This window comes from Cajanus cajan, chromosome 10 (assembly GCF_000230855.2).
Source record: "Cajanus cajan strain Asha chromosome 10, NIPB_CcT2T_4, whole genome shotgun sequence".
Taxonomy (NCBI): Eukaryota; Viridiplantae; Streptophyta; class Magnoliopsida; order Fabales; family Fabaceae; genus Cajanus; species Cajanus cajan.
The window spans coordinates 20,486,146-20,558,234 of record NC_138526.1 but is presented as its reverse complement, the minus strand read 5'-3'; the positions used below and the strand labels follow the sequence as shown (position 1 = coordinate 20,558,234).

At 31.4% G+C, this 72,089-nt stretch overlaps 4 protein-coding genes across 6 annotated transcripts; 3 read left to right on the top strand and 1 right to left on the bottom strand.

The window, feature by feature from the left end:
• The first annotated feature begins 7,641 nt into the window (after window positions 1–7,641).
• On the top strand, window positions 7,642–9,422 carry LOC109809477 (late embryogenesis abundant protein 3). The gene is made up of 2 exons (XM_020372808.3): window positions 7,642–8,078; window positions 8,956–9,422. Exons 1-2 carry the CDS (start codon window positions 7,734–7,736, stop codon window positions 9,097–9,099), a joined length of 489 nt encoding a protein of 162 aa, XP_020228397.1. The 5' UTR covers window positions 7,642–7,733; the 3' UTR covers window positions 9,100–9,422.
• A 2,797-nt stretch (window positions 9,423–12,219) lies between these two features.
• AGL15 (AGAMOUS-like 15) lies at window positions 12,220–18,977 on the top strand. 3 transcript variants are annotated; one of them, XM_020370734.3, is made up of 9 exons: window positions 12,220–12,402; window positions 12,531–12,714; window positions 14,632–14,707; window positions 16,674–16,738; window positions 16,814–16,940; window positions 17,099–17,140; window positions 17,788–17,829; window positions 17,935–18,107; window positions 18,557–18,977. In XM_020370734.3, exons 2-9 carry the CDS (start codon window positions 12,533–12,535, stop codon window positions 18,609–18,611), a joined length of 762 nt encoding a protein of 253 aa, XP_020226323.1. In that variant the 5' UTR covers window positions 12,220–12,402; window positions 12,531–12,532; the 3' UTR covers window positions 18,612–18,977. The 3 variants fall into 3 exon arrangements, with proteins under 3 accessions (XP_020226323.1, XP_020226322.1, XP_020226324.1); XM_020370733.3 differs by having other exon boundaries at window positions 12,221–12,714; XM_020370735.3 differs by having other exon boundaries at window positions 12,230–12,714; window positions 16,841–16,940.
• Window positions 18,978–19,398: 421 nt separating this feature from the next.
• Window positions 19,399–20,625, bottom strand: LOC109807970 (protein BPS1, chloroplastic). The gene has a single exon (XM_020370732.3). The coding sequence runs from the start codon at window positions 20,524–20,526 to the stop codon at window positions 19,576–19,578; it is 951 nt and encodes a 316-aa protein (XP_020226321.1). The 5' UTR covers window positions 20,527–20,625; the 3' UTR covers window positions 19,399–19,575.
• A 4,608-nt stretch (window positions 20,626–25,233) lies between these two features.
• Window positions 25,234–71,123, top strand: LOC109807004 (uncharacterized). The gene is made up of 14 exons (XM_083064718.1): window positions 25,234–25,420; window positions 64,514–64,579; window positions 64,755–64,832; window positions 64,959–65,012; window positions 65,149–65,975; window positions 66,848–67,031; window positions 67,123–68,286; window positions 68,872–69,975; window positions 70,189–70,268; window positions 70,351–70,428; window positions 70,504–70,613; window positions 70,733–70,817; window positions 70,905–70,969; window positions 71,060–71,123. The coding sequence occupies exons 1-14, from the start codon at window positions 25,234–25,236 to the stop codon at window positions 71,121–71,123; spliced, it is 4,146 nt and encodes a 1,381-aa protein (XP_082920844.1).
• Window positions 71,124–72,089: the final 966 nt, after the last annotated feature.

The window sequence follows — 72,089 nt, the reverse complement described above, 5'->3', positions numbered from 1 at the left end:
ATAAATCCTTATTGCATTTAATCTATTATTGAATAAATAATCAATAACAAAAGCTAGTATTAAGGAAGATTAATTTATTATCATTTGAGAAATTTTTGGCTAATAGCAAGTAGATTGAAGTGGAAAAGTAGGTGGGATCAGTTAAGCATAGTCTTATGAACCAGTGAAAGTGAAAATTTCATTCAACGGTGATGATAAAAATGTCAAAAATTAACTCTAACTTTATTAACACAAGTCACTTTTGAATAACATAAATTAGTTCTTAATTATCAGTAGATAATGTATAAATATGGACACACAAAAAAATATATTAAATCAGTTAAAAAGATTATAATGCCCTGTAGGGTACTTTTTCTTTTGATAACTTAAAACAGAAAACTACTTTACATTTGGGTAATTGATGCCAGGTGGTGTGAGAATCTCAGAATCAAAATACATAGGCCCTAGCTTCCTGTACAGTTCTAACGCCAATTGCCTCTAATTTATATGGTTATAATACCCTACACAATCAAATTTCAGTATCATTTTGTCACTTATGATTCCATGTACTATGAGGCTGGAGGTCTTGTGTTGGTCTTCTCAGGACCTGCAAAATGGTTTAACAAAAATACAATTTACATGCAGTTTGAGCACCAATCAATCAACATGTAGTGCTATATAAAGGCAACAGAAAATGCCATAGTAAAATTGAAATCTATAACACCAAGTTGGATCCAATTCAATGATTTTGCTGAGTAAAGGAAAGGATTTCAATGCCTTAAATGTTGAGAAATCTGAATGAAATCATACCAGTCCCACTAGCCTCACGGATCTCCACTTCTCTCCATTCTTGCACAAGGGCACAACAGCAACACATCAAATGAGAAAGAAAATCATCAACAAAGCCCCCCTACCATAGAATGTCAATAGCTAATGAAACATAAAACATACCAGAAAATGAAAAAAACAAAAAAAAAGTCTCCATATAACACTAAATTCCAAAGATAACTCAAACCTTAACATTTATATATTTGTAAGTCGCCTTGAAAATTGGACAATCAGGATCCATTTAAACCATATCAGAGTCGGTATAAATTTCCACAAGCCAAGAAACAACAAGTAAAAATACTGAATAGTTGAATACATGAGAGTCTAGATATATTAGCCAATAGCCCCCAGACACGTTTACTAAAATAGTGTTTTAAGTATATCCTCTGAACAATAAGAATAAACCTTTCATCATAGAATAAAAAATTATGTGAAAAGAAGGAAGCATTACCCTGATGTTGAACATCTTCCGAAGCTTCCTCCTTATGCAGCAAGTATAGCAACAGCAAGATAAATTATTGAATATGCCATCAATTCATTATATACTTCCGCAGAAGCTGAAAAACCACAAATTTGAAATTTAGCAACACGGCCTCAATATAAGAAAGTGACAAAAATCAATTAGGCCAGAGCTGTAGCTATTATGATATCTTAAGAATGGTGAGACTTCGTTACTGTTAAAATCAAAGATACATTACCCTCTTCAGTCTTAATTATATAAGAAAGTGTAGACAGGGCTTGCTTCAGTTAATTTGATGAAGTCAAGATTTTCTAAAGGTTCAGGCGAAGTCATAGCAACCAAGAAGACATTCTTCAAAAGTGAAAATTATAAACTGAATGTGCATAATGTTATGATCTTATTATCCACTTAAGTAAAATTCTAGCCTTGTTAACGACAGAGTGAAACAGAATTCAAATAGAGATTCATCACTTTGATGCTAACAACCCATTATAGCTCACTTACATATTGGCCTGTTAGTTGCAACAGTAGAAATATTTGACAGTGTCCCACAAGGATAGAAGCATGTCTTTATACCTGCAAATCAAATTGTCCACTTAAGAAGAAAAGCACAACATGATTGGAGGGCTCTGTTGAGATTCCCCTATATTTAAATTATAGATTTCATCATTAACATGAATAACTTCACACTAACAAAATCAATAGCAAAAGGTATAAATCAATAAAACTATTTTTTTCCAAATATTTCATGAGACAGTAGTAATATCTAATAAGTGACACTGTAATGTAATTTCTTAGACTGTTGGCAAGGATCTAGATTTGGTCATACAAAGACTGTAAATGCAACTCATATTTAGACAGTTCGTGTCATGACAGAAAATTTTATTATAGATCTAAACAATATTCAATGGTTGAGAAGAAATTAGTTTGTTAAATGCCAAACACGTCATACAATACTAGCTAAATGAAACAGACTTCAACAATTCATACCCTTTCTAGTTAACCTTCCAGAGACATAGAATCCCTTCTCCAACACTACAAACCACCTTAATATATGCAACACCCAATAGCACAGTAAAGCTAACAGCTCCAAATTAAAACTTGATACAGTAAACTTATTAGCAAATTGAAATTTACGGGGATCAATTTGTATGGATGTGCACTTTCAAGGACAAAATTACATATGAAATCGCAGACAAATGCAAATATAGCAGGAAATTGCAGTCAAATGCTAACAGTAATTTAGAACCTATGAAATTGCAGACAGATGCAAATACAGCATTAAAATGCAGACAAATCCAAACAGTAATTTAAAACCAACGAAATTGCAGACAAATGCAAATAATGCAAGAAATTGAAGTCAAATACAAATATTGCAGGAAATTAATTGCAGACAAATGCAAACAACAATTCAAAACCTCGATTACAATCTCCACCAATCAATAACACAAAAAACCCTAACCTTTCTTATGCGGCACGGGCTGGATGACGGCCTCGCCCTTGTCGCCCTCCTTGACCGCGACCACCGCCTCCGCCGCGGCGGAGGCAACGTCATCGGGATAACGCACGACGACCACGGAACAGACGCAGTGGTGAACGCAGTAACCGCTGACGCTGCCGAGCCTGCCATCGCTGTCGCGTCGCACGGCGCCGAAGCCGAGGCGCTCGACCTCGAGGCAAAAAAGCATTGTATTCAAAGCAAATGGTGTCAAAAGCGCGGTGCTGAAGTGAGGCTTCAAAAGCGAAATCAACAAAGGCAAGTAGCCTATCCTGGGGGCCAACAAGAAGCGATGAGTTAAGCGAAGAAAGAGCGTGGGATTGAAGTGAGATGAAAACCCTAACTAAGAAGAATACGAGAGCAGGAGGAGGAGGGAGAGTGGTGACTTCAGATTTTTCAGATTGGGGGCTCGGGAGGGAAACAATTGTGTTTTATTATTTATTTTCAGATTTTTCAAAAATATTTTTTAAACAAATTCTACATTAAATTATTAATTATAGTCATTTTTTAACTAAGTTATTTAATATTAGTTTTTACAATAATTTTTTTTTTTATTTTTATGAATTAATTAAAATTTTGAAATATATTTTTTTTAAAAATAATTTTTTAGTTGGTGACTAAAAAGTATTATAATAAATAATAAAATTAAATAAATTAAATCTTATAATAGTATTTTTTTCATAATACTAAATTAAATATTCTAATTAGTTTATAATAAATTAAAATAAAAATATAATAAAATATATTAATTGATATTTCAAATAAAATATATTAAAATATTATAATATAAAAAAAATTAATATTAAATCAAAAGATTATATAAATCATAACTAAAATTATAATAAATATTATGATATTAAATTTATTATATATTAAAATTAATTACATATTTGTATCAAAGAAATTGTTATAGATTTTAGATGTTTTTTATTATGTTTTATAATAAATAAAATCCAATATTAAATCAAAAGAGTATAAAAAATTATAACCCAAATCCAGGTAAATATTTTGATATTAAATTTATTATATATTAAAATTAATTAAACATTTTTATCAAACAAACTCATACAAATTTTAGATTTTATTTACTATCTTTCATAATCAAAAGAAATCCAATATTAAATCAAAAGATAATAAAAATTATAACTAAAATTATAATAAATATTCTGATATTAAATATTTGTATAAAAAAATTGCTACAGATTTTAGATTTTATTTATTATATTTTATAATCAAAACATATCTAATATTAAATCAAAAGATTATAAAAATTATAATTCAAATCATAATAAATAATTTGATATTAAATTTATTATATATTAAAAGTAATTAAATATTTTTAGATTTTAGATTTTATTTACTATGTTTTATAATCAAAAGAAATCCAATATTAAATCAAAAGATAATAAAAATTATAACTAAAATCTTAATAAATTTTCTAATATTAAATTTAGTATATATTAAAATTAATTAAATATTTATATTTAAGAAATTATTACATTATTTAAATATATATTTTAAAGTTTTTATTTTATTAAATTAATTGAAAATAAATTATATTTTATCACTTTTTAATAAAGTAAGTGAATGATAATAAATTAATTAAAATTTTAAAATATATTTTAATTAAATATATTTTTATATCAATACAATAACTAAAAGTATTATAATAACTAATGAAATTAAATAAATTAAATCTTATATTGGTTATTTTTTTAATGATACTAAATTAAATATTCTAATTATTTTACAATAAATTAAAATGAAAAGATAATAAAATATTTTAACTGATATTTCAAATAAAATACATTAAAATATTATAATCAAAACAAATCCAGTATTAAATCAAAAGATTATAATTAAATATTTTTTAAAATTTAATTAAATATTTTTATCAAAGAAACTGATACAAATTTTAGATTTTATTTACTATATTTTATAATTAAAAGAAATCTAATATTAAATTATAAGATAATAAAAATTATAAGCTTCTGTATTTTATATATATATATAATTACTTTCAGTATTATATCAATGAATCAAACTGGCGTAGTGGTTTTGTAGTTGGCCCATGGTTACCTACAGGACCTGGGATTGAAACCTGGCTGTGTAACTTTAATGAAATGTGTAATTTTAGTCTATTTATAAAATTTAATAAAAAAATTTAGCGACCGATTTTAATTCGGTCGCTAAGTTTGTTTGTATTGTTTAGCTACCGAAATTTAATCGGTCGCTAAAAATTTCAAAAGTTTAGTATTAGCGACCGAATTTAATTCGGTCGCAATTTTTTTATAATTTTTTCAAAATTGGTCGCTAATTCCGTCGCAAACTACGTTCCCACGAAACAAAATTAAACAGCGACTGATTTAGCGACCGATTTTATTGCTACTGATAAAATCCGTCGCTAATTCCGTCGCTAAACAGCGACTGATCAAATTCTGTCGCTAAATCAGTCGCTAAATTATTCGGTCGCTAATTCGGTCGCAAAATAGCGACCGATAAATTTCGGTCGCTAATTTCGGTCGCTATTTTGTATTTTTCTTGTAGTGCAAGGTCTTCCATTACAATGCGACATTGTAAGTATAAATAAAATATTGTTATTGTTGACTTTTAATAAACTAACTTTAGAAATGTCTCAAGCAATACATACTTAAAGCTATGAAGACAATTTATATTAAAGATAAGTTGGAGTCAAACTTTAGTTTTATGAGTGCAAAATTAAATATCAATCCTCTTTTAAAATTTATGCATAATAATATATATATATATATTGTATTTTTCTATTATGATTGATATGATGTTAGGCAAACAAGTACTTTTATACAAATTTTATAATATTGTACATATCAACTTATATTAAAGACAACTTATTTTGCTATGATGGTTGATTTCATGTTAATCAAATAAGTATTTTTATACAAGTTTTATAATATTATACATAATATGTATATATATATATATATATATATATATATATATATATATATGTGTGTGTGTGTGTGTTCGTGCGTGCATGTATAAAATAAACTAACAAATTTAGGTTATTAGACTTCTGTGTATTATGTCACATGTAAAAGTTGGAACTACTTCAACCTTTTCTAGTAACACGTTAATAGTTTTTAACTTTTTTTTAGTGTAATTTAACACTGACTAGATGATAATATAAATAGAAACAAATATTGTTATGATTGACTTTTAATAAACATATTATAAATTAATTTTAAAAATCTCTCAAGCAACACATACTCAAATATCTAAAAATAACTATATTAAAGATAAGTCCGGTTAAACTTTAATTCTGTGATTACAAAATTAAATATTAATCATCTATTTATGTTAAAAAAATTATGCATAATAATATACATTTAATGTATTTTATTATTATAGTTGATATGATGTTAACTAAATAAGTATTTTTTATATAAATTTTATAATATTGTACATACCAATTATTCTATAATCATATTAAAAATTTTAAGGACAACTTATATTAATGAGAAGTAAATTTAAACTTTATACTCTACAACTACAAATCAATTATTAATCTTATAGAAAAATTATCAATATAATATGATGAAATTAAAACTTAAGAAGTTTCTATGTAAAAGAATTAAATTTATAGAAATTAAAGAATTTTTTTATTTATTTTTATTTACAACATAGTCATAAAATAATTGATTTTTATCATTTGATATTTAAATTTAAAATTAAAAAATTATTTAAAATTATTTAAAAATATAATCATAATGTTTATTTCAATAATAAACTATAATTGTATAACCAAATAAATATAGAAAATTAATAAAATTTATTATATTTACAATAAAGTTATGAAATAAATATAAATATAAAATAATTGAACTATTTTTATCACTTTAATTAACAAAATTATTAAAGAAATAATTTTAAATATCATATAATTTTATAAATATTTTAAAGTCTTGAATTACTTTATGTGATCTTTAATTGTGCATTAATCGTTGTATAATATATACTCATACTTTAACGAATTCGAATAAATTACTTAGTTATCATGTAATTTTACATATATAATGATATAACTTATTTGTAGCAAAAATGCATATCTAAAAAGGAAAAAGTGTTTTTAGAAGTTTAATTATTATATATAATTGCTTTATTTATTTATTTATTCTTATATTTATCAATATATTTTCATAATTTAATTTTTAAAATAGTTAATTGAGAAATATCATATTATGTGTTAGCGTAATTTTAATTTATTTTGTGATTAAACTTCTACAATTCATTTGTATAATTACATAAAACATGATATGATATTATATATTTTAATTAAATAATTTTGACTAAAAATAAAATGATCCATTTTTATGATATTATAATAATTCATAAATATGAATTTGTCTTACATTTTTTATTTTGTATGTATTTTTATTTTATTTTATTTTAATTTAATATAAAATTGCTTAAACAATAATTATTTCACAAGTAAAAATAATATATAAAAAAAAATGGTGCATATGCACATGTTACTTATCAGTATCTAATAAAAAAAACTAACGTATCCAAATATATTTTTTTCAACAATAATTACCATAACAATAAAAAAAAAAATCTTTGATAACAAAATTTAAATTAAAAACCTATGAATACTGTCCAATATTCTACGCAACTGGCAAACGTATTCGCGTTGTTCTAGGCATATACGACGTTCGGGCACCATTTTGAACACGCACCACTAAAAGCCACGTGCATGATTGCAGTGCCGCTAGAATACGTAAGAATACATAAGTAAGAACAATTAGTTGTGTGGTGGACGTAGAACTAGAACTAAACGGCACGTTCAGATTTGGTCTCTCTGCGAAACCAACACGTGTTGAACATGCACTTCCAACACGCTTATCTCTCGGGACACACGCTCAAACGACCAACTCAACGCTTGAAAACTCTGAAAACACGAATCCTCCTCCAATCTCCATCAAAAACAAAATGAGTCATGCACAACCAGAAAAAACAATGAGTCATGCACAACCAGAAAAGGACACCAAATACGGCGTCGTTTTGGAGCCGGCTGTTCCAACCGGACTCGGTTCAGCGGCCATAGATGGTGACCCGATAACCATCGGAGAAACCCTGGAGGCGGTGGCTGTATCTGTCGGCAATAAAGCGGTGGACCAAAACGACGCTGATGCAATCGCCGCAGCTGAGATTAGGGCCACCGGAGAGACCACCGTGAGGTCCGGCGGCGTCGGCGAAACGGCACAAGCCGCCGCCACTCTCAACAGTCAGGTCATGCGACCCCAAGACAAGACCAAACTTTCCGACATCTTAACTGTAAGATCTATGCACATATGATTCATTATTAGGTCATATTAATTAGATCTCATACTTTTTAGACTCATATCATACCAAGTGTAAATACTTTTTTATACAATAAAAATTTAACTCATTTACTCATTAATATAGTTTATGTTATTTATACTTAAAATTTTATATAAATTTTAAAATATTTAATTATTTATTATTTTGTTTTATTTTAATATATAATATTATATTTTATTATATATATATATATATATATATATATATATATATTAAATTTTATAAGATTACAAAATCACTTACATGATTAAATCATGTGATATTATTTATATTTAACATTATCTATACCAAATTTTATATAATTTTAAAATTATTTAATAGTTTATTATATTATATTATTTTAATGTATAATATAATATTTGATTGTACTTATTAAATTTTATATAATTTTAAAGTTATTTAATATTTCATATTTGATTATATATACGTATTACATAATTTTAAAATTATATAGTAATAATAAAATATTTTAATGTATAAAATAAATATTGAAAACATGTTTAAATATTATATTATAATATGATATTTAAAATATGTTTATATCATTTTGTTTTAAAAATATGAATAAATATTTTTTATAATAATATATCTAAAAAGAATTAATCATGTAAAATTTTTATTATTTAAAAAATAAATCATTTGAAATTTTTGTGTATAATTTAATGATGGGAATTTAAAATTTATTGTATAAAAATTATTAAAAATAAATATTTGATCTTAATTTTTACAGAAAATTTTAAAATTTAACTTTTAATGAGGATATTTATACATATCTTGTATTTTTTTTTATCATTAATTAATTTTTAATGGAGATGATGTGAATTAATAGGGTGCGACCGATAAGTTATCGGTGGACAAGGCGGTGACAAAAGAAGATGCTGAGGCGGTGCATGTTGCGGCAGAAATGGTCGCTGAACCCGGCGGAGTGGCGGCATCCATGACAACCGCAGCTAATCTAAATCAACTAAAGTGAGGAGTGCTAGCTAGCTAATACTTTTTCTCAAGGATCAATTTTAATTACAGTTTTATGAGTGTGGTGTGGTTGGTGTTGTGTTTTTTTTTTTTAAATTGAAGATTTATTTTGATAATATATATTTATGTTTAATGTAAATTTAATTAATTTAAGGAATATATTTTAAGACTTTAAAGAAAAAGTAATAGTTGGTGAGCACCAACTTATGTATGAAATTGTACTGAAGTGTTTTTTAATTTTTTTATTGACTACAACTAGTTCATAACTTTTGAATGTACTAATTAATTAATGATATCATATAAATTAATTATTATTTTATTTTATTTTTTTATTTTTTATTTTCTTATTAAATTAGAGGTTCATTTATTAGATGGTTGCATGCAAGATTAGTCCATTACACCGCAATTTATCAAGTATTGAATGATTTTATGAAAGTGGTGAAATTCTGTGGTATCTTCAACTCGATTTATTTTTACGTACCCTTCAACTAAGGATGGAAAAGATATAAAATTTAATTAACATCTTATAAAGTAAGTTTTTTTTAATGAGATTATAAATAATGTATTTATTTTTATTTTATTCCATCAATCTTTATGAGAGTATTTAAATAAATTTATAAAATATTTTATAAATAATTTAAAAGATATTTTGAATTTACTTTGATAAGTTGTTCAGTAAAATTTATTATTTAGTTTATACAAAAAATTATTAAAAATATTGATATAAATAATTTTTATTTATTTTTTTAATTCTTTCATAAACTTATATTTATATTTTTTTATTAAATTTTCCAAAAGTTTTCATTTATCATTGTGAAACAAAAATAAAATCTACATTCTTATTATTGTCAGTTTGTGTGTACTAGACTTAATAATCATATTTTAACATATTACTCATAATGACTAGTCATAATATGCATCTATTGGATCTTTAATATAATAGTAATCTTATATGTGAAAAATTATATATTAAGTGTTTCTGTTAGGGAATACTCTTATTTTAATGTTCTCAAACACTTGATCTTCTTTCAAGCTGAGTTGATAATTTCTTGAATCCTTGTCTCAAAAAGGAGGGCAGAGGATATCTGTAAAGACATTCCGATTTTCAAGTTAGTACTCAATACAGATAAAATAAATATTGTACCATTAAATAATCATATCTCCTTTTTCCTATCCCATTAATACCATATTTATAGTGATATACTTGGACTTGATGGGCCTTTTGGCTCTAGAGTCTAGTAATCTAGATTTTATGTTTAAATAAATTCGAATTTTCTTTTATTTACGTTGACAAGATCATGAGTGAACAAATTCAATACTTGAAATTAAAAATATGATCACAAAGTAAAGAAGTTATCTAATAAAAAATATTATTAAAAAATAAACTTTAAATTTATCTAGATAAAAAATTGTTAGATAATTTTTTTTTCAATTTAATTCCTTTATTTATAGAATATTCAATTTGGTTTTGGTTTTATTATTTTTAAACAATTTAATTTAGTCTTCTAATTTTTAAAAAATAATTAATATTATCTTTCCATTCGATTTTATTAATGTTAAGTGTCAATTTGGATGGAAAAAAATATTGAATATTTTTAAAAAATTAGAGAATCAAATTTAACCATTTAAAAATAATAGATCAAATTAAATATTAAAAATAAATATAAAAAATTAAAAATATAATTTAATCTTTTATCATTTATATCATTCATTTCATTTTTTTTATAACAAAAGCATAACTTTTAAAGATAAATATCAATTATAAAGTAATTTTTATTAATAATATTTATAAAAATTATACACATATAAATATACATGCATGTGTGTGCACACATATCTATACTAATATCATTATACAATAACAATATCATATATGCAAAGGGATGTTCCTTTTTTATGATTTTCATTTTCATAAAGCCCCTCTTGTCCCCTTCTTTTTATAAAAAAATAAAAAATATAAATCGTTTATCTATTTTAAGTATCAAAATTTCACTAATTGGATATGTTTTTATTTATTTTATTTTATCCTTCATAATAAATAATTATGAGTCGCCACTTTTTTATCTAGAGATATTTTTTTCCCACAAAATATATATAGAAATTCAATCCTACTAGTTTATATAAATTATATATAAATATAAATATATTATAAAAATAATATTATTTGAAGCAAATATTTATATAAATTATTTAATATATTAATATTCATAATTCTGTTATGATATTTTTAATATAATATAATTTATATATTTAAATATAATGTATATAATTTATTATAAAATTTAATTATATAAATACTTTAACGTGGGTTTAGAAGGTATATGAGTTTAGAGACTCCTTAAGTGACAATCTCAATTAACCTCCTTTTGTTGGATTTAAGATAATCCATTACTAAAGGTTATTATCCTTGATCTTTTATAATAATTTACACACACATAAAGATATATGAAGAGGGATCCGTTTACTCTTAAATTTACTCCTTTTAATAATTGGTACTTTACATCAAATTTTAATGATCTAATAATTGAATTTAAAAATTTTATGCATAGATCAAGTCTAAATTTTTTAAAATAAATTAAAAATTATTTGATACTTTATTTTATTAATTTAAATTAATTTATAAATTAAATTATTAAAATTTGATATAAAACATAAATTATTAAATATAACAAATCTAGTTAAATTTACTTTTAAAATAAATAAATAAATAAATATATATATATATATATATATATATATTACATAGACATGATTTACGGAATATTTCAGAATTAAAAATTAAGGACTAATAAAAACAAAAATTAAACCTGAAATATCAGGTCGGATTCCGTTTCTCCTAATTCTATAATTTTTAATAAATTTTAACCAATAAAAAAATATTTAAAAAAAATGTATTAGAAAATTAATGTATTGTTAGCATGTTTTAATATTTATATATAATATTCCTAATTATTTTTATATTTTTAATATTCTCTATTTAAACATAATTTAATTTTTTTTTAATTTTCATTTCTCATACTTTATTTTTCATTTGATACACTCTATATAATGAAAGATTAATTTTATAATAAATATATAAAAAAAACTTAATGTATATTAAATGTAGAGATTAAAAATTAATGAGAAGTAAATGAAGTTTTAAAAAACAGTAAGAAAATAAAAAAAAAAAAAAAAAAAAAAGAATGGGACCCACGAGTGCAGACGAAAATCCAAAATGGGGCAAAAAGAAAACAGCCTCTAAATTCATAGAGAACAACACGGAGCCATGCAAAGTTGCCGTTTCCACCCTCTCTGGTCATTTCAGGTAAAACGTTTCTGTGTCTTGTCACTCCTTAGGCTTCTTCTCTAAGCGACTCTTAGTCTTAGTCTCAAATAGCGTTCCCTCCTTAAAACAACACCTTCGCTGTTCGGTCGGGCATGTTCGGTTTGCAGCAATGGGTCGAGGGAAGATTGAGATCAAAAGAATCGACAATGCCAGCAGCAGACAAGTCACGTTCTCCAAGAGAAGAACCGGCCTGTTCAAGAAAGCTCAAGAACTTTCCATTTTATGTGACGCCGAGGTTGCTGTCATTGTTTTCTCCAACACCGGCAAGCTCTTCGAGTTTTCCAATTCCGGGTAACACTTTGCATGTCCTCTTACTTTTAACTATATGCCCCAAAGCTGCACTCCTTTGCTGACTAACTTCCAGAACCTTCTCTCAATTTAATTTCGGCTGTGTTTGGCTTATAGGAAAAGTTTATTGACACATACCACTCATTTAATTTATTTTCTTTGTTTCCGTATCAACCCGATGCATGTACCCAAACAAAAAATAACTTTTTATCTATGTAAAAATAATTCGACTGCTTGAGTGATATATATATATATATATATATATATATATATATATATATATATATTATTCTTTCACTTTGTGTATAAGTATGTGTATTTGTATGAAGAAAGTTTTTAATTTCACTCGCAACAGGACCGGATATGATTAGATAAACTTTTTTAAAAGTAATTATTAAAAGAAAAGAATAAATTAAATAATTTTTTAATAGTTTATACACTAAAATTAACTTATACATGAAATTAACACGATAGAACTTTCATGAATTATCGTTATTTGACTTTTTTTCTATACAAATATACCGATTCATATTTGGTAAAATGGCGGTTTTAAAGGGCATTGTGATAATGTTAATAACAATGCTATATTGCAGCTGATGCAAATGTGATCCCGCAGCAGGGACCCACTTTACTGAAACAATAGTGGTATTCCTTGTCAACAGAATTCTGATTTTTTTTTTATAAAAAAAAGAGAGAAATAATTTGGTTTCTTTCTTTTATGGTGTATAATTAATATTCATGAAGCAAATTTTGATTCCATTTAAAGAATTTATCATGGTTTTAAATTTGGCATGATTAGTAAAATTTCTGGGGTCTTAGTCTCAGATTATTGATTTTCAAAGAAACATATATTGTATGTTTGTGTGATGTTGCACCTGGATGGATCAAATCATTAGTTGTTGACATGAGATTGAGAATTAAAAATACAGGAAGCAAAGAATAATAGGCCTTAAAATACTGTTAATCTTTCCGGTTATTTTACAATTGTAAGCAAGTCATGCAAGTAAGGTGCTGTTCTTTCCCATTTCAAATTACCCTGTTTTGGCTTTCGCTCTGCAAAGTTTTGAAAGTATGAGAGAGCCTTGAGAGCTTTCCAAAGGATTCTTAGACCCTTACAGAACTGGTAAGGATACAGGAACAGTAGTTCGCCACCAGTAGCTTTTTCTGCTCCCTTGTTACTAATCCTATAATCTTCTATATTGGATGTTAGTAGATTATGAGCCTTTGTAAGTGCAAGTTGGTAGCACTTTTGAGAGCTTCTCTACTGGGAATAAAAAGTATTTTTCAGTAGAGAAACTTTTAAAAGTGCTTCTAGGCTTATATCCAAATAAGATCTATGGCCTCTTAGTTGTCATTCGAAGCAACCGACAAACTTTGTCAAATTTGCACGCACTATTATGAGGAGTTTGTTTAGCTATTTTTTGTAATTTTTATCAGTGGAAATTCTTTATCTTCCACCTCAGCTGTATGTTTTATTTTTATTTTTTTTGAAATCCTGTTAACCTCAAGAATAAGCACACTGAAATGTGTATTTATTACCTGAAATCATCTTATTTTTAGGCCTAAGTTACAGCAAAAAGGCATATACTTCACTGGGTTTTCCTCCTTACAACTTACAAGGAGTCTCTTCCTTCTACACTCAACAAACAGTATAACAAAAATTATAGTACGGCAAGCACAATACACAGGCATAAGCCCTGAGAGTCTTTCTCTCTCAAACTCACTTGATACAAACTACCAACCCAATACAGAAACTGCCAGGCCATATGCATATAAAATATGATACAGTAGATGTCACGCAAATGCTTAACTGTCTAAAGACCTAACTTTCCTATCAAATCCACTCATGGGAGGGCATATGATCTGGACTATTTCCTCCACACTATATTTATTTTGTATACTTACAAATCCTTCTTTCAGAATGAAGCGAACACTTTCAAGATACAACAAATCCCTTGGTTCTGCAGACGCTGCCGTAGCAGAAAGTAAGACACAGGTACTCTCTTGTACACCGCTGTCCTATTAACCTTCATTAAGGTTTCACTATCTTTCAAATAAGCTGTTAATTTTTCTATATATTTTTATCAAGTTTATTAGATTGATTCAAGTCCAATCAGAATTCTTCATCGAAAACCACTAAAAAGGACTTGAATCTGAATGGCCCCTTTGAAAGATTGGTTTTTGACAGAACACAATTGGGTTGTTCGTTTAATGCTACGTAGTGATAAAAGACTTTGATTATTATTGTTGAATAGTGCAGTCTCTGTTTTCAGTGTTGTTTATCACAAATTGATAATATATTAGAGCACAAGCATTTAATTGTCAACGGTAAAAAAAGTCATTTATTTGCAGAAATAAACTTCTCCATTTTTTGTTTCCTGCTGATAGATCCCTGGTAATTAGATATAGGGGAAGGCTAGAAAAGGGAGTGGTTTGGGCCTAGGGTACAATCTGGGCAAGATGGGAAATAAATGGATGAGAAGGACAATGTGGTTAAGGGATGAGTGGGGATAAATGTGAGAGAGCAGAAAGTGAAGTCAGGAAATTATTTAGTTTTTGGGGTGGTTGTTGCAACTGGGAAGAGATGTTTTCCTTCTCTGATTGTTTTCTTTCATTCTAAGGTTTTATACCTTGCATTTTACCCCTGCAGTCAGACTACTACTCTGAGTATTTTCTACATTATTCTACAGTACATTTGGTTCCTATCACCTGCTAATTCATATGCAGTAGTTATAATTCTTTTATTGATTTAAGTAACACATGATTCCTTTATTTAATATTCAGACAGAATTTCAATCCGTCAAAAGTTTTAGAACTTCATTGTTAATCAAACATTTTATATCCATATAAAATGCACTATAGTTCTTGAGAAAGGAACTTTTTATATTTTTTTTCCTGCCAATTAAATATTCAGGTATAATTTCAAATTAATCTATTCTGATTTAAATAATACATAACTTGTTCTTCAATTAGTGGAACTTAAATCTAATGTAAAATATTAATATATAGAATTAATTTGGAGTTTTATTAGCAAGTCCCAAATATGTGATCAGTCTAATAAGGATTGCATTTGATGTCTCTTTGATGAGTAAACTTTGTGTTGCCAAGTTGTGGCAGCCATAATTGGTACTTCACCCCTTTAGATCCAAAGATTCTGTGAAGCCGAGAACTGAAAAGAAATGGCAGTTTTCAGTTTTAGAAATCCAATGATTTTTTTTTTTTTTTTTTCCTGAATGATCAATATAGCAATATGTGATAAGAAATGTTAGATAATTTCTTAACATTCTTGAGTTGTTTTGTTATGTATCAGATTGATCAGTGACAAGTACTTTCTAGAAGTAATTATTTATGCTGCATTATATCCCTCAATAGGCACTCAGTATGTTATTATTATAAAGTTTTGTTGTATATTCTAAAAGCTGTTTACAAAAAGTAAATGGATGATCTAGCTTAGGTAGTTTTTGTCCACCCTACCCCAACTGAAACTCTATAATTAGTGATCAGATTTAAAGTAAGAACCATTAACTTCTGTACTATATGATATAAACAATACACTCCTCCATTTTATCCACCCCACTTGCCCTTGAGCTTGAATATTACCTTTCTATCACAGAAAGGATAACACTCACTCCTCCATTTTATCCACCTTGCTTGAATCCTATGTCTTGCACGTCCCCCTGTTTCTCCATTGTCTTGTGTGATGTACTCTAGATACTTGAGCCATGTGATTCATGGTATGACATTGTCTCCAATTTTCACCTTTTAAGATGTAAAATAAGTACAACTTTTTGTTTTATGTCTTGACTTTCAGTTTCCATCGTGCAACTTTTTGGTTTTCTTAGCTGCAAATATTATATTGTTTGCCTGCATTGTATTTAAAATTTCTTTCACTGGGTATATGTTATCATTTCTCCTTGGATTCATTATGGGATTATTGTGTTTACTAACACTATTTTCTTTAGAAGGAAGATTCTAAGATGGTGGAGATTCTAAGAGAGGAAATTACAAAGCTAGAAACAAAGCAATTGTATGTGTTCTATCACTCTGTTAGAAATTTTCTTTAGTGTTATTGTTTGCATTCTCCTATCTTTTCTTTTGATAGAAATATCACTTACCTTTGTGACTACAGACAGTTGTTGGGAAAGGATCTGACAGGATTGGGTGTAAAGGAATTGCAAAATTTAGAGCAGCAACTTAACGAAGGGTTATTGTCTGTCAAGGCAAGAAAGGTCACATTTTATCCCTTTTCCCCTTTTCTATGTTATTATTATTATTATTTTTTTATTTTTTTTTACTTTTCGTTGAAGGTCATCAGTAGAACATAAGTAATAGTTTCTGTTCAGAGCAATGTACCGCTCCTATAACCCTCAAACATTTGATCTTTCAGGAGGAATTACTCATGGAGCAACTGGAGCAATCTAGAGTTCAGGTATATTAAAATCAGAAGTTAGGTTTATGAAATTATAATAATGGGCCTCACATATCTCGGAGAATTTGCTAGAAAGTCTAAAACCGTTAAGCATATATTTAAAATGGCTTATTTGTAGGTCTGATATAGTGATATCCACCCATAAAGCATGTAATCATATGATGCACTCTGTCAGCCTACATGGTAATGAATATTTGACTATTTTATAAATAAGAAATCAATCTCATTTCAATGGTTAATTGTTATGCTGAAAGGAAATCCACTAAATGTATTTTTATTGATATTTCTATAAGCAAAGATAACATGTAGTTCCTCTCAACATCAAAGATACAGTTTCTGAAATTGGTAAATCGATAACTTTAGAAATTAGAAGAAACATAGAATTCCATTTTTGATATTTATGAACTGCACCATATCATCGTGTTAGACCTTTCAAATTGATGAGCATGTGCAGTTGACCAACAAGGTCCTCATATCAAAGGCTGAAGAATTTGATTTTAGTGCGTAGAAATTTGTGGATAGAATTGAAATGTGTATCGATTGGAGGATTTAATATAACTTGGAAATATGCTAATTACTTTGAAAAGTGACGGAAAAGGAAAATTTTCCTTTTTGTCATAGTAACTTGTTTGGTTTATTCTTTCCAGGAACAGCGGGTTATGTTAGAGAATGAAACTTTGCGCAGACAGGCAAATATTATTCACTTGCTTCTTTTAATGTGCAACATTGATCTTCCAACATCTTTTATCTTTGAATGATGTATGTCACTAATGGCTTTGTTTTTCTTCCTATAGATTGAGGAGCTTCGTTGTCTGTTTCCACAATCAGAACATGTGGTCCCATCTTTTCTACAATACCAACGTACTGAAAGAAAGAATAGTTTAGTAAATACCGGTACTAGATGTCTCAACTTGGCCGATAACTGTGGAAATGAGAAAGGAAGTTCAGACTCAGCATTCCATTTGGGGTACTATGTTGTTCAATTACCACACTTTTAAAATAAATTGTGAAAGATCTTGCCTGTATTTTCTGTTTGATACAAAACAATACCTTTTGATTTTCATGGATAAATTACCTTCACTATGAGTTGGTTAAAAAAAAGTCTCGACTGAAACCATATTTGATTAATACATAGTGGTTTTCACTTTCGGCTTGTATTAACATAATTAGTGCTTTGCATGAATACTGCATGGATTAAATTGTTCCAGTAGTTGCATCTATATTCAACAAGTTTTCTTGCATTATCTCTTCCATTCTTAAACCTCTTTCTCTCAGTTTTTTACCTATTGCATTTTCTAACCTAGCTAATTAGTTAGCTACACCATAGATTTGAATGTACTAAACACGCAGAAAGTTTTGAGGGATCTTCTTCCTATTTTATGCTCATTCCCCGATTTTTCTGGTCTCACTCTGTAGGTTGTCTGCTGGTGTTCAAGAGGAAGGCCCCCAAGAAAGAAACCTTTTCAAGTGACTCATCCTCTAATGGCACAAGGTTCTCTGATCTTCTTATTTCAACGGGGAAAATAGAATTTCAGACTAATTTATTGCAGTTGTACTTATGTACAATATAGATTAGGGAGTAAAGGTATGACCAAAAGTGACCCTCAAAGTCATAAATTGGAATTTGGCTCTTTTAGAATATTGGCAAGATGCAGATTGACCATTTTTACCAAATTCTGGCTTAATTACCTGTGAAAGGTATAAACAAGACCATGTTTAGGTTTATTTTACTGCTCTAAATTAATCTTTCTTTATATTTTCTTGCTGTTAAATCATGTGCAATCACCAACTTGGTTGTAGTTTGCCAATTTAATCATTCGTGCCATGTGAACGAGAAGAAAATCATATTTGAAGTAAAATGTTTAATTATTCTTCAAAATACTGTATAATGGTCCTTTGCTGTGTCCTTGGTACATAATTAGATATTTTTTAGTTTTCTTTGAGAGACAAGCAAAAGGGAAGGAAAATGTGTCCTTTGTAGTTTGTACTGAGTAAACCAAAGCTAGTAAATAAATAAAAAAAAAACTGTGTTTCATTGCTTATTTTGATAAGATAATCGTTTATTAATAGAGATCTTTTGAGGGACAAGAAAAAGCCATTATTTTGTGGGGGATAACTTTTAATTCCTCTCATTTTCTTAATTTCCGAAACATTTTCTTCCGGTTTTTGTGGGGAACACAAAAGTGTAAGTCGCATAATTTATAATCATCCAATTGGTTGTCAACTGAAAATACAAATTCTACCTTAAGAACAAGACATTATCAGCATCTTAAAAAAATACATTTCGAACCATATAGTTTTGATTATTCGTATTACATATGCTCCTCAGTGTGCAAATAAACACTAGGTATTACTATTTACATGACTACAGAATTATACAATTTATAAACATTACATAAGCAATTAAAAACTTTTGATCTACACATAATATATGATCAAACAATTGACTTTGGTGGCTGTTTCTGTAGTCGAAAGCCGTCAATTAATTCAGATCTGTGTGTCATTATACTGGCAAACAGATTATCCACCTCCTTGCTTATATCATCTGATAGCTTCTCCAACACGTGCAGCTTTGTCTGCAAATCCTTGGCTGTATCATGATCAGAAGAAACAACAAGGACAGTAACAGCGTCATTTACCTCTTTGATCTCGCTGAAAATTGGCATTTTTCCCATCAACTGACCACTGATTTTGAAATCAAGTGTGGCAACAAGAGAACCATCAAACCCACCAACAATTTTTCTCAGCTCCATGTATGGCTTACCATCACCATAAAAGCAAGACAACAGAACCCCACATACCCAGAATCCAACACAACTCATTTCCTTCACAGCCTCATGAAAAATCCACTCTTTGCCAGAGAAAACCCTTGTTTCATCAAGATCCTTACCAAAGTTGGTACTGAAACTGAAACACCCTGATTGAAACTGAATTGCTTTCAGATGCTTTCTTGCCAAAGCTGAGTTCTCCATCGCCAGGGTCAAGCCATGAGCCAGGGAAAGCCTAGTTTGGCCAAGATGAGAAAGGCATGAGGAAATGGAATTGAGAAGCTCTAGCAAACTCAAGGTGTATCTGAGGTACCCTTCACTGGAACCAACCTCCCATTTACTCATGGGGTAATCAATATCCACAACAAGCTTTGAAAAAGCCTTGTTGATGAAGGGCAAGAGGCCTAAACACCTTTGCAACCATGTCAAAGACAGGGTTTGTGATCCTATTTTCAAATCCGATGCTAATTGAACAATTGATTTGGACACGTGGGATTTGAAATCAAGAAGTGAAGATTGCAACTCCCCTGGTTCTGGTTGAGGAGGGTGTGTGATGGGATGCTGGCGATTCTCCAGCTTGAAGTAATGTCTTGCAAGTTTCCCTATCAAAAGTACCATTGGTTATTGGGACCTAGAACACAAAAGGATGCTTCAAAGCTTTATAAAGGGGGTGTTGACAACTAAAATTCAAAGAAAGGTTTGAAAGATTGGTTGCGTGCATGTCTACGCTAAATATCTTTATATATATTATTGATCTTAAAGGCACTAGTGGAAAAGAAAAAAAAAAGTAGGGTATATATTTATATATATTTAAGCGTTTAGATTCTCTCGTGACATGTTTTTATTCCGTGGAATCTAATCTTTAATTAAAAATAAAACAAAATATTTAAAATAATAAAAATTAAAAATATGCAATTATGATGATGGAAAAATATTTAATATTTGAATTATTTGATTTCAATTTTTATCATTCTTAATATATTTTGTTTGAATAAATCAATATAAAATTCCTTAAATTTTAAGTTATTAAATTAGATATGATGATTTGATTCCACCATGATAAAATTGATTTTAAAAATATATTTATATGTTGAGATTTTTAAATTAAATTTTATAAAAATAAATATTAATTAATTTTTAAATATTTAGTTTTTAAAAATTAATATTAGATAATATTTAATAAATTTGAAAATATTTTTTGAATATTCAATAATTAAAATCATGAAGAGATAAGAGATAAGATAAAATATATAAATGAAATAATAAGAAAAAAATATGAAGAATTTCAAATTCTTACTTTTTTGGGAGAATTTGAAATTCTACTATTTCAAGAAATTTTACAAATGCTTGAATTTCAAATTCTTTATAAATTTCTTATCTAAACAAGATATTTCACTTTAAAGAATTTGAAATTCTTCAAATAAATGAATTGCTCCATTTAAATGCCCCATCCAAACACACTATAAGGGAATTTGACAAAATATGATGACATGGTATATGCTATTTTTATTTTTAATTATAAATAATATGAGACGAATTATCAAAATTAAGAAAAAATATTAATATAATTATTTTTAATTAAAAATAAAATTTAGTTACGAGATTTATACCTAAAACTATTAATTAATTTTATCATAAATTCAAATTTTGTTTCAAATATATTCTTTATTCTAAAATATTATTATATTTAATATTAGTTACCAATGAACACATAAAAATACAATTAATAATAAATGAAAGATATAAAAAAATTTAATCCAAATAATTTTAAAAATTAATGATTATTGTTCATAATTAAGATAAAAGAAAGTTAATTTGTTTCGTATAATTAAAATTAGAGATAATATTTAACAAGGAGATAAAAACACATAATTCTTTTAAAAAAAATATTAATTTTTAGTTATATGTGAATTATGTACATTTAAAAAAAAAAAACATGGGGCACATTAATTTGTCGGCGGTCAAAGGTGCTTATCCTATCGTATCCGTGTTTTGTGTTTTCGTTGAAGTCTAAACTAGAAACTATGTGGTGTTGCATTTGCATTTGCACGCTCAATTGGGTCCACTTGGACATACAAACCTTGAAGCACAATCTAGCTAGCAATAAACAATATGGACGCGTAATGACGTCGTAAATATTTCATCTTTTCAGCAAAATGAAGTGCAAGCGCGTAATTACAAGATAAAGTGCTCAAGGATGAGTTTTGACTTTGACACCCCAACTCCATTGCTCACTCGGTTAAGGTTTCATTAACGCTTGGGTCAGAATTAAGTTAACTAGGTATTTAAATAAAATGTATAAATTTAGATATATTACAATACTTCAGTTTTGAAATTTTGAAAGAAAAAAAAAAACTAATTTGTAGATGTGTAATTATATGGGTTGTTTTAAAATTATCCGCATCTACTGAAATAACTCACCGGTAATAAATTAGTTTTACGAAATTCATCTATATAATATTTTTTTTTTTTGATAATTAAATAAGACGCTTTTATATAAAATAATTTGTAAGACCATTCAACTACTAGAAATTGACAAATTTAGGATCTCTTTGATACTTTTAGTGGACAAAGTATACATAAACAAGTCTCTAACCCTTTCGGCACTTTTGATGCTCAAAGGACTCTCATAAACAAGTGTTCAACTCCTTCAACACTTTTAGTGGTCGAAAAACTTTCATAAACAAGTCTTCGACCCCTTTAACACTCTCGGTGGCTGAAAAACTGCTGCAAGTAGGACATTGCATGAACCTAAAATCATCTGATAGGCCCTTCTAATTACAACATCTCATTCGACCGCCAAAACCAAATGACCACTTTCGGCCCCTTTGGGTAATCGATCCAATGATGTCGAACAAGATCAAGTGAGATACGAAACCCTATAACAAACTATCATAATAAAGGTAATTATGGTCTAATTACTAGTATGAAAGAAATTATTAATGTATTACCTAATTGGTAACCTTATGGTACAATCCATGAGAATTTGGGCCTATTATGGTCATTATGAATAATGTCACATCTCGAGATAAAATTATTGTTCATTATCCGCATTTAATATACTGAGATAGTATCTTACTTGAACGTCAGAGTGTCTTTTGTAGGTGCACCCCCCTCAGAACAATCAAACAATCAGAATTAGAGAGTGAAGAGACGTGAAAGCATTAGTGGGAAAGGAAGAAAGGTATCTCTGTGTAGGTACATTTTGACATCCACTGTGGAACCCTTTCTTGCATCAACATATACGTTTGAAAGTTCCCAAACAATAGAAAAGTTTGAGTTGAAGAATAGAGATGGTAAAAACACGAAAGAATATCAATTCTATTCCTTCACCTATGGATAAGAACCATGTTGAAGTAGAAGATCAGACAAATCTATTTGGGCATTAGTGTAGACACTTAATTTCGTCCGAGGATACCAAAACAAAGAAATGGACTTTCAGCATGAAGAAGAAGCTCCCAAAGGCCCGAAGATATCACCAGAGAAGGCTAACAAGACATCCAAGGATCCAAAAAGCAAGTACCAGAATTAGTAGCCTGGAACGGGTCATTCCCAAATCGAAATGGGTCGTTCCAAGCTTAAAATAAGGCTTGCAACCCTAGGTCAGAACGCCCCATTCTGACCTAGTCTGTTATGGGTAAAGTTCAAATCCAGAACGAGCTGTTTCGCTTTGGGAATGGGCCGTTCTAGATTCAAATTTTACACATAACAAAAAAGTCCATAACAGCCCATTCTGGTGGATTTTTGTGCCTATAAATAGTAGGCTCAAGCACAGTGCTCGAGGCCAAAAAGTTTAGTCTCGGAATAGTCCTTCCAAAATCCTATAACTCTTCTCTTTCTTTTGCTTGTATTTCTTGAGATTTGTGAGGCATTTTGAAGTATGAGAGGTAGACAAAAAGCACCTCAAGTTTATTACTTTGGAAGTATCTATAAAAACATCTTTTAAGAGGTAACATTCTTTACTACCTGTTTATTCTTTTTTAAATAAAAGCAATTATGTAGACATTCTCGGGTAAATCGTGTAAATATGTAGATAATTATTGATAAAAGGAGACTTAATATTTAAACTATTGTTCGTAATCATGTTAGTTTCATCATAGGGTACCGATTTAGGGCGTTGTAGGATACCTAACACCTTCCCTACACGTAATCGACCCCCGAACCAAAATTCTGGTTATAAAGGTCATTTTGGTATTTTAAACTCTTTTTCTTTCTTTTTCAATTGTTTTAGGCGAAACATCGGTGGCGACTCCATGAACTCTTTTCAAAATCATTAGTTAGGGATTGGTCTGGTATTCAAGCATTCCCTAATTAATGAAAATTTCAAAATAGAAATCTAAACCATTTGTAGGTAAGATTGGAATTTTCTAGGTTTCGACAGATGGTGACTCCACTGGAAAAGTTTAAAGAGGGTCAGACCCAAAATAAATGATGAAACTGGCACAATAAGAATAATAGTTCAAATATTAGTTCCCTTCCTCATTGTTTGTTTTGTATGCATTTTTATTTTGATGGCTTTATAGCTGCATGTTTGAAATAAACAATTGTACACAAACCCTTGCACACAACAATTCCTTCTATACCTGAGGGCATGAGGGCATAAACATAGGGAGCGGTTAACGTACGTCTGGCCTAAGTATGGCCTTAGAGCTTGTGAGCCTTGTCAAAAATCACACTCAAGGTGATAACCGATCACTTTAGCTTGAAATATTGCGACAGACCTTAGAGTTTGCTAGGTGATGGTGACAGAGGTACTGAGTCCCTATAATGGGAGAACCTTGGGAGCCTTTAAAGACTAGTGAGGATAACTAGAACCTTCCTAGGCCAACACGTTCTTTGACAGGGACCAGAAACCATGGATTTGAACCAATCGTGGATGTGCATCGTTTGAGCATATGTTCGTTGCATTGTTTTTTATTAAACCATTGTTATATTTAGAAAGTTCCCCTAGTGTAAAGAAACACTCAAAAATAAAAAGAAGATAAAAATGCATCATCATGAGGAAAAACCCAATGTGAAAATAAAATCTGCGAGAAATATCACTATATAGTAAGAAAAAAGGGAAATCATCTAGGATCACTAGAAATCTCTAACAAAGACAAGCAAACTCTAGTTAGTGTGACCTTTGTCATATCATAAAACATTAAGAAAAGGGACACCGACGATTTCACATTCAAAGGAATGGTCATCAAGTATTTGCTAGAGACCTCCTCCATGCATTTTCATTCCTTGGCCTGATAACAATAATAATATAAAAAAAAAACTTTCTCCTAGAAGCTGGCTTTCCGATACTCCGTGATTACAAGGGTTCAGAAATGAGGGGTTATGCAAGCTCTGGAAGAGAGGAATCATGCGCTTTCCAAGGAGCTCACACAACTCAAGCAGCAAATGGTTAGGATGTTTGAGGCCATGATCAAAATGCAGTGCGATAACGATTACACCAGAGGTTACCTGAGTACTCTAGAAGAGACGCTAAGGGCTATTAAGGGGCATTGCCTTAATAGAAAGGAAGGTATCGAGATGTGCTTAGTACAAGACATCCCATTCGTGTGCAAGACCATAAGACCCTCACCATTGGACATAGGCTAGCCAAAAAAGGTATATGAAAAGAAAAAAGGGGAAGGAATCAATGCTACAACTGCTCGCATTATTCCTCAAAGGACAAGATCAACGCCAAAGGTGCAAAAGGAATTTTGACAAGATTCCTATAAGCTATGAAGAGTTGTTCCCTTAGCTACTAAAGGCTTCAATGTTGGTGTGGACTATACCGTTGAAGAAGTTGGAGCCACCTTATCCACGATGGTATAGGCTTGAAGAAACTTGTGATTATCACTCCAAAATAGTGGGGCACTCCATTGAAAATTGCAGGGCTTTGAAGCATCGCGTATAGGAGCTTATTGATGCCGGGTGGCAAAAGTTTGGGGCCAATGCACCTAACATTGCTGAAAAACCAAGATGAGTAGTAACCTCGGAACGGTTCATTGGAAAGCTGTCAAGGGGTTCTCTAGGAAAATAAAATTTATTTCTTTCTCTTAGTTTCAACTCGTGATCTTCTCCCACGGTCACAAGTTCATACAAAATAATGGTTTGTATAAGTTTTTACATTCATTAATAATATATGGTATTTCTACAAATCTCTATTTTATTCTTTTCTCCCTTTTATCATACATTAAGTTCTAAAACTAATCATAGTAACCAAAACATAAACACGATTGAAGATAATGAAATTAATAAAAACTCCGAACATCTACAATGCATTATATGAGTCTGAGGTAGATCAGGAGATCACTTCCTCGAAACACACAAAAGTGATCAAATGCAGAACCATAAGATTCTCATTGCATAAGAGGAGTCTTACACAAAAAAAGAAAAAAAACTTCAACTCAAGTTGGTCGATAAAGGAAGCACAAATCTTGGTCCATGGAAGGACTCTCAACACCCATAGGTTGGGGCAACATCTTCCTCCTTGGTGTATAGGATGAGGGCAGTGTTACTTATCAAAGAGGACCCAATCACAAGGGTCCATATGTGTTTAAACGATCTCCATCAAAAAGACATTGGTCCTCCATAACGTGGATGGTAGGAAGCTTTGTGGCTCAATGAACTTTAACAAAGCAAATAAGTATTATGCCCAAAAAATATCGCTTACAAAATCCCACTAGGATGAAAACCTGGCAAAAAGAAAAAGAGCAAAAGTTCCCACTAGGATACGTCCTAGGCAAAAATTAGGGATTTAAAAATGATAAAAATAGCAAGTGACGACTCTCAAAGTTGAAAGCCAAAAGGCAGTTTGAGTACTTCTGCAAGAGGCCAAAATTCTACGAAGACTCTGTCAAAGACTCAGACATGTAGTCCAATTAGGAGAATGACTATGATTATTATCCAAAGAAGTGTTTGTTTAAAAAATTAAACACTGACCTGCCTCGGCCACCCATTCTTTCTCAACACCTTTTGTATTCCATTATGTACAAAGCTTTTGAAATTAATAAATCATCATTTTCTTTCTTTTCTATTGTCCAATCATAATGGTGTATATTGTTTATGGTTATCAAAAATTGAACAAGTCCAAAAAAAAATGAAAATGACCCGCTAGGTTGAAAATCCATAAAGGGCGGCCTAGAAAAAAGTTAGGGTTTTCTAAAAAAAAACCCCTAAAACAGCTTAATACATTAACTGGCCGATATAACTAATGTCACATGTCAATATACCAAAACATCTCTCGTAAAAGAAAGAGTGAAAGGAAGCCACCTTTTGAGAATCAAATCAAAATATGCTTTGCATACAATTAAAAACATTTCACACACTTATAATATTTTTCTTTACCCTAGGGGAATTATTCAAAATATAACAAAACTACGATTCTGCATAAATAGCCAAGTCAGCATCTTTACATCTCATGCATCAATAGGACATTAAAAAAAAGGGGTAGAACAGGCTGTTCCAATGTGGAACGGGTCATTCCAAGGCGTGTTAACCAGAATGGGCCATTCCAAAACGAAAATACCTCATTCTGGTTGCATTAAAATTGGAACGCCTATTTCGGAAGCACAATGGGTCATTCCAATTTAATGTTAGCCAGAACGCCCCATTCTGCTTGTGGAACGGGGCGTTCCACTTGTAGAACGGGCTGTTCTGCACGAATTTTGGCTATAAAATGGATTGTTCCCCTCATAATCCTTATCCATTCCCCAAAACCTCCAAATTCATTCTAGAGCATTTTTAGACATCCCTTAGTCACATTTCTCACTATGCATGGAGGAAGCTAATCCCATGGCCGAGGCAAGAGGCTTTGCGTCCCATCCCCATTACCACCACCATCACCAGTCATACAGCTAGCACAACCTTTGTAGCTAGTGCCACCCGTACAACAATCGACGACATCCATGAGCGACGAGGTACGCAGGCGAAGATGCCATATGCCCAAATTCGAGTTTAGATTCGCTCGACATTTGAACTTCTCCATCCTCGAGTAGGTGGGATTATTGATGAGAGTCTAGGACCTCCTCACGACTATAGGGTGGGAGTTCCTGTTGGAGCCCTTAGGCCGAGCCCATAGGGATGTGACGATCGACTTCTTGGCGTCGGTCAAATAATACACAGTCATAGTACCCGAGGGGCCAGACGTACCGATGGTCCTATTTTGGATGGGAGGAGGCCCTTCGCACCATCACATTAGCAAAATTCAATCAAATAGCTGGTTTTGTCAAGGAGGAGCGACTAATGACACCACAGACGAGACCAGCTTGTTGATCCCCATAACCGACACCCTGATAGACGCCATGTGGCAAGAGCTCACTAGCGATGCGATCATGCCTAGGATCGCTAAGGCCTCAAAGCTTAGGGACCCTACACTCTACGTAGTCCATAAGCTCATGATAGGGACCATCCATGGATGCCATCAGAGTCTAGGTTTTGTCACATAGAGGAACCTTTTCCCTCTATATTACATGACTCACGGGATTCACTATAATCTTGGAGCCTTCTTCCTTCGCCACATTTAGGACTATGGTGATAGGTTAGGTACTACCAGTCACTGCAACTATATTGTAGTAGGCTTCATGCTCGCGTGGGTGGCCGAGCACTACATGATTGTAGACATAGATTCAAAGGTTGTTCCAGATCCTTTACCTCTCAAAGTGTCACCTTAAGGGCTATGGGTGTCATCGAGCTCACTCCAGAGGGATATGTCGCCATGGAGGTATTCGATATGGATGACCTCACATTTGGAGACACGCCCGCCTAGCAGGAGGTGGAGTCACATTAGCCACAATAGAAGCAGCATGTGTCCCCATAATCGCAAGGAGGGGCAGATATCGAGGCACTCCATCAGCAGGTGGAGAGGTGGCATTAGAGCTTCAACAGCTACCTCATAGGCTTGTAGGAGGAGATGCGCCAGCAGCATCATCAACAATAGTAGTGGCATGAGCAAATGATGGGATGGCCATAGAGGCAATTCCCCAATCCCCCGGCTATGGATTAGACTAGGACATTTTACTTTTTGGTTTCCATTTGTATTTGCTATATTATTGTACTCCAAAACTATATATCTATGAGGTTAGAGTTTTATTTACATTTCTTTGCTTTTACTTTCGCTGCAATTTGAGAAAACAAAACAAGAAAAAAAAAAGCAAGATAAGATAATAATAGGTTAAATACCTCTTTTGGTCCCTTACAATATTTTTTTGTTTCAATTTAGTCCCACTTTAATTTTTGGTCTCAATTTGGTCCCCAATAACTTAAATTAGTGCAATTTCGGACTTCCGTCCAAATGATTTAGACGGAGTTAACTGTTGGCCACGTGGCATCTACGTGGATGCGCACGTGGACGCAAAAATTCTTGAAAAAACTTGAAACCAGAACGGCCCATTCTGAAACCAGAACGGCCTGTTCTGAAACTAGAACGGCCTGTTCTGAAACCAGAACGGGCCGTTCTGATTTTAGAACGGGCCGTCCTGCTTTTAGAACGGGACATTCTGAATTCAGAACGGCCCGTTCCAGAACGCCATGCTTTTTATTATATATTTTTTATTTATTATATCTATATTAATAAATATAAAATACAATAAATTAATATTCATTTATGAATAAAACTAAAAAAAAAAATCAAATAAGATAAGACCTTCCAAAATATTTCTTTGATTTGAATTTATCCAGTTCAAAAGCTTAACTAAAATGCCGTAATGTATTTCAAAAATTGAAAATAAAATTCAGGGTTTAGGGGTACCTCCTCAAGAATAAGTTGTTATTGTTGGGGTACATCGTCAATGACTTTAAGAAAAAATACTGTTTCGTTTTATCCTTGACTGTATAGTGTCAATTTGGTAGTAAGTGGTTCACTCCAGTTTGACTAACAATGAAATAAAACTTGTTACCATTGTCCTTAGTGATACACTGTGTAACATTGTTAAAAAAAAAAAAAGGCTGATTCAGTAGCCCAGAACGGGCTGTTCCCAAACTGGAACGGGCCGTTCCAAGCTACTGAATTGAACTACATATTGTAGTTGAGAACGAGCCGTTCTGGAGGGAGAACGGGCCGTTCTGGAGGGAGAACGGGCCGTTCCGGATGAGTCCCGGAACGGGCCGTTCTGGGCGTGAATTTTGTGCGTGATTTGGGAGTTCGGAACGGGCCGTTCCGAACTCGGTACGGGCCGTTCTGGGCCAATCCGAAAGTCTATAAATAGGGGGTTGGGGGCCTTCAGGAGTTTTGGAGTTTTTAGAGAGAAGTTTTAGAGAGAAGGTCTCTAGGTCAGTGAGCTCCTTTCTCTCCCAAATTTCTCTGTTTGACTCCTTTTCTCCTCTAGATCACTAACTCCTTCTGACTTTTCTTGAAATTCAGATTAGAAAGCTTGCTTAGGGAGGATTGAAGTTCCGGGTTGAGTTTTGGAAAGGAATTCTTTTTCGTCACAGTTGTTGGCCATTCTTAGCCAACCTTCAGGTAAGGGAAGCTAGAATGTTTGTTATTTAAGTTGCATGTGAGTTTAGAAACTCAATTGATGCATGAAAGTTGAGGATCCATGGCTGGATCGGAGAATTCGCTAATTGTTCAAAGTCTTGGAAAAAATGGGGTTTCTGGTGAATTTGATGCATCAGATGGGTGCATGTTGATTCTAGGTTTATTTAAGTTGTATGGAGCCTATGCATTGAATTTTGTGTTTGCATGTGGCTGGATTTGTTGGTGTGGATGAGAGTTTGTGAACTCTGTTACTGGAATTTAGGCCGGGCGCAGGTTGAATGCGCTAGGCGTTGATGAGTCTTGGGACTCTCAGGCTAGGATTAGGCTGGGTGAGCTCAGGCTACGCCGAGCGTGAATAAGTTTATGAATGAATTGATGCTTATGCATGTTTAAAGTTGAAGTTTTAGATCATGTATGTATGATATATGATGTATGGTGAGGTGTGATTCATATGTATGCTTTGTGATGATACGTATGAATGTTTGAATATGATATGACATGCGTATATGTTCATATGAGTATGACTGTTGATCATAATGGTGGGCAGACCATTATGATGTATGATGCATTATTGCATGTGATGTCTTATGACATGTGTATGATTGTTGATCATGATGGTGGGCAGACCATTATGATGTATGATGCATGATTGCATGTGATGCCTATGGCATGAGTCTAGCCTAGGACTTGAGGAGAGGAAAAATATTTTCGAACTGGAAGAGCTCACATAGAGTCTCTTGAGAGTGGTGCTTGGATAGGCCACTGATATATGAGAGTGGTACTCTGGGAGGCCACTGGATTTGGGAGAGTGGTGCTCAGATAGGCCACTGGGTTGGGTGAGTCTCCTCTAAGTCCTTAGCTAGTGTTGGAGCGGGTATGAGGTCGAGGGTTATTCCCTTAACCAAGTACTCGGGAAGGTGCGTGGATCCTTGCGGATAGTCGGTGGGCAAACTCCACAATTGACTTGGTTAATGCATGCCAAGGTTGTGGTAAGCCCGTACCCAGCTGTGCTATACCTGACGGTGGATCTGGACTTCCAAGTGTGTAAGTGACATCATCCGAGTAAACCCGAGGGAGGATTATATCCTGTTTAGCTGTGACCGAGCGGGCGCTTTGGGCGTGAAAACGGTTGGGGTGGTTTCGGTAGGATGGAATGTCACTTATACAGCTCTATTGTTATGGAGATCTCCTAGGTGTATGCGTGACGACGCATTAGATGATTGATATGCATTGATATCTGTCATGAGATGCATTTATTGCATGATTATTAATATGATGAAGTGTGGTGTTTGACTTCATGATTGGTGGATTGTATTTTATGCATGAGTAGTATTGGATAGAGTGTATGGTGTGACTCTATGAATACGATTGTGTAGTATAGATTATTATGATTTATTTGTGAATTCTAGCTTACCCTTCTGTTTCCATGTGGTGAAACTGCGATGATCATACTTGGTATAGGAGCAGGTCAGGGCTAGCTTGAGTCGAGGTGACTGCTGCGAGACGGGGAGTTTGATCCTCGTGTTAGGGTTACCATTTTGGGTAGCGATTTTTGTCTGTTTGACCGGCACTAGGAAATATTATTTTTGGGATGACTGTACATATATGGCATTTTATTTTGTATTTAAAGAATTTGGTTATTTTTATTCTTATCTATACTTGTATGTATGAGTTATCCAATTTAATATTTTCCTTAGTTCACTAGTAGTAGTGCGATTCCACTAAGTGTAGAGACCATGGCGGGTCGTTACACACTGCATCATCCTTAATGATATACTGTATAGCCCAAATGTTTAGCGATTGAAGTTATTAATCCTCATTAACAATATTACTAAATCTAGTGTTTGAAATGCTTTGTATTTTCCCAAAAAAAAAATGCTTTGTATTTTGGTTTTTTTGTGCACGAAATTCTGGACCAGAACAGCCTGTTCTGAAATCAGAACGACCCGTTCTGGTTATACTGTTGATGTGTTAATTTTGGGTCTGGAACGGCCCGTTCCAGGTGCAAATTTTACACCAATAATGTAACCAGAACGGGCCGTTCTGGTTTCAGAACGGGCCGTTCTGGTTCCAGGTGTATTCAAGTATTTTTTATCCACCTACGTGGCATCTACGTGGCATCCACCTGGCATCCACGTGGCCACCAATTAACTCTGTTTAAATCATTTATACGGAAGTCCCAAATTGGAACAATTTAAATTATTGGGGACCAAATTGAGACCAAAAATTAAAGTGGGACTAAATTGAAACAAAAAAACATTGTAAGGGACCAAAAGAGGTATTTAACCATAATAATACAAAAGAAAAATAAGCAACACAGAAAAAGGCAAGGCTTCCACACTAGAAAAAGTCAAAGATAAATAAAAGAGAAAACACTAGGAAATTCTCAGTCCAAGGATCCACAAGCAAGGGGCACAGTCTCACGATAGTAGGTCACCCCACAACGATCAAGTTGGACAACTTAGCAAGAACAAGAGCATTTGCATGTCAACCGTGATATCTACGAAGTCACTAAGAATGCTCCTACTCTCTAAAGCAGATTCACAACAAAGTCCTCCCAAAAACTCCATCCAATCTCCAAAAAATGCCTGGAGAGGCACCATAATACTCACCTAGCAAAGCATCACCGATATCCCGCTAACCTTAGCCTAAAATGGGGGCATTTCAAGCACTCATTTTCCTACCAACTTGAGGGGCATTCCTCAACATTAATGGGAGGATACCGTCACTCATATCACCTTTGTAAGGCTGGAGAGGTTGTGTAGAAATACTCACCTTTGCGGGTGTGGAAGAAAATATGCACAAATGTTTTGATGATGCCAAAGTGATTATAAAGCATTGAAGAAGAATCAAGGTTGAGCTAAAGCAAGTTGATGCATGAACAAGATCTCAAATGGTACATAGATAAGTCTTGTCAACTTAGCTAAGTATGTAAACAAATCTTTTAGAATTGCAAGTATGCTTAGCCTTGAGAATAAGTTTTCAAAAACCTCAAATTAATCTCTCTAAAATTAAGCAAGTTTTAAATCTTTTGAAAGTAAGTAAAAATGTTTTAAAAAGACTTAACAAAAACTTTAAAGAATAGCTCAAATCATTTCTTAAAAGAGATTTGTGAAAGAAATTATTGATATGAAGTTTTCTACATAAAAGTTTGTGTAACAATGCAACAACATGTTCTGGTAATCGATTACCATCCCTTGTAATCGATTACCAGAAGAAGAAAACTTCTAAAGTTCAAAGTTCAAAATTCATAATTCAATTTCAAACATTTTGAACTTAAACAGGGGTCTGGTAATCGATTACCAGAAGATAAATTTCAAAATTTGAATTTAAATTATACAACGTTTCAAACATTTTGAACTTAAACCGTTGTAATCGATTACCAAGTCTTGTAATCGATTACCAGAGCCTATTTTCTGAAAAATTATAGAGAGTTACAACACTTCATGAAAAGACATAACCCAAGAAACAATTGTCTATAAATACCTATAATTTTTCAGAGAAAAGTGACGAACTCTATTGTGAAAATCATTTAAAAAAACTACTTGGCCAAAGTCATTTGCAAAATCTCTAAAGAGTTCATCAAGATCATGAAAGTGTAATATCTACTCTTCAAGAGAGTCATTCTGTAAAACTCAATAGATCATTGGATTTGTAAAGGAGAAAGGGTTTTTCTCCTTGTTGGTTTTTGAATCTCAACTCAAGGAAAGGGAGTTTCGAGGTGTTGGAGGATTCAAGTCTTGTAAGGTTTACAAGAGTAGTGGAAATCTCAAGTGGGAGACTTGAGGACTGGATGTAGGCAGGATTGGTCGATCTAGTATAAAATCAAGTTTGCAATTCTTCTTTCCCTACACTTTTAGTTTCTTGTTATTAATTGTAATTGTGTAGTATGCATTATCATTCGTTCTTTACATACAAATTTGTCTAAGGAAATAAATTGATAAGAAAGTAATTTGGAAAAGTTTTTATAAGAAGAAAATTTAGAAAACTTAATTCACCCCCCTCTTAAGTTAATTGAGGCTAAGTGACTAACAGCAGGCCTGGAGAGACCACACAGAAATACTCATCTTTGCAGACCTGGAGAGGTCGCGTAGAAATACTCACTTTTATAGGCCTGAAGAGGCCGCGCAGAAATACTCACCTTTGTAGGCCTGGAAAGGCCGCACAAAAATACTCACCTTTGTAGGCCTGGTGACTCCATGAACTTTTTTTCTAAAATTTTTAGTTAGGGATTAGTCTGGTGTGTTGAGATTCATGGTGGTGAATCAACTCACCTCTGGAGATTAAAGGTTTTGATGATAACAAAGTGTGGAACAAAGCTGACCAAGGACATCAACAACTTAGAAGTCAAAAACAACGTCAAAGAAAAATGTGGCTATCATGTTATGTAATAGGAGTAGCTTATAAATTGTTTTGTTGAGCTTATTTTTTGTGTGTATGCTTTGTGCATGAGCTAATCTTTGTCTAATCTGATTAGGAGTGAGTATGATGATGAGTTTGAAAGTTTAAGAAGTTATTTTGAGACTTAAAACAGAGTTTTGAAAACTAACTCAAAATAATCGATTATCATTAAATATAATCGATTATTCCAGCAACAGGTAAAAAGGATACCTTGCTGCAATAATCGATTATTTGTGAAATAATCAATTATCCCATAAATCACTCTTTGGAATAATCGATTATCTTGCAAAATAATCGATTAAATTGTTCTTGGTTGATTTCCAGAAATCATGAAGAACAAAATAATCGATTATTCTTTAAAATAATCGATTATCTGGGTTCTGAAAAACCTATAAATAGTTTGAACATTTTGAAACTTCAGAACAAGATAGAATTGAGGATCAAAAAGAGAAAAACGTGTTTGTGAAGTCTTTGTGACATTCTTGGAGAGTTTTCTTTGTGAAACCAAGAAGAATAACATTTTTGAAATGATTTGAGAAAAGATCATCATCATCATCACATTCTTGAAAAAGAGACAGATTAAGATTTGCTTCTGAATTCCAGGTGAATTCGTTCCTTAATTCTTTGTGAATATTTGTAAATCTTGAATAGGTTTTGTCGAGTGGTAAGGAATTCTTGTAGTGGGTTTCTACAAGGGGTGCTTTCTTGAGGTCAAGAAAGTGGTTATCTTGAATGTAGGAATGTATGCATGTGTGGTATGCTTGTAAAACTTCTTGATTAAGATAGTGGAACAAATCTTGATCAGGTTATGATTGAGGACTGGATGTAGGTCACATGTGGAGTGGCTGAACCAGGATAAAAGACTTGTGCAATCTTCTCATACCCTTATCTTTTACTTTGTGTAATATCTTGGTTGTATGTTGAAGAGATTATTCTTGATTAACATGTTTGTATCTACAACATTGGTTTAAACTGAATCAAAGTATTACATATTAATTGTTCTTAACTTTGAATCTCATTATTGGTTAATCAAGAAAGCATATAGGATTCATTCTTCATTATCAAGTCTTTAAGAAACTTCTTTGAAAATTCATAATTAGAAAAGTTTGAATTGAAATAAAGATCCTAAAAACTCTGAAAATTTTTAAAGTGTCATAGAATCCAATTTACCCCCCTCTTGGATTGAGCCATTCTTTTCTAACATGGTGTTCGGGCATTCCCTAATTGATGAGATTTCAAAAAGGAAGTCTAAACTGTCTATGGGCAGATCAACATTTTTCGAGTTTCGACAGATGATGACTTCACTAAGGAAGCTTAAAGTGAGTCAGACCCAAATAAATGATGAAATTAGCAAAATGAGAATAATAGTTTAAATATCTTTTCCCTTTTACTTTGCTTGTTTTATTTATTTGGCTTTGATATCTATATGTTTGTTTAAATCCCGCACCTGTTTGAAATAAATAATTGTACACAAACCTTTGCATACAATAGTTTCCTTCTATACTCAGGGGCATAAGCGTGTAGACATAGGTGTTAAGTTAGACGAAGGCATTCCCAAATAGGTTTTGAGTGAGACAAATATAATGTGTTGTTATCTCTAACAAGTGAGCTAGTGTTTCACAAAGATGTGAGTACAGGTAAAATGGCAGCAAGTCGTAAGCATAAAATGGTATAAGATGGAAAGGCAACACAAGAACATAAAAACTCAAACGGAAGACAATGGAAAGCCTGATCATATACAAGGTTGACCAAGACGGAAGAAAAGTCAAAACAATGATTCGACGAAGGTCAAGGAATTATACTACATGTCGACTATTAGACGCAGACGAAGAACGACACACAATCATCTAAGTAATTATGGTTCAAAAGAAATCCTGAACATCATCTGCACTCACAGAAGAACACACGAAGACATTTGAATTATTAGAAGAAAAGAAGAAAGAAGAAGAGTATGCTCAAATGATAAATCATGCATATGTCAGAAAAAGTACATCACTTTTTCAGACAAGGACAAAAGCTTCACAGCTATAGGATCAGAAAAAGGACAGAAGTTTCCTAGGACTCTACTACACACAAATAGCTACCAATTGAGCAGGAAAACTTCACGCACTGTCTATAAACAGGAAGCAACATTTAATGCAGGATCAGAGCATTAAATGAGAAGATTAAACTAGTCATAAAGGACTATATCTGCTTCAACGGACATATGCAACGGGTAGATTTTACAAGAGTCTATATATATTACTACCTCAAACCCTAAATGGTTGGCTTTCCCTGATCAAGAAATAGTGATATCAAGCCCAAGAAACAGAGAGACCAGAGATGAACACTTATAGTCATATGTACAATATAATATTGTAGTTTTATCTCTATAAACTAAGGTGTTCAAATTGTTAGTTATGAAAAAAACCTTAGTGAGTGTTGTACACCTAGGTATCCTCTCCATGAGAGTAATCCAAACACTCAAACACGAGTCTCTGTAAGACTAAGGTAGCAAACCTTAGTGAGTGTAGAAATTCCCAATCCTCTCTATGAGAGTTATGTAAACACTCAAACCCAACCTACTCAGCTAATGTAGAAAAGCCTGAAGAGGCTAGGGAAAGAATACTTGTAAAGCCCGGAGGGGCTTGTCAAAGAATACTCACTGCTAGCCAGAAGTGGCTGATAAGAAAATACTAGCGTTGGTAAGTGAAGCCGACGGGCCGGAGTGGTCGAGAATACTTGGGGAACCAGAAGTGGTTTAAGAATACTAGCATTGGTGAGTGAAGCTGACGGACCAGAAGTGGTCGAGAATACTTGGACCAAAAGTGGTGTAAGAATACTAGCGCTGGTGAGTGAAGCTGGCGGGCTAGGAATGATCGATAATACTCGGGCCAAGAGTGGTCGAGAATACTCAGGCCAGGAGTGGTCAAGAATACTCAGGCTAGGAGTGGTTGAGAATACTCAGGCCAGGAGTGGTCGAGAATACTCAGGTCCAGGAGTGGACGACAATACTCATTGTGCTTAATTTCATATATATAGTGGAACCCTTCTATTGAAGGAGACTGGACGTAGCTCAGATGAGCGAACTAGTATAAATTGATTGCACCCTTTATTTACTTAGACGCAAATTTTCATTACTAATTAAACCTTTGTGAAAAACTTTGTTCCAATTTTACTTATTCTTAAAACTATTATTAGACGAAGTGATAGACTATGGCCAAGGCCAAGGAATCCAAGAGGTGATATCATAAAAGAACCAAGAGGAATGGGATGATCTTCAAGACCTTTTCATATGTTTTGTACATAGTTTCTTTTGTATAGGTTATTTTTGCCTTTGTATTTGTAAGGCACTGTATTTCCCTTTTTAGTAGCTATTGTATATTGATTCTAGGGTAGGTTACTTGGACACTTTGATTCCATTTAACCTAACCTAGAAATACATTCTTTTCTTAGTTTTCTAGTAGGAGTGGCATTAGCAAATTAGAGAGTGTCCTTAGTAAGCTAGAGAGTGCTCCTAGCAATTTAGCCAAAGGTGGTCCTAGCTAAATTTTTCATATTGGACTCATTTTACTCCTAATTTTTCATAGATTTGATTTTGCTAGGTTCCATTCCCATTGAATGAACCTAACTAAACCAAATTAACCATTTTCAAATCAAAAGGAGTAAATTAATTCCAAGAAGCCACCCACCTTAGAAGTGTGTTCACACTTGTGTTCACACTTGTGTTCACACTTGTGTTCACACTTGGACGAAATTCATGGAGTTTCTTAAGCTTGGAAGCTTGAAGCACAAGCTTCTCCTTGGCTAGCTTACCAAGCAAGCCAAGTGAGAAGCTTGCTCTCCAAGCCTCTTGACCTTGGACGGTTTATCTAGACTCAACCATGGTTCCTAGTGAACCATGGTCAAGACTAGCTTGCTCTCTAAGTTTCCTACTCCTATAAACTTGTAATTCTTTGATTGTAAAACACTTTTGACCAATTTGAGAAATGAAATCTGAATTTTCTCTCTAAATCAAGAGTCACAAAAACCGAAGAGAACTTTCTCTCCTAAGTTCTCTCCAAAGGTGCTTCAACCTTACCTTGGTTCCTTAAGCTTCTACCTCAAGCTAAGGAGTAACCGAGCCACTTCAAGGCTTCTTCTCCATTGAAGAACACTTCAAGGAGCTTCAAAGAGTCATTGGAGTCTTAACCTCAATAGCATTCACGGTCCTAAGCATGGAGCAAGTGAAGGAATCATCAATCTCCTCACCTAGTTCCATCATTTTTGGTATCTAGAGCCTAGTGCTCTTGAGGTTTTTGTTTCTAACTTTTTGTTCTTGAATCCGTGTTGTATCTTCCTCCTTTTACATGTCTCTTTGTGTTGCTGCATGGATCTAGTTTTAATAAATATGTTGATGGATCCTTATGTCACATATGAAGTAATTGATTCATAGTTTTGCTTGTTCCTTATTCTTGAATCAATTTGTGTTGTGCGCCTAGGTTCATGTACTTGTGCTTTTAATTTTTGCTTGAGTCTTCTCCATTCCTTTAACATGAGTCCGTGATTGGACATTGATAATGTTTAGTGTATATTTTGTTTTTGAATCATATGTTTTGTCTAGAGTCATGTGTAGTCCTTTGAATGTCATTGATTCCTAGACTAGCTTGTTTGACCTAATTTTTTGCTTTGTGTTTTTGTGTCCGAAAATTATTGAATATTTTCTTGATAAATCTGTACCTTACTATATGAGCTTTTGATTTACATGTTTGAGTTCCTAATTTGCTATTAGTTCTAGCAAATTTCCTAGAGTTAGGTTTCCTTTATGTCATATTAAAAGTTTTGTCAAGAAAAGTTCATAAACACTCTCCTATTAGGTTTCCTTGTGTCTTGTGTTGTGGCTGAAACTTATTGAAATTTTTTTGGACCTTAAAACAGAACCAAAACAGAGGTGTGAGTGTCCTAATTGTTTGAGAAAAACAAAGAAACAAAGTGCTTAAAAATTTGACCTAAAAAAATACTACAAAATAGTGAAGCACTAGTGAAAACATACTTGTGAACACCTCTTGTTTTGTGTCATAATTTTGCTGCAGTTTTTCTATATTGAAACCGAGACATATAAGTGCTTAAAAGGCATTGAAACTCCTGAACATACAAAGAAAAATAAGTGAAAAATAATTTGCAAAAGAAAAAGAAAGAAAATAGCAAAAGAAAAGCCAAAGGAGTGAAAATTTGAGAAAATATTTCTCTCGGTTTTGATCTATTTTGTGTGACATTTTTGTGTTGGTCCAGCCACATATTGTGTCTTGTTTTTGTTCATAATCTTAGCTTTTAATTTTGTAATCCATTCTAGTGCCTTTCCTAGGTTACTCTTGTGTGTACTAGCTTCCAAATTTGCCTTAATTTTTGCTTGTCAATTTGTGGAACTCTTTCTAGTCTTGTCTCATTTTCTTCTACCACTTGGTGTAGCCATTCTAAATTGTTCATTTTCAGTTTTAGCACTAATATTCAGTCTTGAAGGTGGTTGAGTGCTTCTTGAAAGGTGTAGGAGGCCAAGGCAAAGGACATCCACTTGAAGGCTTTGGTGGTTGCTTAGGGAGTTTGTTCTCTCTTGGTGGCTAGGCTCTTGGAAACACCTAGAAGTGACTAACATCAAAGTTGCTTCTAAAGAGAGGAGTGAAACACCTTGTGAGGCTGCAGTTGGTGGCTGATTTGGAGCAACAAGAAACTAAACCAATTGTGAAAATTTTTGTGAAAATTTAGAATTAAATTTAGTGACGGAAATTTTGGTTTCTAAAACCTAGTTTTTCATTACAAAATCCGTCTCTAAATTTGTTCTAAATTAGTGGCTAATTTGTTTTCCTTGAAATTAGGTGCAGCCACTAAATTCATTTGAGAGTGAATTTACATTTCATTTGGAGTGTAAATTTACATTTCATTTGAAGCAAATTTGAATTTCATTTACCTTGTAATTTTTGTTTTCTAAATTTTTGTACAAGGCCTTTATTAAGGAGTGTCTTGGAGTGCCTTTGGTGTATCTCCATCTCTCCTTAAGAACTTTTATAGTAATCCACGTGTAGTACTTGTGAGAGTGGTCCTTGAAGGTCTTTGGTGCCTTTCAAGCTCTCACTTAGGTTTAATTGCTTTCAACGTCTAGTTTAAGTTTTCGAGCAATTTATGTTTTAAGCAATTTATGTTTTCAGTCATTTAAGTTTTCAAGAAATTTAAGTTTTCTTGCTCTTTATGTTTTCAAGCATCTTATAAATTGTACACATAGGCACTTGCTTGTTATTTTTCCTTTAAGAAAAGTTCTTTGTGAAAATTGTATTGTGCAAGACAAAAGTACAAGGGGGTTTAGAGATTTTTACTTGAAGAGGCTTGGTTATTAAGTGGCTCTTTAGTAGCTCACCTCCCTCCAAAGTTCAATTTGTACTCTTAGACCTCTAAGTGCCAAGTCTAAAGCACTCCAAAACCTTATTTTCATAAAAACTATTTTTGTGTGGAAAATATCTCTTGAATTAAAATGTCTCAAAATTCCTCCAATAGTGAAAGTGATGGCTCTCCAAAAAGTCTTTCTTATATCACTAAAGAGCTCAAATCACTTAAACTATGGAAAAAGCAAGAATCCATTGAAAGAGAGAAGGAAAGAATTGAAAGAGAAGGACATCTTGCTTATCTTGAGGAAGAGTTGAGAATTTTAAAGCAAGAGGAAGAAAAATTGAAAGAAGATATGAGAAAACATAGGAAAAAGAGTAGGAGTTCACATTCACAATACACATCTCCTAATGAAAGCCTTAATGTAGGTAACCATTATCAACCTCCCCCAAGAAGAACTATTAAAACTAGGGAATCCAAGGTGGATCTCCCTCAATTTTTTGGGAAGGATGATGTGGAGGCCTACCTTGATTGGGAGATGAAGGTAGAACAACTCTTTGCTTGCCATAGGGTAAGTGAAGAAAGAAAAGTCCCTCTTGCAACCCTTAGCTTTCAAGAACATGCAATGTATTGGTGGACCTCTTTGGAAAGAGAAAGACGTCTCCACAATGATCCACCTATCCAATATTGGAATGATCTTAGGAGTGCATTGAGGAGGAGACACATTCCCTCTTACTATGGTAGGGAGCTTATGAATAAGCTCCAAAGGCTTCAACAAAGAGATATGTCTGTAGAACTCTATAGACAACAAATGGAGCTTTTAATGATGAGGGCATGCATAAGAGAAGAGGAAGCCACTACAGTAGCCAGATTCTTAAGTGGTCTTAACTTAGAGATTAGAGACCAAGTGGAGCTACTACCCTACAGGGACCTAAATGACTTGGTCCAACTTTGTGTAAGGGTAGAACAACAAATGTTGAGAAAATCTTCTAAAAGAGAAAGCTCCCACTCTAGATCTCTTAGGAAAGACTACTTGGAGGAAGAAAAACCTTTTGAAAAGAAAATTATTTCAGAACCCTCCAAAGAATTGGCTAAAAGGAAAGAGAAAAATAAAGATAAGGATAGAGATCTCATCACTCCACACACTAGCACAAAGACTAGTGATATTAAATGTTTCAAGTGTCTAGGGAGAGGTCACATTGCTTCTCAATGTCCTACAAAGAAAGTTATGATCTTAAGGGGGCATGACACTTATAGTAGTCAAGAAGAGACTACTACCTCCTCTTCTAGTGAGAGTGAGGTTGAAACAAAGCTTCAGAGGTCCAAAGTGGAGCCAATTTATCCTTATGAAGGAGAGCTCCTAATGCTTAGGAGAATCCTTCATAATCAACCTAGTGGTACCCTATCACAACGAGAGAACATCTTTCATACAAGATGTAATGTTTTAAATAATGTTTGTTCTCTCATTGTTGATAGTGGTTCATGGTGCAACTGTTGTAGCACTAGGTTGGTTAAAAAGTTGAGTCTAATTACTATGCCACATCCTCAACCTTATCATTTGCAATGGCTTAATAAGGATGGTGACATAGTAGTTAACCAACAAGTGAAGGTCAAGTTTTCCATTGGGAAGTATGAGGACCAAGTTTTATGTGATATAGTACCAATGGAAGCTTGTCATATTTTGTTAGGAAGACCATGGCAATTTAAAAAGAAAACAGTACATGATGGTCTTACTAATGAAATTACCTTCACTCATAAGGAAAATAAATTTGTGTTTTATCCTCTCTCACCTCAACAAGTGGCTGAGGATCAAACACAAATGAAAATAAAAAGAAAAAGTGAGAAAGTAGGGAAGAGTAAAGAGGAAGAAATATCCTCTAAGGGAGTTATGTCTAAAGAGAATTACTTTGTCAATAAAGAACCTATGAAAACTATTCTCTTTATTCATAAAGACCTTAACTCTTACCCTCACGCTGCCACTAGTCTTGAAGAAGAGATTCACAAATCCATTATTTTTAAAGAAAAAGAATCTCAACTTCAAGATTTTGTGAAGGGGAAGTGGACTTCTTTTAGTTCTACTTCTCATGCTACTTCCTTGGTGGTGCCCAAGGTAGATAGTCTTCCTACCTTAGTTGTGTCAATAATGCACCCAATTTATGGAATATATTATTTGTTGGATATAACATCTGAACCTTCAAGGTTCCTTGTGACAAATTCTTTTCATAACTATCCAACAAATAATATAATCCAAAATTGTTTAGGGAATTTCTTAGTAGTATTTTCCTTATTTTTTAGGAAAAGCCTAGCTTACCACATAGGGTACTTTAGGCAAGATATTTTAGTTTGTAGGATTAAGTCTTTAGTGTGCTATAGTTTTAGTTTTAGCACATTTTTAGGATTTAGAAATATACCTAGTCTATGTTTAGGAGAAGATCCTATTCATTATATTAGTAGGTCTAGTATCATAGATTTCTTTAGGTTTCATGAAAGGATTCCTTCTAGGATATTCCTTTCACATTTATTTGTTGAAAATATCACTTCTGATGAATTTCATTATATATTTGTAGGTATGGCCAATAATCATGAGGACCCTCGAGATTTGAGGTCAAATCCTTTTCAAGAGGGAGGGGATGATAGACTATGGCCAAGGCCAAGGAATCCAAGAGGTGATATCATAAAAGAACCAAGAGGAATGGGATGATCTTCAAGACCTTTTCATATGTTTTGTACATAGTTTCTTTTGTATAGGTTATTTTTGCCTTTGTATTTGTAAGGCACTGTATTTCCCTTTTTAGTAGCTATTGTATATTGATTCTAGGGTAGGTTACTTGGACACTTTGATTCCATTTAACCTAACCTAGAAATACATTCTTTTCTTAGTTTTCTAGTAGGAGTGGCATTAGCAAATTAGAGAGTGTCCTTAGTAAGCTAGAGAGTGCTCCTAGCAATTTAGCCAAAGGTGGTCCTAGCTAAATTTTTCATATTGGACTCATTTTACTCCTAATTTTTCATAGATTTGATTTTGCTAGGTTCCATTCCCATTGAATGAACCTAACTAAACCAAATTAACCATTTTCAAATCAAAAGGAGTAAATTAATTCCAAGAAGCCACCCACCTTAGAAGTGTGTTCACACTTGTGTTCACACTTGTGTTCACACTTGGACGAAATTCATGGAGTTTCTTAAGCTTGGAAGCTTGAAGCACAAGCTTCTCCTTGGCTAGCTTACCAAGCAAGCCAAGTGAGAAGCTTGCTCTCCAAGCCTCTTGACCTTGGACGGTTTATCTAGACTCAACCATGGTTCCTAGTGAACCATGGTCAAGACTAGCTTGCTCTCTAAGTTTCCTACTCCTATAAACTTGTAATTCTTTGATTGTAAAACACTTTTGACCAATTTGAGAAATGAAATCTGAATTTTCTCTCTAAATCAAGAGTCACAAAAACCGAAGAGAACTTTCTCTCCTAAGTTCTCTCCAAAGGTGCTTCAACCTTACCTTGGTTCCTTAAGCTTCTACCTCAAGCTAAGGAGTAACCGAGCCACTTCAAGGCTTCTTCTCCATTGAAGAACACTTCAAGGAGCTTCAAAGAGTCATTGGAGTCTTAACCTCAATAGCATTCACGGTCCTAAGCATGGAGCAAGTGAAGGAATCATCAATCTCCTCACCTAGTTCCATCACGAAGACTGTAAGTCTGCTTGATAAACTTGTTACATTAGGAGTTTTATCGGCTGCTTATCCTTAAATGAAACTATCTTAAAAAGGGAAAATACAAGCAATCTTAATCATTATGACTATATTTTCCTACAGCAGACGATACATTTTTTCAGATGTAGTAATACTCTATTAAGCAAATCTACATAATCGTCTGATATTCAAAAGTGCACTGGATGAAGAAAGCTACTATAGTGAAAATGTTTTTTAAATACCTTTGTTCACACACACACATATTCAACCCCCCTTCTATGTGTTTTTCTGCTAAGTTCAATAGGGAGTGGTTGACATAAGGTGATAATTGATTACTCTAGCCTAAAATATTGTGTCAGACCTTAGAGTTTGCCAGGTGACAGCGACAAAGGTACTAGGTCCCTATGATGGGCACCTTGGGGGCCTTTAAAGACTAGTGAGGATAATTACAACCTTCCTATACATGCACTTTCTTTGACAAAGACCACAAACCAAGGATTATGTACGTACTATTCGCAGGTGTACATTTGTTTAAGCATATATGTGCTGCATTTGTTGTGACCTTTTGTTTATTTCAAATAGATAAGGAATATAGATAAACAAATAGATATTAATAAAGAAAATAACAATAAAAAACTAACATCCTTTTGTATACCCCAACCTAAAAACATCATATAGGTAGTTTAGTACATAAATAAAAAAATGTTCTTATCATGCATCCTTTAGTTTAGTACACACATTCACTAGAAATGGAAGGCATAGAGATAACATGCAAAGATTTTTGGGAAAAGTGAACATTCCAAATTACAATATCTTCATATTATAGGAAGCTATGCCGAATTTTGGGATTATCATCGCTCTTTCAACAAGTTAAGAAGAAAAGCCTTCTCATGATTTACCAACCTAGAATATCTCGACCAGGTTGAAGCGAAATTATCAAGGAAGGATGTCGTGCCCAAAATAGAGTTGGAGTCATTCAAAGAAAATTTCAAAAGAAGGTATACTGAGGAATTGAAGCAAAAAAAATGGATTAAAAAAAAGCTTCTTAAGAACATAGTTGGGGGACTGAAATAAAAAGCTACCTTTGATTGTAGTATATGCAAACTAGAGTTTTATTACTATTGAAAGAATTGGATGGGGATGGTCTAGTATTATATGGCTATACAACACAATATTCTACATCTCACTTTATATCATTAAATTTTTAATTCTTTATGCTCTTAGCAATAGGCTTGGGACTTTGCCATTTAGCAAAGAGCGAGTAGAATTTGTTTTCTTGAGTTGATTAATTTAATCTTGGTTTTATTTTTTTTTATTCCATGCTCATGGATTTCATTTTCCTGTAGATCACATTCATGAGGCAAAACTATTTGATACCTTGCCATTAAGTAAAGGGTAAGCACATATACAAAGAGTATTGCAACTTTGTTTTCCTTCCTTTTTATTTTCTTTTCTACCACTTTTTTTCCTTTATGTCTATTAGTTTCTTTCTCTCTCTTTAATTAGGATTTGAGAGTGCATTGTAGTAGAAAGATGGCGACATCGATAGAAATGGTGACTAACATTGCAAGATAGTGTAGTTGTTTGGGTTTGCTTTTGAGAGGGGGAATCTTTTTTTTTTCTTTTCTTTCTATATATATGTATATTTCCTTTTTTTTTACTTATATACGAGACATAATAAGAATTACTTCTCTTTCATACTTCTTTAATGTGATTACATACCATTTTTCATAATGATACAATTTTATTTGTAAGGTATTACTATTTATTGGCTTTTAATATTGCCTTGTACCTCTAATTATCTATAACATGTGGAAATAATATCAAAACTTGAGTGGTAACTAATATACATCTTTTAATGCTTTAGTTTATTTTAAAAAATTGATGAAAAGGAAGAAATTATAGAGGCATGAGGTAAAAGGTTTGAATGAGAGAAAAATAAGAAAACCTGAGTAAAACTATGAAAATGAAGTGAAAATCAAAATCAAGTTGTGATAAGAGTACATGATGTTGGTCCCACTATACTAGAATCTAGAAGGGGGGGTTGAATAGATTCTATCCTAAGATAAACTCTCTTTTCGCACAATTCTTGAAAATAACCTATCAAGAAATCTAAAATACAACCTTTATGCAATTTGAATAACAAATAATAGTAGATTACAAGGTTTATTACTAACGTAGCAGAATATCAAAGTAAATGCAGCGAATCAATCACTTGCAATCAAGGTTGATTTTACATTACCTTCTTTTTAATCAATTTCAATTATAAGAATAAAGATCAGAGTTGGTATTATAATTGAAATTTTGTTTTTCACAAATCTTTAAAACAAGAAATCAACAAGATTCTTAAAGATAAGGGTAAGAAGATAAAGAACACAGAAATTTATACTGGTTCAGTCATCCACTTGGCCTACATCCAGTTTTCCTTGATTTAGCACCCCACTAAACCAAAGATCATTCACTATAATATTTTTTTACAAACACCTTGCACACACAATATTACAAGAATTCAAACAAGCATCAATCTTGACACCCCAAGATTGAAATCAATCAAAATTTTTGTACCCCGCAAAAATTACTTGAGAAACCCTACTTAAGATTTCATCATCTCTTGTTGAGACACCCTATCTTAAGAGATACACCAATTAAAATGAAAATACAAGTTTAAAGATCAGAGTAATATCACCTAATTTTGTGAAGATGTTGATCTTTCGCTATTGAATACAATTATTGAATTTCTTCTTTCAAGAATTCATGTTCTATCTTTGCACTTCTTGAAATTTCAGAAAATTTCTTTGGTAACACTTCTAATCTTGTTTCTAAAAGTATTCCTTTTCTCAGATGTTTTTTTTCTAAAAGATTTTCAAAAAGTTATCTTAAAGATTCTTTTTAATTTCAAAAAGATTGATTTTATAGAGTGCAAGACGTGATTTAGTGATAAAGAGTAATAACATAAGTAATCTATTACTTGTGATGGTAATCTGTTACTTGCTCTTTAAAATTGAACCAAAACAGAAAACTGTCTAGGGTAATCGATTATCTCTAGGGGTAATCGATTATCCCGTGATTCTAAAGTCCCAAAATTTCCTTTCATTCTGTGGTAATCGATTATCTATATTGGTAATCGATTAACACGATGAAAACTTCATTTTTTCAGCCTGATTCCAAGCAAGAGACTCTGTTTTAATCTATTACCAACTTTGGTAATCTGTTATTTTAGAGAGTACTTGAAAAACATTTTTTTTTCAATAACAAACTTTGTAATCTATTAACACAGAGGACATTTGAATATCTTTTTTCTAGTAACAGGTTTGATAATCTATTACCCTGAATGGTAATTTGATTAACAAAGTTACCTTGAAAACTCTTGTTTGAATCAAGTCATATTTCTATGTTTAAACACTTGGTAGTAAATTACCTTTTTCAAAATTATCTATTACTTCATGTTTACTCATGGAAATACTTAAAAAACAAATTCTTGGTTTCTTTAAAAACTTGACAAGTTCATGAATTAAACATTCATTATCATCATCAAACATAAACAAACACACACAAGCCTATATCTATTGTAATCAATACAATATCCTTTTGAATAGGCTCAAACATCATTTATACATTTATATCATCAAAACTAAAACTTCTTGAGGAGTCTTCTTGTTATCTCAATAATCTCCAACACATGATGTTTTAAGTTATTGATGTTTTATGAAAATTGAGAAATACGATGACTTTGGCTATACAAGAAATAACATGATGATTCGCCTTGAGAAAAAAATAAGATAATCATTGATAAATATTATATATTTTTCATGTTTGAATATATGTAATATTTGCTAAAATAAGAGGTGAGAGACTTTATATAAAATTTCAGTTTATAATTTGATTTTAAGTTATGGGGCAAACTTCATTTATTCTACCATCTAATTCTTTTTTTCTATAAGTACTATTAGAGTAGTTTGTTTGAACATAACTTGTTTCAACACTCACATCTCAAAAACTGAAATTAATACAAGTGGTTGGTTTTTGTGGCTTTTTATCTTATTTCTTCCATAGATCATTCTTGATTTTATTATTTTTTCAGTGTATTGTGTAGATCCCTATGATATAAGACATTTGAATTTGAACATGTGATCTTTATTTTCAAAAATATATTATTTATCATTTATGTGACTTGTTAGATTCTTCTTCGAGGGCATGTGATTGTGGTGCTCAAGAATTTGAACCCATCAATCCTACTAAGTGTTTAAGATATTATTACCAATTTATAAGAATAAATTATTATATGATATAAGAAGTATGTTTAGTATTTTTCATTTTTTTTATTTTATCATAATACTATCTTTTGATTTCTAAGAGACTATACTTAATAATATTTTAACAAATATTGTCCTTTAATTTAATAGCAATATTTATCTAACAATATGTTTTAAGACAAAACTAGAAATATAAATTGAGTATCAAATATTAGTTAGCAAATAGATTTTAAGTATATATATATATATATATATATATATATATATATATATATATATATATATATATATATATATATATATATATTCTATTCGCATACTCGTACATAATTAATTTATCCAAGAAAAGTTAGAAGATAATTGATGATAAATCATTTATTTGTAATTGTTCAAATAAAAATGAAAATTTATAAATTTGACTTTATAAAATCAAGAGCTTAGACCTATTCTACCTTACCAACAATTCTTTCCTCTTTATAATTGTTCGTGCTTTGTACTTTATTTTCAGATAAATTAATTATTTTTAATCTTAAGTACATGATTATAAATTATCAAGATTAAAATTAAATAAAATCAATATTATATGATGGACCATCACACTTAAAATGCGCATTGTAATTTAAGTCACAAATCATAATATCAAACTTTAAAATATATCTTAATTTTATATTACAAGTTATATCATTTTTGATATTTATAATTATTTAATAGTATTTTATTATACTACATGATAAATAAATATTTGATTTAGTTTTATATTATACTAATTTTTATTATTGTTATATTAACGAACAATTTATTTTTATCATCTAACTATATTATTTGTGTTTTTTATAGAATAATAAAATAAATCATTTTATCATTGCTACAAATTTCAAATTTGCGTAGTATTTTTAATTTTTATTTATTCTCATTGATAATGTTGGTATAGAGTATATTTACGTAAAAATAATTAATTCTTACTTAAGATATTTAAGATTTAACTTATTCTTTATAAAAAAAAAAAAGTTTAACTTATTCTGTAACATTCAATTAGAATTATCGAAGTATATGTTATATAGTTTGATAATAACAAATTTGATAAGCAATTAATGTTAATGATGTAATCTTAATCTTAATATTATTAATAAGTTATATTTATAAATTAAAAAGTATACTTACTAACGCTATTAACATAATTTTATTAAGCTAAATAATTATTACTGCAACAAGCCTCATTTCTTTTTGTACAAGTTATACTCTTTGTTTGATAAGGGAGAAACTTTTTTCTTACTCAAGAATAATAGTGTATTATAAATCTCAAGAATCATGATTCATGATAATAGTTAAAATATGTTTGATTAATCATAAAAGTTTTTGAAAATATTAATATAAAATTTTCAGGAATTAAAGATTTTTATATTCAGTTACTCTACTATATTCTTGGGAATATAAATATTTTTTACAAAAATATCCTTTATTAAAATAAACTTATTAGATATATTTTTTACTCAAATCTTATAACAAATATGACATTAAACTATTTTTAAAAAGTTAATAAGTTATAGTTAAAATCATTTAAATATAAAATTCAACAAAAAAATAAACACAGAAAAATGCTACATAATAATTAAGAAGGATAAAAAATATATATTTTATTCAAATAAATAAATAAATTAATTAAAAATTTTAAACAAATACCATTAATCTATAGAAATAAAATAGACTTAAATAATATTATTAAAATTAACAAGGTCAAGAAATAATAAAATACAAGAAATAAAGAGAAATAAATATATGGGAGGGAGAGAAAGGGAGAAGGAGAGGGAGAGGGAGAGAGGAGGAGTGAGAATGAGAGAGATAAGGAGAGAAACAGAGAAAAAGAAATAGAAGAAGAAAGGAAGAGAGAGAGAGGGAAAGGGAGAGAGAGAAGAAAGAGAAATAAAAGGCGAGGGAGAGAGGGAGAGAGAGAGAGAGAGAGAGAGAGGGACAGGGAAAAAGAGAAAGAAAGAAAGAGAAATAGAAGGAGAGAAAGAAAGGGAGAGATTTTTTTTATTTTAAAAAAGATATTGTGATCTTTTTATATACATTAAATTTTTCCCTTAACTTGGGAAAGTTAGATTCCCACCCTCTTCATGTGAATGTTTTTGTGAAAAGTGGGATAAAAATGATTCGGGAAACTACATTCTTGGAATATATATTTTAAAATAACTATCAATAGGAAACTAAGGTTTTTTACTTTAAGATTCTCAGGAATATAAAAATATGTTGTGTATCAAACGCCCTTTAGTCTCTTTCTTATAAAAAGAATAGTTTTTAAAAAAACACAAAAAATATATGCCTAATGTGACACCTTTACTACCCTGACACGCATATCGTAATAATGTAATTAAACTAAGGAAATAAGGGGTTCGCATAAAATCTTCATAACTGTTATTCAATATCCAAAATAATTGAGAAATAAAAATTAGAAAATAAGACATAAGAGTTTATAAATTATTTTCAAAAGAATAAATATAACTCCAATTATAAATAAAAATACATGTCCTAGAAATTCTCTGCCCCGATGTCACAATATCAGAGCACACCCACAATTCAATTGTTGTCATTCTAGATGCCACTCATAGCCAGGTCTTCCTCACCTAAAACATTCACAAATTGTACGGTGAGAAAAGAAAACATCTATATGTAAAGTACACAAGGAAAACACAACATTATCTTATCACTTAATGAAATATTTACAACCATCTCTATATGTCCTAATTCTATCAATCATGCATCAACTTCACATCACAATTTCACAATCACATCAATTCATCACAAATCTTGCAATTAACACTATGTCAAGGCCAAGCCACATTTGACATAAGTGATATGTGTTAATTGTCTCACACATCCCACACTATGCCAAGGTCACGTCTTCCTTGTAGCATCACTTACCCAAGGGTCGTGTCATTCCTGGTCATTAGTGTGAGGAACCACAATCCTATTCACATTCATAATCCACACAAATCTTACAATTAACACTATGTCAAGACATAAGTGATATGTGTTTATTGCCTCACACATCCCACACTATGCCAAGGTCACGCCATCCTTGTAGCATCACTTACCCAAGGGTCGTGCCATCCCTGGTCATTAGTGTGAGGAACCACAATCATATTCACATTCATAATCCACACAAATCTTACAATTAACACTATGTCAAGGCCAAGTCACATCTGACATAAGTGATATGTGTTAATTGCCTCACACATCCCATACTAGGCCAAGGTAACATCGTCCTTGTAGCATCACTTACCCAAGGGTCGTGCCATCCTTGGTCATTAGTGTGAGGAACCACAATCATATTCACATTCATCACAACATCTCATTTCATGTCAACATACTCACATTATAATTAATTGAACAATTAAGTCATAATATCCCATTCGCCACATCATATTATCAATTTAATACTTAAAATGGTAGATATAATATATACATTTGTACCAAGACATCACACCGCATTCCATAACTCAATTCTGCATCACATACACAAAACGGACAAGTCCACACAAAATAGTGGTTCACATAACTCTCAAGCAATTCACCATGAATCCACATCTAGATCATCAATTTTTATCATATAATATAACAATAATATTTATAAATTAATATAAAACTCAATTGAATCACCAATTTAATAGAATCTTAATTCAAATAGTATAATCCCCAATTTTTCCAAAACCTAACTCACAAGCACTTTTCTACGATTTCGTTCTCTCTCCTAGAGCATCATTTTTACAAATTAATCATATATTCATAATCCTAAATACATACAGAATCTCATAATACCAATAATTTTTCAAACAGAAATAATTATAAAATTACTCATAATCCTATGAGCTTCCTCCTCTACCCAATTCCCTTATGTAAATTTGCATACAAATAATTCCCTTTCCCCCCGTACCTCGATAAGCAGTAGCTGAAATTAAAACAGGATCTAGTTGGTCTCCTCCTCTAGGTTCGTCTCAGTCTGCAGAAAATGTAGAAGGAAAAGAAGTCAGAACTGAAAGAAGTCAGAACTGAAAAAGTGTGTTTTTGGGAGTGCTAGAGGGTGCTATTTATAGGCATCAGGATTGGCCGGAATGACCCGTTTCAAATCCAGAATGGCCCGTTCTGGACTCTTCGTCATGTGTAAAATTTCACATCCAGAACGGCCCATTTTGGGGTGACATTTTAACCCATAATGACCATGATTGGAACGACCCGTTCTTAAACTAGAACGACCCATTCCCAACTAGGGTTATAAGACTTTTTGGTCGTTTGGAACGCCTCGTTCTCAACTAAGATTTGTAGGAAATCTTAGTAGTTTGAAACGGCCTGTTCCAGTTTGGGAACGACCTGTTCTTGGCTACTAAATCACCCTTATTGGGCTTTGGGCCTTCGTATAATCTGTGAAAATCGGGCTGTTACAATTCTCTCCTCCTTTTAGAAATTTCGTCCCCGAAATTCACCTGAAAACAGAAATAGGTGGGCTCCTCGCATCTTGCTTTCTAATTCGTAAGTCATAGTCTCTCCAGTCCCCTTTCGAAAACTCTACTAGTAGGAAAATTCATATAACTTCACTACCCCACTAATGTACATCTCTATGAATCTCTCTAAAGAATATCTAATATCAATAGGGGTAAGGTGAGCCACCTTGGTGAGTTTATCCACTATAACCCAAAAAGAATCAAATTTTTTAAGCATCTTAAGGTAAAACTACAACTAAGTTCATAGATACAGAGTCCCACTTCCAAAGTGGGATGTCTAAAGGCTGCAAAATTCCTCAAGACTTCTAGCATACTAAACACAAGTACACAAATTACTCTACTCCTCTCTTCACCTTAGGCCACTAAGCTTTCGATGCATCACTTTGATACATCTTAGTAACTTCTAAATGAATGCTAAGAGTACTCTTACGCCCTTTCTCTAAGATAATCTTCCTTAATTCGAGATTACTAAGCACATAGATTTTATCCTAGAACCCCAAAACACCATCAACTTCCACTCGTAAGGCTATCTATACCTCTACCAATCTTCTCCACTTGGTTTACTAAGAAAGGATCTAACTCCTGAGCTTCTCTAATCTCATCCATTAATCTATTAGTCTTTTCCAACATACTCAATCCAATGTTCTTAAGGGTGAGCTCACACATCATGCTTAAGTCTCTAAATTCTTCTATTAGATCCAACCTTTAAATCATCAAAGATGATAGGTGAATGGTCATCCTAATCAAGGCATCTGTCACAATATTAGTTTTACTTCTATGCCTCTCTCCAAAGATCAAACACCTAAGCATAAGTTCACTAGGTACACATGCTCGATCTCAAAGTCTTACTACTCCATCTATACCTAAGGCAAACTCTTATCCATTACCTTGTCCTATAGTCTCATATCTTGACACCAAAATGAATCAACTAATTATGCTTCTCCAATTTCTTTCAACGATCCACTTGTTGCCCGAGTCATACCTAGTTTCACACTACTAGGAGTAATATCTCTAGTCAAACTTAAATCCCTAATTTGAGCCAAAAGATCCATCTCTCTAATCATAAGAGAAGATAAATGTAAAGGTTTCCTACTAAAAACACTGGTCACCACATTGGCTTTGCCCAAATAACAAATAAGATCAAAATCTTATTCCTTAAGAAATTTCAACTATCTCCTTTGTCTCATATTCAACTCCCTTGGTCAAAAGATATTTAAGGCTCTTATGATCACTAAATACCTCAAGCTTAGAATCATATAGGTAGTGTCTCCAAATCTTCATATAAATATTACAACCGCTAACTTAAAGTCATGGGTAAGGTATTTCCTCTCAAGTCCAACTTAGAAGCATCACAAAAGACTTACTAAAATTCGGTAATATTAACACTAGCCAACCTTTCCTTAAGAGTTTGGAAATTGCTCTCATACTTACTATCCCGCATAAAGACAACACTTTCCTGGTCAATCTACTCAAAGGTAATGTTGTCTTAGAAATTTTCTCTATGAATCTTCTATAGTACCCAACCAATCTAAGGAAGCTCCTAACCTCACTAACTGACTTGGTTGCCTCCCACATAAGCACAACTTCTACCTTAGGTAGATCTATGTTATACCTCCGCTAGAAATTACAGGACCTAGAAAACTCACTTCATACAATCAAAAATCACACTTAGATAACTTAGTGTAAAGCTGTCTTGGATATATTTTCACCATCAACTCCAATATGATGATATCACATCCTAAGGTCAATCTCACTAAACACACAAACATTCACTAATTGATCCCTAATGTAACACCTCAGTTTTCAAAAAGGTTATTATTATTATTATTATTATTATTATTATTATATGGTATTTGGTCATAATTATTTTAATAATTATAGAAGAATATTATTTTGTACGTGTTAAATAATTATTGTTTTGGACAATTATTTTGTACGTATTAAATAAGTATTTTTATTAGCATTTTTTAAATAAATATTTATATGTTTTAAGAGAAGGTTGATTTTATATGATATTTTGTTATTGATATTATATTATTATATTTTGGGGTCAGAAACATATTATCTATAACAATAGATAAAGGGGATACTTTAGTTTGGTTTCCACAAATTTTAGGACTAATTTACCCTTTATCTATATGTTGTCTTCCTTAATTTATATGGATATAACCGGAAACAGAAAAAATTGGGTTTTAAAATCATACATGTGGCTATCATCTCCTTCACTTTCCACACCCACCCACTACTCTCACATTCATAACTTCTCTTGAACTCCCAATAACTGATCGTTGTACGTGATAATTTGTTTTTGGTTTGGGCAAACCAAAACCTATCCTAAAAATTCATGCGAATTGTTGTTTCTTCCTTCTGGCTTATTGTTGTACTCATTTATTATCTTCTATTATAGGTGTTTCGACATATATAACTTCAAATTGGTCAAACTGACAACGTGAAATTTAGCCCGTGATGTCCGGGTAAAATTTTTTAGTATTTTTTTTGGGTATAATTTATTGATACTGTCATCTGTTGAAAAATGTCAAGGCCTTTCAAGTGATGATATCTATTTTCATCCAAACAAACATATAAAGAACCAATTTTTACGAAAACCCATAAAAAAAAATCGTTGCGAATGTTAGTGGGACAGTCAAGAAATGATAGGGTTCTTCTAGGAGGATCAATTGTCTCGAAGAACAACCAAGAAGGGTAGGGAATCCAAAGAATTGAATGGAATCCGAACAAGAAGAATTTATTGAATTATATGAATTTTCAGAGATTTTGTAACACCCCAATTTTCAAAAAGGTTATTATTATTATTATTATTATTATTATTATTATTAGATGGTATTTGGTCATAATTATTTTAATAATTATAGAGGAATATTATTTTGTACGTTTTAAATAATTATTATTTTGGACAATTATTTTGTACGTATTAAATAAGTATTTTTATTAGCATTTTTAAATAAATATTTATGTTTTAAAAGAAGGTTGATTTTATATGATATTTTGTTATTGAAATTATATTATTATATTTAGGGTCAGAAATATATTATTATTATAGAGAAAAAATATTTTATAATATACATGTATTTATTTTATTTAATTATTTTGAGGAAAATTAGAAGTGGGTTAGAAGAGAAGGAAAATGGGTTGGGTTGACCCAGTCCAATGGATTAATTTTAAGAAAGGAGTCAGGTGGTGTTAACCCTATCTGCCTCATTTGTGTTCTGAAGGGTTAGGGAAAAAAAGAGGAGAAACAAAGAGCTCTAAGGAAGAGTACTCAGGAACGATCTTAGATCACACCAAGACCATTCATCTTCTGCTCATCCAGGTACGGGGGAGATGAGTTTCTTCATATGTGAATATAGGGGTGTTCGGGTAGTGAGGGCAATCCCTAAGTCCCTCTAAGAACTCTATTTAAAATTCTGAACGATTATCTGTGCAATCGATGTTCTAAATTCTTAATTCATTTGGAAGAACTTATTTCTTGAATTGTCTTTGAATTCCATTGGGGCTTTCTTGTTAATTCTTTATCCTTAAATTTGATGACTTGAATTTTATGTGTTAAGAAGAGTTTAGATTTTTTTTTGTAAAACCAATGGAAACCAATTTTTGAGGCTTGAGATGTGTATGGATTGATTTGGAACGTATGAAGAATATAAATGGAGTTAAACTGAACCAACGGGGTGTAGAAGTAGTGAAAATTGGTAAAAACCTTGTTGAAACTCTTAAAACGCAGGTTTAATTTCACAGAGAGGAGTCTGGGCAGAGATTTGGGCGCTCAGCGCCAGTTTTGGGCGTCGGGCGTCAGGACCCCGACATACGTTTGTAATTTTGTGATATCTTTCTGTGTAGTTATCCAAATCGAGTGCCGTTTGTTTTTTTAGAAACTAGACATCTGGGGCTACCATTTAGACACAAGAATCGTGTAAAAATATTAATATTTGATCAAGTTATGTGAGTTGCAATTTGAGCCTTCCAATCTGTGTGCGAACCACAACATCAATTTTTGTGAGCCCTGAATGGTAACCTAAACGACTTTATTAGGATTTGTGTTCTTCATGAAAGTTGTAGATATTGATGTTAGGATTCTAATGGAGTTGGGATCACTTAGAAAGGATATGTATATCTCGAGTTATGGTTAAATTATTAACTGAATGTCATAGATATTGTGATGTGTGTGAAGAATTATGTGAAATTTGTGATCTATGATGTTGATAACTTAATGATAGGTACCTAGCATGTGAGGATGATATTGCATGGATTGTTATTGACATGTGATGATGTTATATAATGGAGATGCATTAATTATGAGTTACGTGGGATGCATGAGTTGCATGAGACTTATGAGTTGCATGTGGTGCTTGAGAAGCCAGACGTGGCTATATTGCATTGGACCCTGGGCCCAGAGAGGGGTTGAGACAGGGGGGACCATGACGGGAGGCATTCCATGCGTGGGCCGTTGGGTGTTTAACTGCGCAGCTCACTGGCCATATAGGGTTTAACGGTGGGTGGATTGCCTTTGCACGGGCCGCTGGGTGTTTAACCGTGCAACATACCGGCCCTGGGAGGGTGTGAGAACAGTATGCCCGCATTGGCAACAACTAAGGGAATTGACGAGGTACGCCCATTGTGCGGAGTGCCAAGTTGAGACTCTTAGGAGAGGAGATGTGTATGAGCATATAGTGAGCATGTGTATGAAAGCTTGTATGATTAAAAAAAAAATGATGTTTGGTAATTATATGAGATGTATTTGTTGTTTATAGTTAATGATGATATTTTGGTGCACGGTGTGGGGTGGGAATTGGGTAGCTCTATGTTCATATATGATGTTATCTATCTCTCACCGTCCTGTTTTTATGTGGTTTTCTTTTAGGTGAAGATGAAGGCACTCATAGTGTTGAGTTCTAAAGGGAAAGGGTTCCGCTCTGATAGGATGTGACATTGGGGCATGAATTTAGGATGCTTTAGTTATGAATTGTTATTTGTCGTTTGAGGAGACTTATTTTTAGGAGTTTTATATTCACCTTATATTTGTAAATTCTGGATCCCTTTCATTTTTCTTTAGAGACCTTGATAATTTTCTTTTAAGAGTAAAACTTTATTATTATTATTATTATTATTTCTATTTATTTCAAGACTTGTGAACCTATGAGTTTTTATTAAAATATGTGGACCCTTCTTGATGTTATATTTATTGAATTATTCTTATTGTTGTTACTTATCTATTATGGGGTAGAAGGGTGTCACAGATTTCATTGTCTTATCCCGAGCTATTCTTTACAATCTGCTATATAGCAGCAATTCTCTAACAGACTAACAACTTCCCAAACTGGAAGTTTAACAGAATTAACCAACTCATTAAATCTCCTAATGACACGTGTCCTTATGCAAGTCCTGTATCAAGAAACTTCAAAATCACAAAAAAGTTGGAATGGAATGAGCGAAAATCCAAAAGGGGATTGTAGAAGCAGTGAAAAAGAAGGGAAAAATGGGAATAAGCATCAGAATCCAGAGAGAGAACCTCGGAGGGTGTTGAACAAGAACAGAGTGAGCGATTGGAAACAAAAAATGGACGTCACGGTGTGAACGCGTGTTAATAACCAACTCAGATAAACTGTCGGGTGCGATCGGTGTTTGATTCTCAGTTGAAGCTTTTCAAACTTCAAACGACATCAGATTCAGAACTTGACCACAAAATAGGGTTCATTATTATTATTATTATTATTTTTAATATTTTATATTTAATATACAAATTAATGTAATTAACAAATTCAAAATTAACAAAAATCCATTCATTGCATTGCAAAACCTTTTTTTCTTTTTTTGTAACCATTTCAATTTTTTATTCACATTTACGTTTTTTCGGTTTCTTGCGTCAATTGAATTGCATGCTTTCATTTTTAATTTCATCTTTTTACATTATCAGATTCATTTTTGGTGTTTCATACTACCTAGATTCTCTCTATTTTGTGCTTTGCTTTCTATGTTGATAATTTTCAGAAACAGAAACAGGCTGTATCTTCTCCTTTTTTTCTCTCTCTTTGGGTATGGTGTGGTTGTGCCCATGTCCTGTTTCGGTTTCTGTTTCCTTTCACAGAAGAATCAAATCAATTATTCACCGTCCGTTTATTCATTCAATTCAGTTTTTCTATTTTTTTCCCAAAAATAAAAATCAAAACTTTGCTTTAAACATGTAACCCCATCCTGAGATTTCGCCCCTAGAATCTTGATCCCTTTATCCAGAAACATTTTTTTTATGAATTTCTTTTTTTCTTTTTCTATTTAAATTTTAGGATATATTAAAACACGCTGAAGAACAATACTTTCAATATGATATTTTGCAATAGTCCCATCTAATTCTACTAAAGTAATTCCTTTATTTTTTTTTTCTTTTGTTTTTCTACCATTAATATTTTCTATTTTTTTCCACATATAATAAGAATTTTATATCAAAACCAAACTCGACAATATCTTCATGTTGCATGTTAAATTTCAAAAGTTTACTTCTAATTAATTTAAAAAATAAAAAATATGTTCCATTAAATAATAATAATTTTTTGAAATTAAATTATTTATAAACATTGAATGTATTTCTCATGTTTACTCTTTTTTTTACAATGATTTTCTCTCAGTATTAACTTTAAAATGATTTTAATTTTAATCAAATTTTTAAAAATCCAAGTTTTACCTATCTCTATTTTCCAAATTCATTTTCTCCATTTACAAATATTAAAAATTTTGAATTTACTAACTTTACTATCTTAATAGCTTTAAAATTTTGAATATAAAATCATATTTTAATAAATTTCTACATTTAATACATTTAAATTTACATAAATACATTTAAAATTTTACTACAAAACCAAAGTAAAATAAAAAATAAAAAAATAGAAAGAAAATAATGTGATGCATAGTAACAATTATAAACCTAATTAATCCTGGTAAAAATGATAAAAGTTGCATGACCAAGTTTGAAACTTTAAAGAATGTGGTTGCATGCAGTGAAAACTAAATCGCCAAAAGAGAAAAAAGTAGTTACAACTTACAGAAATAACTATTTCTTTAATAAAAATAAAAAAAAAAGAACGCAGTTTAACTTTCATGTGAATAAAACTATTGTCTTTTATTAATTTATTATTTAATATATGCTTTAAATTTTACAAAAAATACTTATGTGTATCTTTTTATTATTATTTATAAATAATACCGTTACATTTTTCGATCAAAAATCTTGGTCATCAAAACTTCATGCTTTTTTTATTATTTTATTTTCTCCTTTTTACTTTTAAATAAAGACTGAAATTCTACTAAAAAAATTTCAGGGAAATATTTCCAAAAATAATATCATATATTTATCAACTTTATTAATAACTATTTATTTTAGTAACTTCACTCATAATTTTAATAAAGTCTTCATTTTGATAAAGATGGCTTGAATTCAAGATTTGGTTTAATTTTTATTTTAGTACGTATATTATATAGTATAGATTTTTTTATACAATTTAAATACATAATAGATTATTTGTTGAATAAATAAATTATTCCATGATTAAATTTTATAATAAATGAACATTCAAATATTTAACTTACATTGTATAAAGTTAATAAACAAATTTAATTGGAATATAAAATTATTGCAATTAAATTTATTAATAAGGGAATTAAATCAATAAACGAACCGTTAAAATTTAAAATTTAAAATCTAAAATCTAAAATCAAAAATCAAAAATTTAAATTTTAAATTTTAAATTTTAAATTTTAAAAGTTAAAATTTAACATTTGAAATTTAGAATTTAAATTTTAAAATTTAAATTTTAAAATTTAAATTTTAAAATTTAAATTTTAAAATTTACAATTTAAAATTAGGCATATATTAAATTTGAATTTTGAATAAAATATAGTTATATATTTAAATTTTTAAATCTATTAAGATAGTAAGTTTAAATATGCTTTTTTTTTATAATTTCAACAGGATAAAATGAATTCAGAAAATACAGATATTTTAAATTAAAATTTTTAATAACTTGAGTAAAATTAAATTCTTTGTAAAAATAATACACAAAAAAAATCATTGTAAAAAAAATATCTAAAATTGAGAAATACATTGACTTTATTAATTACATAAACGTATGTAATTAATTTAGTTATAAAAAAATAGTTATTATTTAATGACACATATTATGGTTGTTAAATAAAATTAAAGGAAAGTTTAGAAATTTAACGTGAATCATGAAGATATTCTCAATAGTGACTTTTATTTAAAATCCTTCTTATATGTGAAATAAATAATAGAAAATATCAATGGATTAAAAAGTAGACAAAAAATGGAATAATTACTTTAGTATCGTGAATGGGATCCTAATTCGTGAATCGTGAATGCGTTACTTCACTAAATACTGGGCTCTTCTCTGCCTCACTACATACAAATCTATCGCTATTTTTAAGTACGTCTTTGTGCTTTATAAGGAAAACTATTTCAACTCTAGGATGATTCAAACGTGAAATGCACCGTTTTCACACTAAGGTTTTTATCCCTATGTCTCTGTGTTTGTCATAATAAAAGCACATACAGTGTTTTTATTTTGTTTAAATTTATTTTTGGTGCTTGAATGTTATAACATATATATATTTTTTAAAGTGCATGCCAATTTGTGATTGATACGTGCATTCATACACATCACACATGAAGTCAAATTTAGTCTTTGCTTTTGTTTCATTTGTGTGTGCATTCACTCATTCATTTACTTGAATTTTTGATACGTGACTTTAAATTTGCTACGTTACTTTATTTTATTAAAAAAATAATTTTGGCATTTCTATTTTTCGGTCCTATATTTTCATACAGGATGATGCGATCCCTTTCACGATGTGAAGTTGTAAATTTTTTTTTAATGGATTATCTTATTTTCATAACTATGATATATTCGCATGTTATGCTTTTCCTTTTACTTTCTTTTACTTACAAATTCATCGCATGTAAGGACTCAAAATGATATTTTGATAGTTTTGCATTTTTTATTATCGGTTATTGTCTGTATCATTTGTTTGTGATTTTTGGTGAAAATCTGTGAATTATACAATGTTAGTGTACATTAGGGATTGTTAACATACTCTGTGAACATTTTGAGATTTGTTGGGAATAACTACCTTTTTATGATCTAATGTAATATTTTTAAAATAATTAAACCAATAACATAGGTTTCAGTAATGTATGACTTAATTAATATACTAATTTTTAAACAATTAAAGTAAGTACATATACAATTTCCCAAAACTTTAATGGATATAAATGTAATTTATACTTAATTTAAAAGCCTAATGTTTGTTTGTGTCTTGAACCGTATCCAGGGTCCACATCTGATTTCTTGAAGGCCAACGAAATTAGGCTTTATCAATTCCGGATCCACGACTGTAAGGTTCGTATTATTCCTCTCTTCGGAATCTTCATCATTGTTGGCATTTTTTTGGGTCTCAATAGTTGGTATTTTGCATACTAAAGAGAAAACAATAACTAACTATAACTTCCAACAATTAATTATTTTATAAATTTTATTAACTATGTATGTAAGTTTAGACCTTTTTAACAATGATCTCTATTTTTTTTCCATTATTTTTTCAACGATTTTAAATTTAAAATACCTATTAAAAATTCAAATTTAAATTATGCCTAACACTGAATTTTATTCCATTTTTAATATTGTGAAATTTTCAAATCTTCATTTTAAAACTTAGAATCAAATAAATTTATTCAAAAATTTTAAATAATAAAGTAAAATTATTAATTATAAAATTTGATTTATTTTAAAATTTTTATAAATTAGAATTCAAAATAATTCTACAATAAATTATTAAGTTTAGTCATTTTTATACCATGTAATTATCTTAATAATTTATACAATAAATATTAAATTTGCTAATTTGGTAAATAAATAATGTTAACTAATTATTTTTAAATAACTATATATATATAATTAAACTTAAAAATAATAAATAAAATGTTTTTCTCAAATTTAATCCGTTTTTACCATGAAACCATGTTAATTTCTCAACTTATTTTGTTAATATCATAACAACCGTTGCTTATTTATTTGGTACTTTTTTACTCATATTCTTAATGTAATTGTATTAATTTATTACTTTTCAACTCTTTATAGTCATATTTTTTTTATATTTTTAATAAAATATTTTATTTAGAATATTTTTAATAAAATATTTTATTTATAATAAGATATATATATATATTTGCGGTGCCTAAGCAATTCGTGACCCTATATGAATTTTATCTTCAAATTTAAAATTAATATTGTACCTATTTTGTACTATATGGAAACCTACACTTTATCTGTTTAACAAAATAATAGTTTCACCATTTATTTAATATTTAATAATAGTGATTATTACATTTATTTATTTATTTTATTTATTACTTAATAAGAATTCAATATATAATTGTCCACAAATGCTATTTGACAGATGTCTATATAACAATATACCAAATTCAAATGGTCAACAACAAGAACAACAACGAGAAAGATGGAGACAAAACTATAGAAATAGAAGAAATCGAATGAACATGGATTAAAGACAACAACAATTGTCTAGGCGACGTACAAATTACCAACAAAGGAGACAACAACAAAATCAAGTACACACATCATGTTCAACAACTCATCCATCTAATTCACATATGTGTACAACCACAGAGATGTTAAATAATTTGCCAAACATAACCTTTCAACATTCCACAAATGCAATTTACAATAGCAGAAAAAGACTGACATATGTACGATAATTAGCTCGGTCGACTACGTTTCAAAGAATACGTAACAATCAAACAAATGTCAGTTTTTCAATTATTGGTCACGTTGGTCATGGTTAGTTGTGTATAAATTTTTTAATATATTTTTGCAAAACTATTTTTTCTTTTTGGTGAAGTTATTATTATTTTTTACTAAACATTTACAATTTCACTTTTCTTCATCAGGGTTTCAAGGAACAAATGACAATGAAGCAGGACCGAGTATCAGAAATATTGATCACATAATTCATGGTTAGTAATCATGAATTTCAAATATATTCATAATTGTTTATTTCTTTTATTTGACAAAAAATTTGGTAAAATTATCTATTGAAATTTTATATTTATTTAATTATTTTAATAAATTCATTATAATTCTGGTATGGACACATTTACTTTTTTTTTTTTCTATTTTATAAAAATGCAGATGATCCAACAAGGTTTCAAGGAACAAATGACAATGAAGCAGGGCCGAGTAATATACATATTAATAACAATGGTAATGGTTAGTGCAAATTAAATACCATTATGAATAACTATCATATATATTCAAAAAATTTATTCACTTAACATATCATAAACATAAATTTACAATTTATGAATGCTATTTTTTTTATTTACAATAATACAGATTTCATGGAAGTGGAAATGCAAAATGGGAATACTATAGAACCAAATATTCAAGGTACACACAATTTCTTTATGACCCCTATTATTTTGTAGTATTTTTATTTATTAATTACCATATACTATGCAACACACACGTATATATATTGTTTTACTTTTATTAAAATCCATTATCACTTTCTTAAATAACGCAGAATTGCCATCTGAATTTTTACGAGCACATAATAGTGCTCGAAAATTTCAAAATACCATGAGAATGACTAATTCTCAATTACCAACTCCAAGTACATGTAGACGATGTCAAGCACAACTATTTTATCATGAATCAAAAGATATGTGCTGCTCTGGTGGAAAAATGAATTTTACACTAATTAATGCTCCCAAAGAGTTGCTTGATATTTTTCTGGACTCTACATCTGAAGGGAAACATTTTAGAAAACATATTAGAAGTTATAACCATGTACTTTCATTCACTTCACTTGGTGTTCATCTTGATAAAAATTTTGGACCAAATGGATGTGGTATATATAGTTTTCGTGCTCAAGGATCAATATATCACAACATTGGAGGATTCTATCCAAATGAGGGTTGTAGGCCACGATTCTTGCAATTGTACATCTATGACACAGATCATGAATTACAAAATAGGATGCTTGAAAACCCCCAACTTCATGAATCCATAGTTTCTAAGTTGCAACAACTACTACATCAGTGCAATCCTTTTGTGCATGTATTTAAACAACTTGCACTACGATCAAATGTTCACGAATGTAGTCTACTTATTAAAGAATGTCCTGATAATCAACCACAATATCATCTTTCAACCGCTTCACAAGTTGCCGCAATTATTGTTGGTGGAGATATAGAATCAATGTCACGTGGACGAGATATCAATTTGGTCAGTCATGATGGTAATTTGGTGAACATTCAAGAAACAGTAGGCTATTATGATCCACTGCAATATCCTTTGTTATTACCATTTGGGACATATGGTTGGGATTTCAACACCAAAAATGATAATGTACAAAATATCTCATGTCGAGAATATTATAATTACATCACTAGTACAAAAGAGGTGTATTACGTCGGACATTTTCAGCTTTTTACGTCAGAAAACGTACCGACGTAGAAGCGGGAGACGTAAATTTTACGTCGGATCTTCAAAACCGACGTAAATTTACGTCGGACATTAAGACATCCGACGTAAAAAAGTAGGAAAAAAAATAAAAAAAAAACATAAAAATGTCAGCAGAACGGCCTGTTCTGCAAGTAGAACGGCCCGTTCTGCTTGCAGAACAAGCCCTTCAGCTTCGTATAACTACCTACACAAATAGAACAACCAAAAAATCAAATAAAACAGATAGCCAGAGTAGCAATGCGAAGTAGAAAAGTGCTAACGAAACCTTGATTCATACCTAAGAAGCAGCAACAATGTGCAAATGAGTCACAAAGAGTTCATTCCTCTGCAAAAGACAAAAAAACGATTCAGTAACAAAGGAGAGGGAGAGGGTTTAGAGAGAAAAAAATGAAAAGTGATGAAGAGTGAATAGGCGCGGTGTGCCTCGCGCTCTCTTATTCAAATTTGCGTCCTTTTTTACGTCGGACCTGGTAGGGTCCAACGTAAAAAGTCCAATCTACGTCGGACACAACACACCTCCGATGTAGATTGGACTTTTTACGTCGGACCCTACCAGGTCCGACGTAAAAAATTTTGCAAAAATTACAAAAATGCCACCGCTTTTTTTTACGTCGAATTTTTGTATTTCTGACGTAAAAGGGGTGACGTAATATGCTAATTTTCCACTAGTGCATCCTTCAGGTATTTTTCCTATATGCTATAAAAATATCTGTAAAAATAAAATTATGAAATGCTAACTAATACTTGTGTTGTAGATTCGTCCAAATGATCAATCTACATTGTTAAAGTTTGGTAGACTTTTACAACAATATGTTGTAGACAATTATGTAAAAATTGAATTAGGGAGGTTAAGGTGGATTCGAAACCATCAAAATAATATTCGTGCTGAAGTATACCAAGGTTTGCAAGATGCTTTACATGAAGGAGAAACTATGAGAGGTAATCCACATAATATTTATGAATGTAATATTTATTTCAATAATTTTCATTCTGGTTTACCAAAACTAACAAATTAAAATTATTATTGTAGAAAATATCGGTCAACGAACAATATTACCATCATCATTTATTGGTAGTCGTCGTGACTTGACACAACGTTATGAAGATGGAATGGCTATTGTGCTTAATGATGGTAAACCGGACATTTTCCTCACAATGACATGTAATCCTTCTTGGAGCGAAATATCATCTCAACTAGGCCCTCATCAAACACCACCAGATCGTCTAGACTTGCTAACAAGAATATTTCGATCAAAATTTGGGCAATTGAAGGAGGATGTGATTAATAAAGGGGTCATTGGAAAGGTAAAAAGTTACATGTATGTGACAAAATTTCAAAAGCGTGGACTGCCACATGTACATATGTTGTTGATCTTAGAAAGTAATGACAAATTACGTGACCCTGAAGATTATGATAGCGTTGTGAGGGCAGAAATACCTAAATTTGAAGATGAACCACAATTGCATGAAGTTGTACTAAAGCACATGATTCATGGGCCTTGCGAAACTTTGAATCTCAATTCTCCATGTATGAAGAATGGTCAGTGCAAAAAAATGTATTCAAAACAATTTTACCAAGAGACACGCCAAGGACATGATTCATACCCACAATATATAAGACAATTTAACCACCCAGTATCTGTTAATAGAAATGTCACTATTGATAACAGATGGGTGGTTCCTTATAACCCTTGGTTACTCTTAAAGTACAACTATCATATAAATGTGGAAGTATGTAGTAGCATCAAAAGTATTAAGTATTTATATAAATATGTCTACAAAGGTCCAGATCGAATATCAATGGAGGTGTGTAGAGGTTCAAATTTAGATGAGGTTCAACAATATATTGATGCAAGATGGATTTGTGCTCCAGAAGCTTTGTGGAAGATATTTAGATTTACTCTTTATCGAATATATCCATCTGTTGAAAGATTACAAATTCACTTACTAAATCGCCAGCAAGTGCGATTTTATAATCATCAAACAATCACTGATGTTCTAAACAATGACCATAACTCCAAAACAATGTTGACACAGTTCTTTGCCCTAAATCGCGGAGATCCAAATTCAAGGGGTTATTTGTACAGAGAGATTCCAGAACATTATTATTGGTATAGGGGGGATAAGGAATGGTATCGAAGAAGGTCACCAAAGAAAGTCATTGGTAGGATTTATACAGTATCTCCTTCAGAAGGTGAAAAATTCTACCTACGCGTTCTGTTATCTCATTTAAAAGGTTCAATGAGTTGGGAAGATATGCTTTCACCAAATGGAACATGTTTTACCACATTCAAGAAAGCGGCTGAGCATTGAGGCTTTTTAGAAAGTGATAATAGTATTCATGAATGCTTAGTTGAAGCATCAAGTCTACGAATGCCTTATGCTTTAAGGAGTTTGTTTGTAACTATATTAATCTTTTGTGAACCCACCAATGTTAGACAACTCTGGGATGATTTTTACACCTACATGATGGAAGACTATCCTTCAACAAGCGTTGCTCCGACAACAGGTTTCATTAACATGTTATTAAAGGATTTGAATGACCTTTTGATTCAACATGGAAAACAAATCACAGATTATGATTTACCAACAATAACAATGGAGAATACTCATAGTTCTTTGATGCCAAGGGTTATACAAGAGGAGTTATCCATCCAGGTAGATAATGAAGATTTAGAATCTGTGATTAAATTAAATAATGATCAATTAAGTGCATTTAATGCCATTATGGATGTTATCAATAATAAACAAAGTCAAGTTTTCTTTGTGGATTGACCAGGAGGAACAGGCAAAACATTCCTTTATCGCACTTTAATTGCAAATGTGAGAAGCAAGGGACAAATTGTTTTAGCAACTGCCTCATCTGGTATAGCTGCCACACTATTACCTGGTGGTCGAACTGCACATTCTAGATTTAAGATACCAATCAATGTAGAGGCAGATTCATTTTGTTCTATAAGTAAACAGTCTGATCTTGCGAAACTAATTAGAGAAACCACAGCAATCATTTGGGATGAAGCACCCATGACAAATAGATATGCTTTGGAAGCATTAGACAGATCATTAAAGGATCTTCTAGATTGTAATGCTCCATTTGGTGGTAAAATTATGATATTGGGAGGGGATTTTCGTCAGGTGCTTCCTGTTGTTCCAAAGGGTACTAAGGCACAAATGATATATGCATGTATTGTTAAGTCTCATTTATGGCCTATCACAAAGGTTTTACATTTGAGACAAAACATGAGATCATTACAAGATCCTAATTTTGCAGAATATCTAATGCGCATTGGAGATGGTAATGAACCTACCAAATTGGATGATATGGTAAAAGTACCCCATCAAATTGAAATAACATGGGAAGGGGAAAGTTCAATACAAAAACTTATTCGTGACACATTTCCACAATTAGAATCTCATACATGGAATGCTTCTTATATGGTAGAAAAAGCCATACTAACACCAAAAAATGAGGATGTTCAAAAGCTTAATGACATTATCATCAACCATTTCCTAGGAGAAGAACGACATTTGTTATCATTTGATGAGGTTGAAGGGGACACACACAACTTATATCAACAAGAATACTTGCACTCTATTACTCCAGGTGGTTTTCCACCACATAATCTGAAGGTTAAAAAATATGCACTATTGATGTTGTTGCGAAACATAGATCCTAAAGCTGGCTTATGTAATGGAACAAGGTTATTATGCCGTGGATTCTTTATGAATATGTTGGATGTTGAAATCCTAACAGGTCATAATGCTGGAAAGAGATCTTTTTTGCCCCGGATTAAGTCAGAGGGACAAACAATACCCAATGTTGGAATTTATCTTCCGCGACATGTTTTTAGTCATGGTCAATTATATGTTGCTTTGTCAAGAGGTGTTTCTCAAGCTTCAAAGAAAATTCTTATTAAAGAAGGAAAACTTGAAGGGGAAGATGGAAACTTTACGAAAAATATTATTTTTAAAGAAATTTTGTTATCTCAAAATCAGGGTTGCCCCCTTTTAATTTATAATAATGATGGATTTAGATTAATACTTGATAATGATATACAAAAACTAAAATTTGTTTCATTTATTTTTTTATCTACAGTCAAATTAAGATTCAAGGAGATCCTCCAGTTATATGAAGAGATCAATAGAAAGAATTTAAATATGTATTTTGGCAAAAAGGTAAGTGATAACATATTTATTCACTTTTTAATATGAAACTTTATTATCATCTATTTTTCATTATATTACTTATATTTACTAGGAGGATGACTTTGAAAAATTATGGAAGATTTGGAAGGACAATGATTCACTCTCAACAATTCCTCTCATTGACAACAAGGTTCAATTTAATTCATGGTTAGTCTTCATATTTTGTTCTTGCTTATTTATTTAAATTGTATTTTCTTTGTGGCAGGTTCATCGTTTAAAAATATATTCTATTGGGTGGAGTTCTACAGTAATAGTAGATAAAACCCAACTTTGGAAAATGGTGAAAAAAGAATTGTTGTCTCAAAAATTTGAAAGGTAATTTAATAATATGGTTCTAAAAATATTTTATATGTGATAATTTCATATATATAAAAATATAGTTGTATTATTACTTAATTTAAATCAATTCTAACTCATATTTTTAACAATAATAGGACACTTGAAAATGCAAGATCGAGTAATATCTGTCATATTAACAACTTTCATGCAAAACAAGATATCTCCATTTTTGAGGTTGTGGTAATTTTTTTCATAACCTATAAAAATTTACATCAAATATTACCTCTCTCATATTGATACTTGACACTCTATTATTTGTTTATGCAGTTTTTTAAAGTTAAAGAAATTATGGATGATGTATTTTATAAAGAATTAAAATTTATTCTCGAAAGGTATGACATTATGCAATTTAATTATTAATTATTTAAAATGTTTATTATTTATTGACATTTAATTTCGTTAATTTCGTTCATAATTTGCAGGGAAGCTAAAAATCGTCCTGAAGCAAAATCATTATTTGATCTTCCTATTAAAAAAAATTTATGATGGAAAAATTGCATGTGATTATTATATATATTATTTTAATCCATCATTACAAATATAACTATGTAGAACATAAATTTTTCTTTTATATGAATTCGCCTTCTATTATGTTTTGATTATTATGCACTTCATCAATGAACAATGATTGAATTAATCATATTATATTGTGTAAAATTATTTATACAATTATATGTCAACAATGAATTCATTCAATCCATGCATTATTTTAAAGTTAGAGATAAACTTCATATAGAGGCACGAAGTGCCTCGGCCCCGCTAGTTATTATAGAGGAAAAATATTTTATAATATACATGTATTTATTTTATTTAATTATTTTGAGGAAAAAGAAAAGTGTATTAGAAGAGGAGGAAAATGGGTTGGGTTGACCCAGCCCAATGGATTAATTTTAAGAAAGGAGTCAGATAGTGTTAACCCTATCTGTCTCATTTGCGTTCTGGAGGGTTAGGGAAAAAAAGAGGAGAAACAAAGAGCTCTAAGAGAAGAGTACTCATGAACGATCTTAGATCACACCAAGACCATTCGTCTTCTGCTCATCCAGGTAAGGGGGAAGTGAGAAACCTTACTCTGGGTGTGGGAATGTATGTTGGGTAGTGGGATTGGCCTCCAATCTTGTGTTTGTTGTATGCTCATGTATGAGGAGTTTTCCCCAATTGTATCTGTTTCATCTATTGTTCCTCTTGTATGTAATTAATTGTATAAATTGTTTGAATGAATGATTAGTTTCAGTTTTAAAATTGTAATTAAATGTAATTAATTGTATGATTTGAGATTTTTGTGGGTTCCTATGGAAAACCCTATGAGAAAACGAGCAAAATATGAATGTTTTCTATTTTGCCTCCTGCTTGCTTTGTTGTGTTCCTTGTTGAATGTGATGCATGAGTATGTGTTTAATTTTGAAAATGAATATGTTTTTATATGAATTAGAGTGCTCTGTGGGTTCCTACGGG

Excerpts from the sequence above, each read along its gene's own strand:
- LOC109809477 (XM_020372808.3), top strand. The coding sequence starts at position 7,734 with ATGAGTCATGCACAACCAGAAAAAACAATGAGTCATGCACAACCAGAA. Across the intron at positions 8,079-8,955 it reads AACTTTCCGACATCTTAACT|GGTGCGACCGATAAGTTATC; the intron begins GTAAGATCTATG and ends GTGAATTAATAG.
- AGL15 (XM_020370734.3), top strand. The coding sequence starts at position 12,533 with ATGGGTCGAGGGAAGATTGAGATCAAAAGAATCGACAATGCCAGCAGC. Across the intron at positions 17,141-17,787 it reads TGGAGCAATCTAGAGTTCAG|GAACAGCGGGTTATGTTAGA; the intron begins GTATATTAAAAT and ends TATTCTTTCCAG. Across the intron at positions 17,830-17,934 it reads ATGAAACTTTGCGCAGACAG|ATTGAGGAGCTTCGTTGTCT; the intron begins GCAAATATTATT and ends TTCTTCCTATAG.
- LOC109807970 (XM_020370732.3), bottom strand. The coding sequence starts at position 20,526 with ATGGTACTTTTGATAGGGAAACTTGCAAGACATTACTTCAAGCTGGAG.
- LOC109807004 (XM_083064718.1), top strand. The coding sequence starts at position 25,234 with ATGCAAGCTCTGGAAGAGAGGAATCATGCGCTTTCCAAGGAGCTCACA. Across the intron at positions 68,287-68,871 it reads TACAGTATCTCCTTCAGAAG|GAGGAACAGGCAAAACATTC; the intron begins GTGAAAAATTCT and ends TGGATTGACCAG. Across the intron at positions 69,976-70,188 it reads ATATGTTGCTTTGTCAAGAG|TCAAATTAAGATTCAAGGAG; the intron begins GTGTTTCTCAAG and ends TTTTATCTACAG.